Here is a 72,089-nt window from a genome sequence, read left to right as displayed (position 1 = left end):
CAGTTTGGCCTTCCTTGACTTGTTGGAGCTTGGCTTTGACAGCACCGAACTCCGCTCGTAGTTTGGTGAACTAAGGGTTGGGCATGGCCTGCATTTCATCCTGGTCTTTGCAGATGCAGTGGGGGTAAGCACGGACTCCAAAGTGTTTTGAGGCAAGACCACGCGCCTCGCACTTGGCGCAATGGTCATTTAGGATGTCTCGGAGATTCGAGACATGAAGGGAAGAGGCTCGGCATCGGCCCTCGATCCTAGAATGGGCACTGGGGTGACTGTGACGTCTGCCTTCGTCCCTCGAGTTTGCCTTTTGGTACCAGTGATGTTGTTCAGAGACTGGCGGCTATCCTCAAATTGTGTTGGTTCCTCCTCCCTTTGACTAGGAAGTCAGGAGTTCCCGGGCAGGCTGGTTGGGTGACTGTTGCCGGACTCGAAGGGGTCGATCTGTGGCACGTGTTCGAGGCTGAGGGCTAGCTGGCTTGTAGACCCGTGCCATCCTGGTTGTGTTGACTCCTCGATAGGGCGGTCTCCCTGGGGAGGACCTCCTTCTTAGGAGTAGCTCTGCTCGACTCGTGCGTTAAATACTCCAGGCGATCAAGCACGGCCTGGAATTGTTCACTAGTGACAAGGTTCTAGGTGTTCTTGGCTCTTCGCACCATGGTGATTAGAGCTTAAGGAGTTCTTAGTTTGTTACAGTTCTTTAGGGGATCGTCTTAGCGACGGTTCCCACAAACGGTGCCAATTGTTGGTGATCGGGTTGGCTGAGGACAATGATGTAATTTTTCCCCTGGGCTCTGAAAGTGGGCCGAAGGCTTTGGGGATTCAGGAATGAAGTGCTGAGGCCGAAGACTGGAGGCCGAGGTTATTCGTATGCCGAGCTCCAGGGAAGCCGAGGACTGATAGCTGAGGTGTTGTAAGATAGAGGATGTCAGAGGCCTTGTGTGAGAACCTGAGGCGGAGACTCCAATGGTCAAGTCAGTACGAGGGTACAAAGAGGGGAATTAAGTATAGAAAAGGGCTTTGAGGAGGTTACTCATAGATACTGAATTCCCAAATTGAGTACACTCAAATTCTATGGTAGAATCAGATTTCTGGATCTAGATCCCTCACTTGGAGGGGGGGTACCCCCTATTTATACTTGAGGCACCTGGAGGTTGGCAGAGATGAATGCCTGAGATGAGAGCCATACGAGGGCATTCAATGAGCTCTGCGGGGATGAATGGGCGCTCTGCGATTGGCTCCGTACGAGGGGGCAGGGTAGCCCCTACTGTGGCTAGTCAAGTCCCTGGTTCTAGCATTCGTGGGTTGGGCCTCCCAGCCCAGAATGGGTTGGGCTGGGCCACCCTACATCAAATGCAAACATGAATTCCAATAAAGCATATATTTTTTTTTATCAAAAGCCCACTTGAATGCAAATTTATTTTTTTATTGATGCACTTTTACATCTTATTATCAATGTAAATATGCATTGGTCTGTCATTTGTTAATGCATAAATGTAATGTTGCCAAAGACAGGCAAAAGTGAACCAGAGTGCATATTTACCCTGAACCGGGATTTACACTCCATTTACATTGTTTCCAAACGCAGCCTAAGGCTCAGTTAGGAAGGAGTACAAATACAAATTTGTAGAGTGCAGAACCTTTTATTTTATATGTATTTGCACAGTACATATTTGTATTTGTACTCCTACCAAAGGCTCAATTTAGAAGGGGTACATATTACAAATATGTACAGTACAAATAGATACAAAATACAAGGTTTTGCACTCTACAAATTTGTATTTGTATTCCTTCCAAATTGAGCTTAAGGCTGCGTTTGGTTGCAATACAAATGCAAATATGTACACTACATATTTACCCATTTTTCGATTCATGAATGCAAACACGGTTTACATTTTAAACCGTTTTTTCATTCATCTTGTTTGTTTGAAATCGGTGCAAAAGTGTGGGTTCATCATTAAATGCTCCAACTATCTTATGCTCCAATGCATTAACTTTGGTCAATAAGTTAATTATCAAAAGAACACAAAATTGTATCCAAAATATAGGTACAGTAATGCTCTCTTCTCACATTACAAAAGTATCAGAAAATACATTTTTGCTTTGATAATCATTTATTTTTTACATTTCAAACAAATGCTCGCAAACGTGAACTGGAGTACATAAATACCCCAGTTCAACATTTGTATCACAAACAAATGGAGCCTAAGGCTCAATTTGGAACAATTACAAATACAAATTTATACAATACACAAATACATGCAAAATAATATAAAATATAAGGTTTTGTACTCAACAAATTTGTATTTGTACTCCTTCCAAACTAAGCTTAGGGTGAAAAAGTTATTTATCTATATAGGAGATGGGTATACTTAAGAAAATAAATTTTCCCTAATTCCCACATAAATATAAAAAATAAAAAAATAAAATATTACAATTTTTTTTGTTAATGGAAGCCAAAATCCCATTAACCAACTTTCTCCCTCTCAAAATCCAAAAACAAAAAAAATGCCACCTCAACTTTCCTTATATATATGGAGGAGCTCAACCATAATTGACTCCAAAGAGATATGAATACACCATTTTTTATTATTTGAATAGAAAAAAAAAATGAATTGATGTAATGTTTTGTTTTTTCTTTCAAACACCGGTGTGTTTTGTTTAATTGGAGGTTGCATGTAACGGCCAAAATACTTCCGCTGCTATTGTGAAAGAGGAAATGGTTTGATTCGTGGTGGTGAATGATAAGGCCACACCGCCTAATTGTGTTTTGAAAAGTTAAGTACTTTCCATTTCCAATGAAGTGGCCTTAACATCTACAGTGAATCAAACTTGCTATTTCCTCGGTTATATATAATAGGAGAGGTCAGGTTGTGATGGTGGTCACAGCAGATTTTTTCTCCCTATCAAGTATCAAGCATCCGCAATGAGAAGATGATAGGTGTCCATGGAGTGTACGAAGCAATGCAAATATGTACTGCTTCATTTATTTATCTTCTTCCTATCTAGCTTCTTCCTTTAGGCAAATTAAGGCATTAGAGACCCTCACAAATTTGTCTTCTTCTCCCTTCCCTCTCTTCTGGCAAGTGGTAATGGATAATCAGCATTTCTTATCAAGTGTGTCATACAATAAGAAATGCATCGTAACTCTGAATTAGAATATATTAATAATTATGGATTCATGAAAATGAAAATAATAGTAGCAACCACATACAATAAGTGTGTCATTTATACTCTTCATATCTCAAAAAGAACTACATTTTAGATGCAAAATTTGCACCACCTACAGGCCTCTTTACCTCAATTCTCTCATAAAGGTAGCAACCACATCATTTTTGCTTCTCAAAAACAAATAAGACTAAGGGGCTATTGGACAACATGGTTTGCTTTGTTTTTTGCTGTATGTGACAGTTGTTTCTGTTTTCAAAGATAAAATTAACCATGTTATCCAACATCCCTAAAGCTAAATCTGAAGCAAAATAAGCCGGATTTTACACTCAGCCTATAGCAATTATAAATACGATAAATTTTTTATATGGAGATGCATGACGATAAAACATATAATAGGAATAATTATTGCTTAAAGCTTTAAACATGTAGCCAAATAAGTTAGGCTTGTATCTCGCCTACACAGTCCATCAGTTCCTGTAGGCTGTAGCGGTTGCAATGGGCAAGATGACCTTAAAAGCCCAGCATTAGAGTTGAGCGACAATGATCAGTGGGGCATTACTTACTTTCAGTCTACTCTTTTCTTTGATTTAATGAGTTTAATGAGTTTAATGAGTTTGCATTTGTTAAAAAGTTTTCTCACCAATTATATGTTTTTTTTGTTAGTCCCGCATGTCTGTTGGGCGATTTTCGCATAATTTCGTTGTTTATATACAAGTCCTCGGTAGGTTTGTATTAGGCTACATTTGGCATTCCTCATTTTAAGGATTTATCTCCTTATTGTTATTAAAAAGTCTTTGTTCATAGAAGCATTTTAACTGCAAAAAGGAGATAACTCCTTAAAATAAGGAAGGCCAAATGCATCCTTAATCTTATTAGCAAATATCTCACTTGCTTATTAAAATTTATTAAAGCGGTGTTTGACATCGATGCCGTTGCTTCAGAAAACAGCTCCAGGTCTGTGCCACGTCAGAAAAAACGACGGTGTGCTAAGAAATGCAGTCTTGTTTGGATTCGTTGTTCTGAAAAACAGCCATGCATTGGAATTCAGGAAAGCATGGCTCGAGAAAACATCAAGTTTGGTGTTTTCTCATTTTTGGAACTGTTGCTGTCAATTGTACTATGACATGGCATCATGTAAACCATTGGATATGTGGACCAATGCTAAAAACAATTATAGAGCATTGATACCAAATAAAGCCGGTGCCTTTTCCCCCAGAAAATATCCTATGTGGCAGCATTGATGCCAAACAGCACCGTTTTCTCAGATAACGGCTCTGAAGCAACACATTGATCCCAAACACCAGCTAAGATTAAGGATTAATTAAAGGCAATAGCTAACTGTTCAAACGGGCTGTGGAACCAACTACAACTCTCTTCTAGAAAAAAAAAAAAAAAAAAGAAAACTCGTAATAAAATACATTTAACCCACAATCATTTAATTTCTCAATGTGGGTCAATGCATTTTATCACTGGCGTGGGGCACAACCATTGGTTCTATGGCCTTAGGGGGTGCAACTTTGTTATGCACAACCTAACCTGGATTTATCCCGTCAATAATTTTCATGGTTTTCAAAATTGGACTAGACTGGGCACTCAGACTGGAAAAACCGGGAACCGGTCAGGTGGTAGGTTCCATTTTACCGCAAAACTGTTATTTTGTCAAAAATCATTGATTTGATCAGTAAACCGCAGATCCAGAGGGTCGAAACATTCGAACTGTCCAACGGTTTGGCTGTTTTTTTTTATTTTTTATTTTTTGTCAAAATAATCAGACCATTTGACCCTGAAATCGAAACCCTGACCAATTCATTGTCTGATTCGTTTTAAAAACCTTGATATTTTTATACAAGTTGAGCTTGGCTTTCTGGTGGTTGGATTTGGGTGCAAAATTTGATGCTTATTCGAGCTGAGTCCTTAGTTAACTCGAGTTCCATCCAACTTCAGCCGAACCTGGGCCCTATCCAACTATAAATATGCATAAGTACATATATAAAAACATATTTATATACATAACTGTATTAACACATATATGTATGCCAATTTTCAATGCAAGTCGATTGGCTAATTCAAACCCAATCCGAGCAAGAAGTCAATTCAAATATCTCAAATTTGAGTACAAACTATGCCAGAATCAGACAAATCAAACTTAACCTTGGGCTTGGGCCTTAAGCCCAATTCTTCGGCCCGGATGCTTATTCAACCAATTACACACAAGGTCTGGCCCATCAAAAGCTGTGTTTTAGAATGTCTTTACGTTGCCCTTCACCCGTGCTGCCCGCTCGAATTTCTTTATAAAATCAATCTTGGGCCTCTTGGCAAGCATCAAATCTAAGTATAAAGCATTTAAACTCTATGTTTATTAATTGCTAGCTTATCAACACCCAAGCCACCAAATTGAGAGTACGATCTGTAAGTGTAAGTGATGCAACGAAAAGATAAATAAACGAGTTAGGCCAAATTGCTTATGCCACAAGGCCCACAACCCAAGCACGAGCACAGCCAAGACAAGCTGCTGAAGCCCAATCCGTGCTCCAATCCAACTTCTGATTAAATCCAACTAAAATATTATTTATATGTTATTTAAAAGAAATTTTTCTGTACAAATTATCAAGCATACATATGACAGAACTATGTACAATCCAGAATTGGAAAGTAAAGGAAAACTATATACAACTCAATTATCTTGATCAACAAACAATCCAACGGCAGAAACAGCACTTACTGATATCTTGCCAGACGATAGTTATGATACATATAACAGCCTATACGGCTATACCCATATCATGTCTTTGAGAGCGACTGAGAAGCCCGAATCTTCGTCTCTGTACTAGCTGGGTGCAACTCAGCCCCAGTCGGGAGCACTGCAGCAGGGTAAGCCGGAATGGCACCCGGATTTCTAACCGCGTAGTATACATGCTGACCTACACCTACCCCGTCAGGAATCACTCCTGGCGGGTATTCATATGGATATGCTTCAACCGCTGAAACCGGTTTCATGCCCCCACCGTATACCTGACCTACGCCGGCAACTGGTTGCCGGAACCCGACTGGAACTTGACCCGGAGGCATCGGGATTTGCTGCACGTAGTGACCCGGTATCTGGACGTGTTGCACCGGAACGTTCCCTGCGGGTACTGGACCCGGAACATAGTAAACCGGAACTGGTTTTACAGTGGGACCATGGAAGTGAGAGTCCGGTGGATACTGGCATGCAGGACTACCCTGGTATCCTCCGGCTTGTTGAGAAATTGATACATCTCTTGTCTCCTTCAAACCCTGTAGCGGATTTTCTCTTGAATCAGGGGCATGAATTGGATTCTCTGGCTTTGTTTTAACGGGTGGAAGATCCGGGATTGGAGGCAAGCAAGGCGCCGATGAGGTAGAGCAGAACGGGGATGAGGTAGTCGGAGCCGGTGAACCGGGGTCGAAAACCGAGATGTTTTCGGCCACAGAGGAGCGGGTTTTTGGTTTGGGCTCGCGAGTGTCATCCGAATTCTCAAGGCCAAAGAGATAGTCAGGGAGTTCAGAGAGGATAGAGGAGGCTTCGGACCGGCCACGCTCTAAAGAAGCCGACCCATCGCCACCATTGAGGGCATCGAGGAACCAGTTTGCGCGCTTGGATGAACCGTCGAGGAGTGAGCCCAGGCTGCTAGCGTTGGAGCCGTTGATAGGGAAAAGGAAGAGTCGGAGCCGGGCCGTTTTGGAGTTGACACCATGTAATAAGCGGTCGTACTCCTCCATCATGTTCTCGACGTCTTCATCTGCGGTGACGGAGATCAAGGCATCGAGGTCTTCGTTGGGGAGTTGATACTTGACGGTGATGTCCGTGGCTCCAGAAAGCTTTGATAGTTTGGCGAGAAGGGCTGCAAAGGTGGTGTTACGATTGATGGCGACGATACGCGTCTCTCCTCCTACGTACCGGAGCTGGTTATCGTGTGGCCTAGGGAGGATCCGGCCTCCAAAACTGCACATGAATCGGACACGGGGCAAGAGATCTTCATACAATCTGTGCGGCGGATGTGGTAAGTGGTCCGATCGCGGGGAAGACGTGACAGAGTCTGCCGTAACGGATTCAAGTTCGGATGGATGTTGGGATGCCATTAAACCGATCCGCTGTCTGCTACAGGCTCGATCAAGGAGAGTGAGAGAGATGTGGGTCAATCTCAATCGGACCTGGCATAAGAGAGAGTATCTTAAAATCAAGATTATTAACTTGATCTTTGGATAATTAGATTTAATTCCCGTTTTGGGTTCCCAAATGTCCATTTCGGGCGGGCCGGGATCCTTTTGTTACCAGAGCTCATGTCTGCTGGTCCCATGCACCAAACACAATTACCCCTGGGTGACGCTAGAAACAGCTTTTCGATTTGATTGGTTTCAGCTTTCGGGCTTCAGCAGTTAATCTTTTTTGTTTTTTTTTTTTTTCTTGTTCTTTTTGTTGGGTAAGAAAGAAGAGGAGGGCCCCAGCTGATGAGCTGAAACAATAGTAATGTAGTGTTTAGTGTTTGCTTCGATCATATTGGTGTTTCTAGGCTTTCCCTCTAAAGATCGTACGTTGCAGCTGTTGGTCTTTTTTATATCTATTCTGTTTCTGAAACCTTAGACAAGCTGATGAGATTCTGAAATCTAAGTAGATGCATTATTCACATTTGGCTTTCGTTTACCTTCGATTATTTTTCCCTCATTTTCTTTTTAACTAGGAGTACTAGCTGAAAATTGTAAATCTGGGCCCAGGTGAGAAGGAATTTTCTGAGAATCTAAACTCTAATCTAGAATATCCAGGGTGTGCCAAGTATGCATGAATACTTTTTTTTATCTGAAAATGAAAGCTTGTACCGAATTCGAAATATTGGAACCTAAATAATTCTTGTTTGTCCTCTTCGTAGGATAAGAGCTCCAGAAACAGTGAAAGACTCGAGCTGTGAGGCTGTGGCTACCATCTCAGAAAATAAAACATTTCATTTTTTTTCAAAAGAAAAGGAAAAAACAGTCGCTTATAAATTGCCTGCTGTCTGTGTTTTATTTGATCGTCTCAGAATAATGGAAGCTTTTTCTCCTTTTGGTGAACAATAGTTGGAGATGAAATGAGACAGTGCATTTACAGTTGCCCGTAGCCACTTATTTCGAAGATGTGTTTCTATCCATGTTCCGGGAAAATATAACTACATCGACAAGAATGCTACTCTTTGATTCATTAATTCAGCATTTCATTGAATATATCAACGAATTAAATAAACAAAAACCAGGAAAAATCATCAAGATTTTGATGAAAAAAATTCTACATGTATCCCAAGAAAGAAAGAAAGAAAGAAAAAACACTTACTTGATCGAAACAGGCTGTTGGCGATTGTTATGCTTTCCAATATTATACGAGTACGCGACTATACAAGCTTCCGCAAGTATCAACTCTTGGCTGGCCTCTGGTTGGAGAGAGAGAGAGAGAGAGAGAGGAGGGATAGATTGGCCGATTGGGTTTGGGGGGAACGATAGAGGGGACGTTTACTTTTGTAAGAAAACGTGATACAAGCAAGACATTCGATGGACGGCTGGGTGATGCGAGATGTGTGGGTCCTACACCTCAAAGTCTATCCACGCCGCAACGTGGTTTGGCTAATTGGCTTTGTCAAATTTCAATTATTCTTCAGGCATGCGCCCTTACTAATACTGTGATACAAGCCACTCCCGCTGTCTGTAGAGTGTAGAGTGTAGACTCAACACAGTGACACACATAGATACAATTAAATTTGTACACATTAATTCCATAAACCACGTTGTAATGTGATAAATTTGGACCGTTTATTGTAGAGGCCTCAGAGATCTCAAAATCAGATGGCTGAGATTGAACTTTGACTTTTTTCACTGTCGGCTCAAAGTTGGACTTCAAAATCGTGGGTTGATTTTTTTCTTCACTCTGAAAATATTTGAATTATACTTTGTTTCTTTTATTCCATGATTTTTTTTCTTTTTTAGCATTTAAATAAAATAAATTGAAGGATGAAAAAAAAACTAGGGCTTGATGTATTTACCACTGTAAACTGTAAAGTAGATACAAATAAACTCAGTGACAATATGAATACGATCATGAGTAATTTGAGTAAAATCCCAAGTACTATGCATCTGCTACACCTGAAAACTAGCGCTTGATGTGTTTATCACTTACCAATTGTTAGCCGACTCCCAACCAAATACACTTGCCACGTGGCAGAACCAAGTCCTTATATTGGGTATTTGGAGTTCAACTCCTGTATGAGGTCCAATTAATGCAAGCAAGGTTGCTAAAAAGTTTGAAACTGGAGATGCTGATAACTTGAAGATAATGCAGGCGTGAAGGAAAAAGAAATATGCTCCCCAAAAGAATTAACAACTGGGGGATTTGGTAAGCGGAACCCACATAACATAACCCACTGGCCACTGCTGTAGAGATTGATAAGAGAAGGAGAAAATATTTTGTGGTGAAGTGAGAGGGGTGGAGGCATCCTCGTGCGTCAGAATAACTCCAAAGAGCTTAAGGCCAAACTTTTGTGATGGGATGTAAGCGGTCCATGTTAATACTGCAACGCCGACCATTCACGGATTAGCTATTATATATAGTTTTTATTTTTTTTTAAATATCGAAAAATAAAATAGAAGAAAAGAATTTTGCTGTGGATGCGAATGCAATACATCATCACCGGCGTTTGTTTGTGATAATGAGGAAATTTTATTGCCGCCCAAAGCCCACTTGGGGACAAGTGACGTTTATTAGTGTTGCTTTCCAGGAAAGGGAGGCTCTTAACAAGGTCAAATAATTCTATAGGATAGAGATTTTTTATTATATTAGTTGAGTCAATTACTCTTCTTCTTCTCTTCTCTACCATGTAGAGTAGAAGAGTAGAACCATCAATGGGTTGAGTCCACCTGATAGATTCCTAAATCATTGTTTTAATACAAATGTGCCCACTAAAGAAAGGGTTTATCTATATCTGAATGTTTGATTTAATTTTAGTGTAAATCATAAAAGTTAAATCTAAATATCGTATATCATATATGGTTATACATATACTAGCGGAACCCGTGTGGTGTACGAAATTAAATTTAAAACTTACTGTTTTATAGAACTATACAACCCAAGGGTAGGTATGGCAATTCTCTCTATCCCCACCAAGTACCCAGCCTCCCCAATCAGGCAATGATAGGGTGGAGATTGCCTTAGTTGGGATAGGGTTGGGATGGAATTAGTAGGAATACCTGATTGGGGACGAGGAGCAAAGCCTACACCCTACCCCAATCCCAATTATATATACTAAATATGTGTATATATATTATATTATTTTGTATTATTTATAATATTTTTATATTATATATCTATATATTAAAATATTATTTGCATTTTAATTTTCCTTTATTTTAAATAAATACCTTTCTAAAAATAAACTTTCAATTAAAAAAAATCTGAGATTCAGGTCCCCGATGGGAAACCTTCTCTGTCAAGAATTGGGGATGCAAGCTAAAATTTTTGATAGGGATTAATTTAAAACTCGAGGTCAAGATGGGGAGTATGATCCCCGCCTCGAACTTGCCCATTACCATTCCTACCTTGGGGTCATCCCCTAAATCTATAACACCACCCCAAACCCATAAATATATTTCCACTAATTATGGTAGTTATAAATGTAGTATCCAATACTTATGGAAATTGTTAAAATATTTCAACTATTTATTTGGAAAATTGGAAGTTATATAATTTAAGTTGCACTTAATTAAAAAAATCACTAATTATTGCTAAAAAATTATAGTAAATATCAAAATTACTGAAAATATAAAAATAAATTTATATTTATTGAAATTAATTTTCCACTAAAACATTACTGATAATTTTAATTACTAAATTTGTATTTATTAATATTTTAATTAATTATTAATTTTTGTAATTATTGATTTCAATAATTAATTTTCAAAAAAACTGAAATTAAATTACCAAAATCAGTAATTTTCAGTAAGCAATTCTTAGTAATTAAAATTTTCAATTTACCAAAATTACAAAAAATTATAGTTTAGGTGTTGATATTTACTAAATAATATTCAATAATATCAGTAATTATTGAAAATATAAAAAATACTTCAAAAATTAATTTACCCGCATTTTTGGTTTTTAGATGATTTATAATATGATATAGATTAAAAGGTGTTTTAGCCTTTTAGGAAGAATTTTAGATGGGAGAGATTGTTTAGGAGAAATTTTAGGAGGGGGTTGAGCCGATTGATAATATGAGAGAGAGAGAGAGAGAGAGAGAGAGAGAGAGAGAGAGAGAGAGAAAGAGAGAGAGAGAGAGTTGGAGTGAAACTCTAGTGAAGAAGAGAAAGTTACAAACAAAAGGTGCTTTAGGAAGAATTTTAGATGGGAGAGAGATTTGAAATGGTACTCTAGTGTAAAAGAGAGGCCTGGGACTGGGTATGTTCATCTTTCTCCTCTTTAATGGGTTTCAGTTTTAGAAGCACTTTCTCTTTGTGGTCAAACCAAGTGTATTTGATGGTTTTACCGAGCAAAAGTGTTGGGCCTGGGCCTGGGCCTGGGCATGTTCATCTCTCTCCTCTTTAATGAGTTTCAGCTTTAGAAGCACTAAATCTTTGTGGACTTGTGGTCATTGGTCAAACCAAGTGTATTTGATGGTTATACCGGGCAATCTGAAAACCTCTGCCAGTATTAAACATTGGCAACTTCTGCCATTATTGTTTTAAAAATGTTAAAAATGAAAGAATCTGACCCCGGACCAGCCAAGGTGAAGGTTCAATTTGCTACAAGCTTGGTTAAATCAGCTCTAACTTGACTTAATGACCTTCCAGCACAAGTTTTTGACTTCTAAAACACTAATTTATATTAAAAATAAAAAGGAAGACCCAAAGCTTTTCTTCAAAAGGTAACATCACCTCAAAAAAAGTTCCAATAAAAGCCAAAAACAAGACCAAACCCAAAGGGTTAATTTGTAAGGTGATGGATGATCTTAGTTTTGGACCATCATCTCTGCATGTGGCAGAAACCATGCAGTGTAGTTGAAAAAAAAAACTATATGTCAAAAAAAGCAGGACAGGATTTTGCTTTTAGCACAAAGAAGGGGAGTGCCACACAATAACAGGGATAACATAGCCAAGAATTTAACTCTGATTGTGTAGGCCGGCCAAAGTTGAATCAGGTGTCGGCGGGTGGGCTGTTCAGTTGGGTTTGTCGAGGAATGGTTTGAAATAAAAATTTTATGTATGAATTTCTATTAAAAGTTAGAAAAAATGTATGCTGCCCAAAAGACATGATATCGGAAGTAAGGTTCAAGTATCGGAAACTTTAGGCGTACCGGAAAGGTAATTTTAAGAGATATATTAGGATATGTCTTAAATATGTATGTATATCGAAGAAAAATTAAGATGCATGTAAATATGCATGGAAATATTATAAATATTTTAATAAATCATAAAAATATATTAATAACACTAAATTATATATATATATATATATTAAATTAATATATTTTAATGTTTTATGAAGAAATGCATTGTAATTAATTCTAATTTCATTTAAAAAACTATGTTAAACTATAACTTATAAATTATAATTCTTAAGTTTTAAGGGATGGAAAAACCCAACTTTCCTATCCAACCATAAAACAATCATTGGCACAACTTTTTAAGTGTAAATATAATTAATAATTACTTATTTAAATAATTACAGTTTTATTTTATTTTCAAAAATTACAAAAAAAAAATAAAAAACATTGTACAATATAGTCAAGAAAATTAATTATTTAAGAAGAAATTGCAATTGGCTCTATAGATATGATAGATCATCCATAGATCTATAATATATTCAATCATTGTGATTAGATCATAAAATAATAATTAATTTTTTTATCTTTAATTCCAAAAATATTAAAGAAGAGATTTCAATTGCTTTATGGATATGTTAGATAATCTATATATCTAAAACATATTAAGTCATTATAAGGTAGATAAAAAAATACATTTTTTATTTTTTTGTTATTTTATATTTTTTCCAAATCTTTTCATAAAATTTCCATAAATCTAATCATAACACAAAAAAAATGGATAAAAGACTTAAAAATCCTTTTAGTTTTCATATAAACATCCCAGATTACTGAACGGTGTCGAAACTGTGAAAAACCATCCGATTAGCCTTGTTTTCCTTCTTGCGACTTCTTTCCTTGCCTTGAATCAAAATACCAGAGTAATGAGTCCAATTAATTGTAAATTAAGTGTAGAAAGATTGAACATTCATAAATAAGAATATGATAATTTTTATTCGCATCAAATCCCCTCACACTTATGAAATGATGAGATATCCATCGTATGGACACCCGAATCTTGCAGAATAGAATGGGCGAATTTCAAAAATTTCTCTCCATCCTACTGGGAATCATATTCCCTATTTTAGAAAAATTATATTTTTCAATGATCAATCTTGAACCAAGAACCGAACCAGATCTGAACAAAAGCAGTAGGAGAGGGATATACCTGATACAGAGAAATAGTATCTCCCAATTGAGGTGTTCATGCCCAAGGAAGGAACCAAAAACTAATCCCACTGAATATGGCGCAGTGCAAAATGGAGCAGAATCAGCAGTGTTCTTCATAAGAACTAGATCATTCACAAGAATCAGCTGGACGTCACATGAGCACTACTTCCAATCAGCCCTCTCACAAAGGACTGATATCAAGATTCAATCTTGATCACTCCTATAGGCAACAAGACATCGAACTGGCAGATATGGCGGCAGTAGGAAGGAGGCGGCAGGAAAGAATTTGCGTAGAGATGCTGAATTCTTTCTTCTGTGATTTCAGCTCTGAAGAGGATGTGAATAATGAATCTTCTAAAGGCTGCCGCCCCTCCTCCTTTTATAAGCTTAAAGGGATCAGCTCCTAATCCCATTAGGAGTTGCTGATCCAAATCATATTTGGATCAGAATTCCCTTTAAGTGATAAGGGTAAACCCTTATCTTATCTGCAAATTATATCAGCCCCTTCCTAATCCTAGTAGGAGGTTTCCAGATCTGAATCACATTCAGATCTGGACTCTCTGAGTGGATAGGGTTAAGGCCCAATCCTATATGCTAATCTAATCTCAGAATTCGCCCCTTATTTAATTGATCAAATCAGCTCAATTCGAAATGGGCTTTAAGCCCAATAAGGTTATGTGCTCACTTAGCCTTCCAAACTGCTGCCCAGTTGGGCTTCCTTGTATGGCATGGGACCCAAACATTGATCTACAAATCAGCCACATGGGTTCATCCCAGCCTTTATTACAAGGCCTGGCCGAATACACTGTTATGGACAGTGCACCCCCCGAAACCCACCACATGGGTTCTATGGGCCCAACACTTACTACTCAATGGTCTTACACTTAACCTCTTAGCCCATAATGATCAAACACTGCCCGACAGAAAAGGACCTCTCCCTCGGCTGCAAGGAATAGTGCTGCACTCTCTACTCACATGGATCCCGGGAGTTAAAACAATTTGCAAACAATTAAAAATCATAATATGTATGCTTTTATGTCTCATATAAAATATATTTTGCAACACAAATCTCAACGATTGAAATCGGCTGCCAGCAGTCTTGGTTTCCATCAGATAGAGTGCATCCCCGATCATTACATTTGTCCGACAAAGGGGCTGATCCTGTCACTATGATCACCCACTCAGATGAATTCTTAGACTGTCCCAACATACCCACGTTTTGACCCCCGCTAAGGATCTCACTGATTGGCATATCAAAGACAGCCCAATCTGACACCTAGTGTAGTATCATAATCGAGTCTAGGGGTCAGGTGTAACTTTCCAGTTTTGCCCATCAATCTCCAAGGTCTAGGGCAATACTAGAAATCTGGTCTGGTTCAAAGATTCAATTAATCCTACACTGCTTGTGCCTTGGGTCTCACCCAGGTGGCTGAGAAAGGCCACCCCAACATTTGGCAGCACACCAGTGTCGGCCTTGGTAGGATAAATCAACCCAAACTTATCCAATGGCTGTGAACATTCTAAACTAACACGAGTCTCATAAGTGTCCAATTTAAGGGTATTACACAGAAACATACCACAGGAGCATGAATCAAATATGTACTTTATTCATTTACAATAAATTCATAACATACATCATTTTGATTGGAGCTAAGGGAATACAACTGTCTAACAGCTCCCACTTGCACTTAGGTCCAATCTGGTACTAGCCGGAGTCCCATACTTTCCACGTGTTTCTCAAACATTTTCTGTGTCAGTGGCTTAGTCAATGGGTCTGCTACATTCTCCGCTGACGCTACCTTCTGAATCAGGACGCCCCCTCTACCAACAATCTCCCGCAGTACGTGGTACTTCCTCTCGATGTGTTTCGACTTTGAATGGGCACGTGGCTCCTTAGCCTAAGCAATCACTCCATTGTTGTCACACAACAACGGGATGGGTGATGTGCTGAATGGAACTACTCCCAATTCGTGAACGAACTTCTTCATCCACACGGCTTCCTTGGTAGCTTCACTTGCGGCAATGTATTCGGCTTCGGTTGTAGAGTCTATCGTGGACCCCTGTTTGCTGCTTTTCCAGCAAACAACACACGATCCTATCGTGAAAACATACCCAAATGTAGACTTTCTATCATCTGAATCCGATTTGAAATCGACATCAGTATACCCCTAGATCTGTAGTGAGCTACCATCTAATACCAGACAAAACTCTTTTGTCATTCGAAAGTACTTAAGTATGTTTTTCACAGCAGTTAAGTGCTCTTGCCCTGGGTTGGCCTGAAATCTGCTTACCACACTCACTGCCTGAGCAATGTCAGGACAAGTGCACAGCATGGCATACATGATGCTCCCTATGACTGAGGCATAGGGAATGTCCTTCATGCCCTCAATCTCCTCAGAGGTCTTGGGAGACATCTTCAGGGAGAGAGTGACTCCATGCCTGAAATGAACATTTCCCTTCTTTGAGTTCTCCATGTTGTATCTCTTGACAATTTTGTCAATGTAAGCAGATTGGGATAATCCTATTATCCACTTCGATCTATCTCTATAGAGTCGAAGACCCAGTTTGTAAGAGGCTTCTCCAAGATCTTTCATGGAGAATTGCTGTGAAAGCCATACTTTCACCGTAGTCAACATTCCTACATCATTCCCAATGAGTAGAATGTCGTCTACATACAGAACCAATAACATAACCTTGTTCCCACTGGTCTTCCTGTAAACACGGGGCTCATCCGGATTCTGCTCAAAGTCAAACGTTTTGACAATAGAGTCGAATCGGATGTTCCAATTCCTAGAAGTTTGCTTAAGTCCATATATGGATCTATTTAGTTTACATACCATGTGTTCTTGACCTGCAGCTATGAAGCCTTGTGGCTGCTGCATATAGATATCTTTAGTAAGATCTCCATTCAGTAACGCAATTTTGATATCCATTTGTCAAATCTCATAGTCATGGTATACTGCTACAGCTAGCAGGATCCTAATGAATTTAAGCATGGCCATAGGCGAAAAGGTTTCCTCATAATCGATGCCCTCTTCCTGAGTGTACCCTTTCACCACCAAACGAGCTTTATAGGTCTCAACCATCGAGGCCCTTCTTCCTCTTGTAGATCCATTTGCAACCAATTGCTTTTACCCTAGGGGGCAAATCTACTAGAGTCCAAACTCCATTGGTCTCCATTGAATCCATCTCAGCTCTCATGACATCTACCCACTTAAGGGAGTCTATGTCCAACATAGCTTCTGCATAAGTCACGAAAACCTCCTCACTTGTCAAGGCTTCCACCAGGTAGAACTTCTAGGTTGGTCACTACCTAGAACTTGTAGGACACCTCCCACTACATCCAAGCTCTCCTCATCAAGAACAATTTCCTAACGATGATTGTTCAGGATGTAATCATTTTCCAATAATTGTGCATTTTGACTACAGAACACTTTCTGCTCACTTTGGTCATAGAATAGGTGACCCACAGAGCCTTTTGGGTAGCCTACAAATAGGCAACGGCTGGTCTTGGATTCCAATTTGTCCAAACTCGTTCTTTTAACATGTGCCGGACAACCCCAAATCTTTAAGTGTCGTACACTTGGTTTCTTTCCTGACCAAAGCTCATATGGAGTCTTCGGAACTGATTTGGTTGGAACCCGATTTAGCACGTATATCGTAGTCTCCAATGCGTATCCCCAAAAGGATGTGGGTAGCTCTAAATGGACGAGAAGTGACCAAACCATATCCAATAAGATCTTATTCCTCTTCTCTAAAACACCGTTAGTTGTGGTGTAGCAAGAGGAGCCAAATGTGATACTATCCCGTTGACCTTCAAGTAGTCCTTGAATTCGACAGAGAGATAATCGCCACCTCGATCTGATCGAAGGGACTTAATTTCTCTCCCTAACTGTTTCTTGACCTCTTGTCTAAACTCTTTGAACTTTTCAAAGGATTCAGAACCATACCGAGAATAATCATCGGTAAATGTAATGAAGTACATGTGCTGATTACGGGTCCTAACACTCAGGGGACCACATACATCAGTATGTATAAGGTCAAGCGTGCATGTACATCTTTCAGGCTTACCGTTATTTGGCCTCTTTGTCATCTTACCCTAAAGGCATGGCTCACAAGTGGGAAGATCTTCTACAGTTAGAAAATCCAAAGGACCATCCTTTACCAGTCTTGTGATTCAATCAATACCGATATGGCCAAGTCGGTAATGCTACAGGCACATGAGATTAACTGTATCATGTACTCTTTTCTTGGGGATGTTGACCGACGTAGTTTCAACTATGTTAGTTTCTAGAGAAGGATGCAGAACATAGAGACCGTTCTCCAGTTCCCCATATGCGATGAATCTGTTGTTTCTTTTAATAGTAATCGTATTACTGAAAAGACAAAATATCCATCCGCACATAGTTTAGAGACAGAAATCAAATTCTTCTTAAATTTTGCACAAAAAGACAAACTTTAAGTACAATGGATCCTTCTCTAAAAAATAACTCTACGGTTCCTATCGCCGTAGCTGCAACACTTGCAGAAGTCCCCAAGTAGAGCGTCATTTCACCTTCATTCAGCCTTCTGCTTACCTTGAACCCCTACAGTGAGTTACATGCATGAGTTGAAGCCCTAGTGTCAATACACTAAGAAGCAGAAGCCACCAATGAATTGGTTTCTATGACACAAGATTCAAAATTACCTTTCTTGGATTCCAGGTATTAAGGACAGTTCCTCTTCCAGTGGCTATTCTGTTTGCAGAAGTGACACACATCCGATGCCCTGTCTCTCTTCTACTTCTTGGGTTTGATAGTTTTCTTCTGAGGCTTCTTTGCCTTCCTCTTTTTCTTGCCCGATTTGCTAGCTTCAGCAAGCATAGCCACAGGCTCATCCTTCTTAATCAAAACCTTGGCCCTCTGCAACATGTTGTTGAGTTCCTGGATGCTGGCATTTAGCTTGTTCATATTGTAATTCATTATGAATGGGTTGAAGGAAGGAGGCAAAGAGTTAAGGATGGCATCAACTTGCGTGCCAAGATCTAGCCCGGATCCAAGGGCTTCAAGCTCGTTGATATAACCCACCATCCGAAGACAATGGTCGTGAACCTGTTGCCCCTTGGACATTTGAGCGGTCATGAACTGTTTCAAGACCTTCTGCCGAGTAGAACGATTCTGCTCTTCGTACATTATCTTTAAACTATCCAATATGTCCTTGGCTGGTTCGATCTGATCGAACTACCTCTGTATCGGATTGTTTAGGGAGGCAATGACATAGCAATGGGCTAGGGAGTTTTTATCCTCCCAGTCTTGGAATTCCCTCCTTCTAGCCTCAGAAGCCCTATCGCTCAAACGGAGATTTCCCTCCCATTTGTTCATTTCTAAGATTTCCCTCCCATCTCAATGACAGAGACAACGACTTATCTCTGGAAATGTGGGAAACCACATAGGGTGCATGGAGCCAACTGTTTCAGCTACAAAACCCCACCACCTTTCTGTGAATGATCATATCCACTCATCATATGAGTTTTTCCTTTGGCCTTTGTCAGACAAGGTTCAGAGCCATTTTTACGTAAACCTTTCTGTCTAGTGAGTGCTCACCCATCATATTTGTGAATGCCAAGGTACTGTGAGAGAGTTCCCATTTTTTGGTGAAGCCCCTCCCAAATCAGTCTATGATACCCCTTATCATCTTATGAAACACTCAGACAAGCCCAACAGCAAATGGATAGCCCATTTTCTGGTGTGTTTCCTCATTACTGAAGGACCCATCCTCATGTTAATGATGGAAGGCCTTTAGAGAGTTCATCATATGAATCTCCCTATCACATGCACTCATATTTGCTAGAGGGAACGAAAAATTATGCCCTTGTTTGATTTAGGTCAAACCAAAGTGGCTCCCACTGACTTTCATAAAGCTAGACTTTGGTGGGCCCAAATCTGCTAGGGTTCCGCACGTTTCCCCTTTAGGAGGTGTGGGGCCCACCATTGAGGGAGGTCATCCAATGACCAGTAGGGACACCATGGCAATGATGTGCATTCAGCCATGGTATGTGCAAGAACTACTATCGAATCAGCATGGGCCAAGCACTTATGGTCCATGAACGCAGCAAATCACACATCCATGCATCACATGCAGGGAAGAATTGATCCAATCAATTAATATCTGTAAAGCCCATTTTAAAGCCCATAATATTAACCATTAATATCATCTAGGTATATGGGCCAAAATTAGGGTTGATCAATTTTGGTCCATATAGTTTTATTTGCGAAGTGGGCTTTTAGAAGTTTTAACAAATTAAAACTGGGCCTTTACAGGTTGGGCCAAATTAAACATTCAATTAATTATCAATCCTTAGGCCCATTAGTGGGAGAATTAGGGCTGACATTCATCCTTGATCGAACCCTAGATTCGGTCCAACCAATTTGGACCAACCCGGTTCGAATGGGTCTAGGGTTTGATCTTTAATTAAAGATTTAATTCATGAAATTAATCTGAATTAAATACTGATAAAAGAAAATCAAGAATCAGTCAGATAGGTCTATTTGCACAATCCATCCTGCAAAACAGAGGTTAGATCACAATTGCATTTTCATAAACTGCAAATCGTAGATAGCGATTCTCCCATTTGCGAAATCTCCTTCCTTGCGCCGCCATCTTCGATCCAAAAAAATAGAAAACCTAATTTCTATTATAATTACATCAGATCGAATGCCTATACATTCAGTTTAAAAATAAAAAAATATATATATTTTATAGACCCAATGTAATAAAATAACCAAGAAACTACGAAATCGCAGGTTCCCTGCACCAATCAAGATTTCGATCTCCATATGTATGAACAACCCATAAATCAAGAAAATTATAAATAACAATTCTAAATAATAATCAGATTTATAAAATTTAATTTAGATTAATCACCCATTAACTAGAAACAAATTTTCCAAAAAAACCTTATAACTGCACAAATCGGGTAGAACGCTTTCTGCCCATTTGCGCAGGTTCAGATTTGATCCAATTTGGTTCAAGACTTGAACCTGGCTCTGATACCACTGGAGGTATGAGATATTCATCGTATGGATGCACGAATCTTGCAGAATAGAATGGGCAAATTTCAAAAATTTCTCTCCATCCCATTGGGAATCGTATTCCCTATTTTAGAAAAATCATATTTTTCAAGGATCAATCTTAAACCAAGAATCGAACCAGATCTGAACAGAAGCAGTAGGAGAGGGATATACCTGATACGGAGAAATAGTATCTCTCAATGGAGGTGATCACACCCAAGGAAGGAACAAAAAACTGCTCCCATTGAATATGGCACAGTGTAGGATGGAGCAGAATCAGTAGTGTTCTTCACAAGAACCAAATCCTTCGCAAGAATCAGTTGGACGTCATGTGAGCACTACTTCCAATCAGCCCTTTCACAAAGGACTGATATCAAGATCCAATCTTGATCACTCCAACTGGCAACAAGAGATCGAACTAGTAGATATGGCGGCGGCAAGAAGGAGGCGGCAAGAAAGAATTTGCATAGAGGTGTTGAATTCTTTCTTCTGTGATTTTAGCTCTGAAGATGATGTGAATAATGAATCTTCTAAAGGTTGCCGCCCCCTCCTCCTTTTATAAGCTTAAAGGGATCAGCTCCTAATCCCATTAGGAGTTGCTGATCCAAATCATATTTGGATCAGAATTCCCTTTAAGTGATAAGGGTAAACCCTTATCTTATCTGCAGATTATATCAGCCCCTTCTTAATCCTAGTAGGAGGTTTCCAAATCTGAATCACATTCAGATCTGGACTCTCTGAGTGGATAGGGTTAAGGCTCAATCCTATATGCTAATCTAATCTCAGAATTCGCCCCTTATTTAACTGATCAAATCAGCCCAATTCAAAATGGGCTTTAGGCCCAATAAGGTTATGTTTTCACTTAGCCTTCCAAACTGCTGCCCAGTTGGGCTTCCTTGTATGGCATGGGACCCAAACATTGATCTACAAATCAGCCACATGGGTTCAACCCAACCTTTATTACAAGGCCTGGCCGAATACACTGTTATGGACAGTGCACCCCTGAAACCCACCACATGGGCTCTATGGGCCCAACAATTACCCTAAGTGGTCCCTGGGCCAAGCCACCTTGTAACACCCAGGGACTGTGTGCAGATGCAAGATTTGCCCATCATGTATTACCCTCAATGGTCTTACACTTAACTTCTCATCCCATAATGATCAAACACTGCCCGACAAGAGAGAACCTCTCCCTCGGCTGCAAGGAACAGTGCTGCACTCTCCACTCACATGGATCCTGGGAATTAAAACATTTTGCAAACAATTAGAAACCGTAATATATATACTTTTATGTCTCATATAAAATATATTTTGCAAATTAAATCTCAACGATTAAAATCGACTGCCGGCAGTCTTGGTTTCCATCAGAGAGAGTGCATCCCCGATCATTACCTTTGTCCGACAAAGGGGTTGATCTTGTCACTTTGATCACCCACTCAGATGAATTCTCAGACTGTCCCAACATACCCACGTTTTGACCCCCGCTAAGGATCTCACTAATTGGCATATCAAAGACAGCCCAATCTAACACCTAGTGTAGTATCATAATCGAGTCTAGGGATCAGGTGTAACTTTCCAGTTTTGCCCATCAATCTCCAAAGTCTAGGGCAATACTAGAAATCTGGTCCGGTTCAAAGATTCAATTAACCCTACACTGCTTGTGCCTTGGGTCTCACCCAGGCGGTTGAGACAAGCCACCCCAACATTTGGCAGCACACCAGTGTTAGCCTTGGTTGGATAAATCTCCCCAGACTTATCCAACGGCTGTGAACATTCTAAACTAACATGAGTCTCATAAGTGTCCAGTTTAAGGGTATTACACAGAAACATACCACAGGAACATGAATCAAATACGTATTTTATTCATTTACAATAAATTCATAACGTACATCATTCTGATTGGAGCTAAGGGCATACAACTACCTAACAACTTAAACTTTACCCGTCCTCAGGCAAGACAAAACTCAAGCAAAAATTAAACCGGAACAAGCTGACTATCTACTGAAAATTTTAAGGTTTTTCTCAACAAGATGCTTGTCCTCTCGCATGCCTTATTTCAGATTTTATAATCCCTCCATTGTCCACTTTTTCCTCCTGTTTAACTCGTCAAAGAATAATCTCTAATCGCCAATCTCATGATCCCAAGTCGAATCAACAGTCAAGGGAGCAAGCATTTCATCACATGAACATTTTCAGACTAAAGTAAGCACTCATTGCTTTAACAAGTAAAATACAGCAAGATTCAAACTGCCCTTACATAATTTTTTTGCTCAAAACAAGGAATAAGCTTGCTTATGCATCACATCTCCACCACTTAGCATGAGTTCAATGCATCAAAAGGTGAAATGGGGCTTGTGGTTCTAGGGGTGAGTGCATTTTATGCTCCATCTCACCCTTTTCTTTTGCTTTCGGTGTGAGTGTATTTTATGCTCCATCTCACACTAGTTCTTTTTCTTTCGGTGTGAGTGCATTTTATGCTCCATCTCACATTTTTCTTCATTTTTTTTGGAAATGCCATCACCATTGTCAACCCAATCGATGAACTCATTATCGTGGTCTCAACATGTCTAGCAAAACAAGTTTTAGAATAATCAAGCCATGCCTGATAGTCATTTAGGTGAAAAATTAATCAAATAGGGGTTGCAACCGTATTGGATCTTGCCTATTGATTAGTCAAAATAATGAGGTGCCTTCTATAGCCAAAAATTTCAGCTAGTCTTGCTTACATCTTTTCCTGTCTATTCCACCTAAGCACATAATTCATGATAGTTTGAAATTATTCAAAAACAAGTTTCTAGGGAGCAGAAGTTGCAAAAAGAAAGGTTAAAATAGTGATGATCGAAGCATGCTACACTAAATCCAGAAATTATCAATTTCCCTTAATCCCCCCACACTTAAGGTATACATTGTCCTCAATGTATATGACTTTTCGTAAGATAGAAAGATTTAAGGGTACCTCCCTGAACGCCTTGTTGAGGTCCGTCAGATGTGAAATCAGCTGCTACACACGATTTAGTTCCTAAGAGAAAAACACAATCTGAATAAAAAAAAAGAAAATAATTGAAAAAAAACTGAACTCAATGGGCTGCCTCCCATAAGTGCTCCTTTTAAGTCATGAGCTTGACTTTCTCTTTTCTTTCATGGTTGTTTCAAGGAGAGAATGGACTTATGGTGGATGGGTTGCTCTCTTTCAATATTATGCTTTAAACGCTGCCCATTTACCTTGAATGTGTTTCCCTTACCATTATGCAGTTCAATCACTCCATGAGGGAATACCTTAGCCACTACAATGGGTCCACTCCACTTGGTTTTCAACTTCCCAGGGAATAGCTTAAGACGGGAATTAAAGGGCAGAACTTTGTCTCCTTCCTTAAATTCCTTCCTTACAATACGGGAGTCATGCCATGCTTTGGTTTTTTCTTTGTAAGTCCGGGCATTCTCATATGCTTGATTCCTCCATTCCTCTATTTCGTTGAGCTGAAGCTTCCTTTTATCACTTGCATTTCTTAAATCGAAATTCATAAATTTGGTAGCCCAGTAAGCTTTATGTTCCAGATCAACGGGTAGATGGCACGCCTTGCCGAAGACTAATTGATAAGGGGACATACCAATTGGGGATTTGAATGTAGTATGGTAAGCCCAAAGTGTTTCATCTAGTTTCAAGGACCAATCTCTCCTAGATGTGGTAACCGTCTTTTCCAAAATCTGTTTTAGTTCTCTATTAGAGATTTCTACTTGGCCGCTAGTCTGGGGGTGGTAGGAGGTTGCAATTCTATGTGTAACACCATACTTGTTTAACAATTGTTCGAATTGTTTGTTACAGAAATGCTTCCCCCCATCACTTATGATAGCTCGAGGTGTTCCAAAATGAGTGAATATGAATTTTTTTTATAAATTTAATGACAACTCGAGCATCATTAGTGGGATATGCACATGCTTCCACCCATTTGTTCACATAATCCACAGCCATGAGTATGTATGAATTATTAACAGATTTTGAAAATGGTCCCATGAAATCGATGCCCCACACATCAAATATTTCGCAAACAAGGATATTGTTCAAGGGCATCTTGTTTCGTCAGGAGATGTTACCTGTCCTTTGACAATGATCGTAAGCACTTACGTATGTGTAGACATCCTTGAAGAGAGAAGGCCAATAAAAACCGCTTTGGAGAATTTTTGAAGCAGTTCTTGATGCTCCATGGTGACCTCCTGCTTCTTTGTCATGGCAAAAATTTATAACACTTCACACTTCTTCCTCGGGAATACATCTCCTTATCATTCCATCCCCACAGATTCTGTACAGAAAAGGTTTATCCCATAAATAATGCTTCACATCAGAGAAAATTTTCTTTCTCTGTTGATATGTCAAGTGAAGTAGCACCACCTTTCCTGCCAAAAAATTAGCTAAATCAGCAAACCAAGGTTCATTTTTTCTGCTAATCGCATATAGTTTCTCATCTGGGAATTCATCATGCAATGCTGAATTATTAATATTTTCAATATAATTTTCATCCAGCTTTAATAAATGATCAGCTATTGTATTTTCACTACCCTTCTTGTCCTTAATTTCTAGATCAAATTCTTGCAACAGCAAGATCCATCATAGCAGCCTAGGTTTTGCATCTTTTTTAGCAAGTAGATATCTCAAGGCAGCATGGTCCATGAATACGATGACTTTAGATAAGAGCAAATAAGATCTGAACTTCTCAATAGAAAATACTACTGCAAGTAATTCCTTTTCGGTAGTGGAATAGTTTTTTTGTACTTCATTCATAGTCCTACTTGCATAGTAAATGGTATGAAATTTCTTATCTTTTATTTGCCCTAAAACTACGCCCAAGGTATCATTACTTGCACCACACATGATTTCGAAGGGTAGTTCTAATACAGGGGCTAATACAATAGGAGCTTGAATCAATTTCTCCTTAAGAGTGTTGAATGCATGCAAACAGTCATAGAATTCAAAAAGGTACATCTTTAACTAACAGATTTGTCAAGGGTCTGGCTATTTTAGAAAAATCTTTAATGAACTGCCTATAAAAATCTGCATGCCCAAGAAAACCCCTAACATCCTTTAATGATTGAGGTGGAGGGAGCTTTTCAATTAGTTCTACCTTATCTATGTCCACTTCGATGCCCCTGGAGGACACTTTGTGTCCTAGAACTATTCCTTCCTTAACCATGAAATGACATTTTTTCCAGTTTAAAACAAGGTTAGACTCCTCACACCTTTGAAGTACCTTTTTTAAATTATGCAAGCATTCATCGAATGATGATCCATAAATGGAGAAGTTGTCAATGAAGACTTCCATGAAGTCATCGATGAAATCACCAAACAATGACATCATACAACGCTGGAAAGTGGCAGGTGCATTGCACAATCCAAATGGCATTCTCCTAAAGGCAAAGGTTTCGTATGGGCAAGTAAAAGTGGTCTTCTCCTGTTCTTCAAGTGCAATGGGTACTTGAAGATACCTGGGGTATCCATCTATGAAGCAATAATATTTATGCCCTACAAGTCTCTCTATCATTTGATCAATAAATGGCAAAGGGAAGTGATTTTTCCTAGTGGCCTCATTCAACTTTCGATAGTCTATGCACACCCTTCAGCCAGTTATTGTTCTTGCGGTGAGTCGATTCATTATTTTCATTTAGAATTACACTCCCCCTTTCTTTGGTACGACTTGAACAGGACTTACCCATGATGAATCAAAAATCGGGTAGATAATACCTGTTTTGAGCCATTTCAAAATTTATGTCTTTACTACTTGTTGCATTTTAGGGTTCAACCTCCTTTGTGGTTGTGCCTTGGGATTGCAACCTTGTTCCATCAAAATTTTGTGCGTGCATACCAAAGAGTTAATCCCTTTTATGTCAGCGATGTTCCATCCTATGGCCGATATATATTGCATGAGCACTCTCACAAGCTTTTCCTCTTGGAGACTTGTCAATTCAGAAGAGATAATTACAGGTAAGGTGGAAACTTCACCCAAAAATATAAATTTCAAATGAGAAGGTAAAGGTTTAAGTTCCAAAGTTGGAGGTGCTTTTATGGAGGGTAGCAATTGTTTGGTAGAGTTCGGCCCTTTTAGTGGCAGAAATTTTCCTTGTCTTGGTTTACACGCTTCCTGGCCGGCCTCCAAATAGTTCATTGCCTCCTTTGCTTTTTCCTCCATGACCTGCATAATTTTACATGAATTAGGACTGCAGCTTTCAAAGGAGTCGTCTAACTTTGGTGAGTTAATCTCAGCCGCCCAAACATCTATACAATCGATTGCATATATTTCTTGTTCACTTGTGTTGGGATACTTCATGGTTTGAAATACGTTAAACACCACTTCATCACCATTGATTCTAAGATTAAGTAGATCCTTTTGTACATCGATTAAGGCATTACCAGTAGCAAGAAAGGGTCTCCCTAGAATCAATGGTATTGTCCTATCTTCCTCCATATCCAACACAATGAAATCAACAGGAATGATGAAATTACCCACTTTTACTAAAACATCTTCTACTATTCCCCTAGGGTATTTAATGCCTCGATCAGCTAATTGTAGGGTAATGGTTGTAGATGTTAATTCATGCAATCCGAGTTTTTCAAAAATAGAGTAAGTCATTAAATTTATACTAGCACCCAAATCACATAAAGCTTTTTCAAATTCGGTATTCCCTATGGTGCAAGGTATAGAAAAACTCCCTAGATCCTTAAGCTTTGGGGGCAATTTATTTTGAAGTATGGCTGAGCACTCTTCATTTAACTTCACCATCTCACATTCCTCCCATTTCCTTTTGTTCGACTCACCTCCTTCAAGAATTTGGCATATTTTGGCATTTGTGACAATACATCAAGAAGAGGGATGTTAATATGTATCTTTTTAAACACTTCCAAAAATTTCTCAATTTGTTTATCTAAATTGGCTTTCAAAACTCTTCTAGGGTAGGGGAGAGGAAGTTTAATAGCATCTAGATTCAGTTTAGGTGTACTCCCTTTGGCCTACTTTTGTGGATCGACCTCTTCAGCTTTCCGGTCATCATTCTGGGTCTCGCCAATTGTTTTCCCACTTCTTAAAGCAATGGCATTTACTTGCTCCCTTGGATTTTTCTCTGTGTTGCTAAGCAATTGTCCCTCTTTTCTTTCTGATAACATATTCACAATCTGCCCCACTTGGATTTCTAAGTTCTTAATTTATGCTTATTGACTTGAGAATCTTTTTTCATGTTCTTAAAATTTTGTTTCAACAACATTAATGAACTTAGAAATCAATTCTTCTAAATTACCCTTCTTCTCTTGTGGAGGCGGCTGTTGTTGGAATCCCATGGGCGTTTTTTGTTGGTTGTTCTATGAAAATTTTGGATGACTCCTCCACCTTGGGTTGTATGTGTTCAAATAGGGGTTAAAATTCGGCCTGCCACCATGAGAAATAAAATTAGCACTTTTAGGTGAAGCAAAAGGATTACCTAATGGACAGTCAGAATTAATATGTCCTAATTGGCCATAGAAATCACATGGATTGCTAGATGATGTATTTATTGCTGCAATATTAAGAGTATCTAATTTTTTATTCAGACTAACAAGTTGCGTAGATAAAGCAACAAAAGAATCGATATGGTGTACTCCCCTTCGATCAGTTCGGTCATTATCCATTGGTAGCTGTTCGACACCATTTCTTCCACTAGATCATAAGCTTCCTCTGGCGTTTTCCTCATGATTGTGCCACCTGCAGCTACATCAATAATAGAACGATTAGAGGGGGTAATACAATTATAAAAAGTTTGGATTTGACGCCAAGTTGGTATCCCATGGTGAGGACACTTCCTAAGCATCTCCTTGAATTGTTCCCATGCTTCATACAAAGATTCCCTCTCTAATTGAGCAAAAGTAGTGATATCATTAATTAATTTTGTTATTTTAGAGGGTGGAAAATACTTGGCCAAGAATTTTTGGGTCAAGTCATTCCAAGTGGTGATGCTTCCTGCAGGGAGTGAGTTAAGCCAATCTTTAGCTCTATCACGCAATGAAAATGGAAATAGTCTAAGCCTAATAGCATCATCACTAATTCCATTATGTTTAAATGTATCACATATTTCTAGGAATTTAACAATATGTGCATTAGCATCATCACTTGGTAACCCACTAAATTGAATACTCATCTGAATCATTTGGATAATTGCAGGCTTGATTTCAAAATTATTGGCCTGAATTGTGGGTTTTCAAATGCTGGAAATATCCCCACCAATCGTTGGACAAGCATAGTCCAAAAGGGTGCGATTTGCTTTTGCCATATCTTCCTCAATTTCTATTGCTGGTTCGCCAATTTCAACCTCCTCTCTCGCTTACCTTTGTTGGCTCTTTGCAATAAGCGAAGGGTTCTCTCAATTTCAGGATCAAATCTTGCTAATTCTTCTCTTCTAGTGCGTGTCATTCACTAGTAAATCTGAACACAACAAGAATTTGAACAAATAAAATAATAAAAAAATTAAAAACATAAATAAAAATCCAAATTAACTAAGGTTAACAAGTTCTAATATTACTTTAGGATTAAATCCCCGGTAGCGGCACCAAAAACTTGATAGCTATAATTATAACCCTAGCAAGTGCACTAGTTATCAAGTAGTATAAAAATATCGTTCCCACGAGGATTTAACAAAATAAGTATTAGAACTACAACCTTCCTTAATTATTTGGACAATTGAAATGTAGATCCGACAGTAAGAACTACTGAAAATAAAAAAAAATATAAAAAGAAAATAAAAGCAAGGACAATCAATAACTGAATATGCAACGATTAAGTGAAATCGCTAGGACCATTGGTCCACCTAACCATTCCAATGAATATTAATGGATGCGATTAACCAAGATAATTTGTCATTCCCATAAGCTGAAGTTTTCATAATTTTATTTAATATTCTTTCCCAAGATATATTAAACCTACTTCTATCAAGTAACCCCTCGATCCATCGACTAAAATTCTTAAGATAGAAATGCATTAAGTGCAAGAAAAACTCATACATTCAGATGAATCATGTGTATATATCCCTGTATACCATTCAATTCATACCATGAATTATGTGGTCTAATATATGAATTCCTCTCCCGATTCATTCATATAAACCTAATCAATTAAGAGATGGCCACTCCTAATCGCATTAAGCAAATAAATCATAGACTATATGGAAATCACGATCTTAGATGAATCATAATAATAAAAATATATTCATTATCATGGTTAGGCTTTCCACAGCCCTAGCTATAAATAAATCAGTTCATGATAAAGGAAATAAAGCAAACAAGAGGAAAGAAAGAACTCATGATTTCGCCCTTGGAGTTGAGATCTCCTCTTCTTCTTGCCGCCACCTCCTTCTTGAAGCTTTCTCTCTTTTGCTGATCTCCTTCTTGAAGTTTTCTTAAGGATCTTCTTGATTACTTCAGAGGAAATTTCAGTAATTGAATCATTCCTTGATTGAGTGATTGATGCCAGGAGCTGGTACACCCAACCCTTGATATAGTTTGGGGGGGGGGGGTTCTATTACAACTACTTGGAGTTATCTCTAGAATAGATAATCCAAGTTAGTTCTAAACTGATCTTATCCTATCTTATCTTATATCTTATCTAATGATCTCAATCTTCTTTAACTATCTAGAATTACATTTAAAATCCAAATCTAAGAAAACTCTAGACTCTTGAATTCGAGTGGGCTGCTTTAATAACTTGGGCTGCTACAAGGCGTTTTTGCGAATTAGACTTCAGTTGTGAGCTGGGCTTTACTACGGATCAGCTTCGACTTTGGGCCTGATTTTGACTTCGGTGCAGGCCGAATCTGTCAAAACCCAAAAAATTAAAATTGTAGATCTCTCTCTTATCTTTGCAGTGCATCTTGAATCAGCTCAATTGGAGGTTGGATAGGAGAGTTAGGCCCAGATTACTAAATAGTGCCGAAAGTATGAAAAACCATCCGATTAGCCTTGTTTTCCTTCTTGCAACTTCTTTCCTTGCCATGAATCAAAATACCAGATTAGTGAGTCCAATTAAATGTAAATTAAGTGTAGAAAGACTGAATATTCATAGATAAGAATATGATAATTTTTATTCGCATCAATAACCAAAACAATCCATGAAATAAATCTACATTAAATTAAATTAATAAAAACGGAGGGAAAACCTGATAATCCAAGGAAAAGAGCAATGATTTCTTTAGATTGGTTCACTCCATGTACTATGGGTAAATTTGGGTTTTTTTTTTGACATTAATTTGGGCCCAAACTAAAGTTCATATTTAGGTTGACCCTTAACTTAACCCAACCCATCTAATTTACAACCCTACTTTATTAGAGAAAGTCAAAAGGGAATAAGAGATATTTAAGAGGAATATAAGGATTTAATGGGGAAGGGAAACGTTACAAACATTGATTATTAAGGATAAAGAGAGAGAGATTTAATAATGGTCTTATTGGAGAGTAAGTATAGATTTTATGAGAGACAAGGAAGACCCATGAGGTTTCAATTTTGACTTGTTATATTTTTAATAATTTAATTTAAAAACAAATATTCACATTTTCAGAAAGGAGAGGAGGAGGAGAAGGAGGTCCATGTGAGCTATGTGGTGAGAGGACCCTTCACCTCCCCTCTTTCCTCATTCTATAAATGGCACAATTTTCCATTTGTGAGCCTCTTGACATCAAAATTGGTGTTGGCCCAAATCTATTCAAAGGGATTTTCATTTAACCTACTTCAAATAATCCATCTTATCACTTTCACAAAATCACAATTTTCTGAATTTTTTACTCCATAAACTCTTTCAAATGCCTAATAGCTCTTCCCAAAATGGCAAAGGGGTTGCCATTAATAAATTCAAGAGTAATTAAGATATTTTACTTGTATTTGTGTGATTGAAATTGGCCAATATCAATCTAGTTTGCCCTCTATCAAATGGATGATTAGCATTAACAACAAGATCCCTCTATGTGGTAAAATTAGATATGCTGAAAGAGGGAAACTTTTTTCAGTATAAACCTTTTATCAAATGAAAAAAAAAAAGAATGAAAATTTGTACCTCCTCCTTTTGGGTAAATTCTAGATTATTATCCTCTACTTTAGGGTAGTGGCAATACCCGCTGAACTTTTATTTGGGACAAAGACCTCATAAACTTTCGGATTCCAAGAAAAAGCCTTTCTCCATTGGTATTCCATTAGTTAATTTTGAAAAGAATCTCATGTGATTGTTTAAACTTTTCTAAATCCCTAAACCACCCTTTTTCAATTTTTTTTTTTTTTTGCATTTCTTAATTTCCATTTGTTACTCACCAGTTGATATTACTTGCATGTTGTGTTTGTTGCAATTCCAGGTTTCATAGTAGTTTCTTGTTTTTTTTTTTTTTGTTACAATTTCCATTTTATAGCTTGAGTGGGTATTTTGATAAATTAACTTCTTTCGTCACTAAACTTAACGGAGATGGAGGTCTTTGGCGGAATTTAATCTTACTGAACAAAAGTGATAATAATCATGAGCATTGGAATAGAACAGCTCAAGAAACCTCTGCAAATGGCATAAATACATTGAAATCAACAAAAGTAGCATAATTTATAAATATACCATAAGCCGGGAGAATCATATCCAATAATTGTAAAATACTATATATATGGTTTTACTTTTTTTAAAATTTTAAAATACTATAATTACAATTCTATAAATACTACACGGAAATGATCATATGAAGGAGATTCATGAAAAAGAAATTCATATGGCAATTTTTCAGTAAGAACTAGAGTTAGCAAATGGTTAATGACATAAACTACTGCCAAAACACATTCTCCCCATCATTTTATTGGTAGATGAGCTTGAAATTGTAATGCCATTTCTATCTCATGTAAGTGTCGGTGCTTGTACTCAACAACCCCATCTTGTTGAGGGGTATCAACACAAGATTTTTTATGAAGAAACCCATGTGCCATCAAATGATTTTGAACAAGTCCAGAAAGAAATTCAGACCCATTGTCTGAATAGATATACTTAAGCATTAAACAGTGTTTTGACCATTTCACAAAACATAGCAAAAAAAAAGCAAGTATCTGATTTATATCACAACAAATACATCCATGTAGCACATGTACAATCATCTACAATTGTTAGTATGTAGTGAGCGCTAGAATGAGATGGGGTGCAATAACCCCCCAAATGTCATAGTGCATGAGACCGAACTATGTATCAAATCTAGTATGACTAACAAGAAAAGAAAAAAAAAAAGTTTATTTTGATTACAAACAAGTGTAAGTACACTAATCTATAATTCAAGAATCAAAGTGATTTCTCATACAAGTACCGTGCAAAGAAAAAAATTGATAACAAGAAGCAAAGTGGTATAGTCCATCATGCACTAGGCCCACACCAATTAGCTTCTTGGATGTAGGAAAGAACAATACAACACAATTTAGGTCTTTTGTGAGTTTACTAATAGAAATAAAATTGCACTGAAAGCCCAAAATGAATAAAACATCTTTTAAATACCAAATCCGAAGACAAAGTTATATCTCCTTGTGACTGAACTAACAATAGTGCTTCATTTGACAAAACTGGTTTTAGTGTTGAGGCCAGAGTACTTGATGAGGTAACAAACTAAGAACTACCAAGGACCATATGATTATTGGTACTGCTCTATTGGCAAACCGAAAATTAGAGAAGCCACTTGAAGTGAGCAAGTGTTACCAAAAGACTCTTTTCTTGATTATCAGTGCCATTCTTGGATGGTGATATTGATCGAGCCTCCCAATTTGATGGGTATCCGATCAATTCAAAACAGTAGTCACAATGAGCCTTGGATTTTTTTTTCCACCTTTCAAGTTGAATCTTGGACCAACTACATGGAAAGCAACAACTTCTACAATCAAACCATGCTGAGTAATCAAAGATTGATGTCTCTCCTCTAGTAAGACAAATGCATAAACTCTACTAATATTTGGTTTGGAAAGGGGTCCATACTCAAGATGCTTGGTTTGACATTATTAAATTTCACATTCAAACCAAGGAAGAACTGATACACTTTCTCTCTTTCTCATTTTGTATTAAAATTTTTCTGAACTCCATATACGATAGGTACACAATCCACTTGTACATAATGGTCCAACAATATAGGCCAACAATTTATCTCAGATCACTTTAAGTTTTGAAATATAAATAGAAATAGGAAGGTTTTCTTGCTTGAGTAACACGAGCTCCCGCTTGAGATGGAAAACCCTTGATGCATTTCCTTGTAAAAACCTCTGCTCCAGATCCTTTAACATTTCTTGGGCATTTGCAACATAAGCGGCACTTTCATGAAGATCTTTGGCTAATGCGTTGAAGATCCATGACACTTCCATGGAGTTGCATTTCCACCAAGTGAGCATCTTTTCCTACTTCATTGATTTTGGCTTCCAAATCCTTCAGTTTACTAAGCCAATCTTATTCTTAATGCTAAGAGCATTAGCCATGACTCTTCTTCAAGTTGTGTAGGTGTAGCTATCTCCATTCAACAAACACTAAACAAGCACTTATCAGGACTGTCTGACAAATGGAAATAGAATGGTGAACTCTGGTAAACAAAGAGATTGGATCAATGACGATAATGATAGTATTTCTGCTTCCGTTCATGGCCATTCTTGTCGTTAGTGAAGAAAAACACTAAAATCAAGAATAGATGTTCAACAAAGCACTTGGTGCTAGGGGTGGAGAAAGGAAATTTTTATGAGGTGGGCCAAAACTTAAAGTGGAGAGGGGAGAATAAGCATAGATAAGACATTGGTGAGGGGGAGGGGGGCAAACCATTGTGGTGGAGAATGGGGAAGGGAAAAAGTATACATGGAAGGGTAATATCTAAGTGGGGATTTCTGGGCCATAAGAGGGGGGGGGGGGGGGGGATGCCTCCCTTGGGTCCCCTGGCTCTGCCCTTGCTTGGTGCTCTGATACCATATAAACTAGGAATGGGGTGAAGAAGAAGAAAAGGTACCAAGTAAAAGATTTCATTAATATTTCTAGATATAGAATCTGGCTATTAACAAAGTTTAACTATTGTAACTAACTTAACAAATGCAATTTACTGATACAACTTGTATGCCATGTGTACAAGTAGTTATTATCTATTAATCTCTAATAACTTCATCAAATGTTCAGCCAGTCATGAACTATTCAAAAATCATTATTCCTTGAGTGCAAAATGATGTTGAACATTCTTTTGAGCAACCTCTTCAAGCAAAGCCGCTTCTGTCGCCCTGCAATTTTCAAACTTTTGAAGTTGTACCAACATGACATCCTATCAATCAATTGCATTATAAATTTAATTCTAGTTTATCCCTTTTTTATTCTATTTTCTACAACACATCCATCTTCCACTCGATTATTTTAGGTGACCCATGTCGACTACGACTTTTAATAACAATAACAATAGCAATAATAATAATAATAATAATACTAATAAGTATATTTAATTTAGTTTAATAATGGATTAGTAAATAAATTGCTTATTTTAATATGTAAAAAAAAATTATAATTTCAAATAATTATTTTTAATAATTACAATAACCATGCCAATCATTATTTAATATTTAACTAATTAAACAAATTAATAATTATTAAACTATATTAATATTTAATCACGAAAATAATAATTACATAATTATTTAAATAATATAATAGAAAAAATTTTAATTATTGTAATAATTAAGATGATTATATTAATTATCAATTAATTAAACATTCATGTATATATTAAAAATAAATAATTAATTATTGAAATAATTTATTTTTTATTTATTTAATAATTAACTATTAAAATAACTAGTTTAGTAAATATTATAAATTAATACAAATACTTTAAATATTTTATTATATATGAATGATTATTTTATTATTTTCTCAATTACTGAATAATTATTAATTGCTTATTTAATTTTTATTAAATAACGAATAAAACATTATGTACTAAATATCTATTAAGAATTAATTACTTATTTTAATTAATAAATAATTATTAATTGTTTTAATAATTTTTATCAATTCCACTTTATTAACTATTTTATATTTATTTAATTAATTGTTAATTAATTTGTTAAATAGTTAAACAAAGTAACAAACCTTTCACATTCATGGTTAAAAGTGGTCATTTGATACTTTTTAGAATTCAACATTCAGATTTCAAAACAACATTCTCGCTTTTAGACTTCAACCAAGAAAAGTTCACCACCTCCAATACAACCCTTAAAATAATTTTTATAGTTTGAGAGGCATTAAGGCCCTATTTGGTAACGTTCACTGAGAACGTTTTGCGCATTCCCAGTGTTTTGACAGAGTAGAAAAACAAACCGATGACCGAACCGGTCAGGGGTCCGGTTACTGATTCGAACAGTCCAACCATTCCACCTGAACGGCCAACCCGTTCTAACAAAAAAATTAAAAAAGTTAAAAAAATTAAAAAAATGAAAAACGATCAAAACCGTTCAAACGGTTCAAACGGTTAATCGGCCGGTTCAGCGGTTTGCTGACCAAAATCAACGGTTTTAGAGGAAAAAGTGATTTTGGAGGAAAACAGAACCAGTCAGGTGACCGGTTCCCGGTTCCCGGTTTTTCTGGTCCAACCATCTGGTCCGATCCGGTTTTGAAAATAGTGGCAGAAGCACGTTTGGTACAGTAAAAACAAAAAAAAAAAAACACCTTGTTCCCTCGTGAGAATAGCACCCAAATTCTAGTTCTTTGCGAGTGAAAATTTGACGCTCCCAAAGAATGTGTTCAGGGAACGCACAGTTCCCACTACGTTAACCCATATTTACAAACACGTGTGATGGACATCCATGTGAGAGAAGAGGTGTTTTCGGTTTTCTGCACTAAACAATAGAAAACCCTACTAACCTTTCGTTCGACAATGAACTCCTCCAAAACTTGCTGCTCCAAATCTCGGCGGAAGGTGGATCTCAGCTTTTCAATGAAGCATTGATACTCTGTTTCGTTGATCATCATCTTTTACAATGAGTTGCCTTGGACTCCACATTTGATTGGATATAGTAGTAATTCCAGATGGATGTAAATGCTTGACCATAGGGCATCAAGTTCCATCTATGTTTGGAATTTTTCAATGAAACATGATAGGTAATTTGCCCTAAATGGATGTAAATGCTTGACCAAGTTTGGTGTAGTTTTGAATCTGTCTTATATAAGGATGAAAATTCTAGGTTGTGAAGTAACATAAAAAATTATGAAATCAGGAGATGAGATTTGGTGGGATGAAAAAGTATCTATGGGGTTCATCCTACATCACTAGACTTGATATTGTTGGAGGAGACGAGAGTAAAAGATAGTGGTAGATTAGAGAGATAAATAGAAGAAAATCAGGATTTGCAAAGAGAACACCAAGACAAGCTCTTTGGAAAATTCTATTTTTCATTTTTTTTCCTTATGGAGATCAGATGGTAAAAAATATGCCTAGCTTAACTAGGATGGTTTGGGTTCATACCCTACTAAGAGAAACCAAAACCACTGCGGCTTCTAATTTATTTATTTATTTATTTTTGAAAAATTGCAGCTTCTAATTTATTGACCATTGACATTAAAATTTTGAATGAACTTTAACAATGACCAGACCCCACATCAAAGACGTAAAAATGACTCGGTTACTCCCATGAGCCAAAATTTATAAAAACAAGAAACAGAAATTCTACTCTAATGTGGATGCAATCTTGTTATTGTATTTTAATGAAAATTTCTTCTTACGGCCAATTTGTGAAAATGATTTTTTTTTGGTTCAATGGATTAAGTTCCATACAAAAAATAAGTTTGACTTTTTTTTTTTTATCGACTGAAAGTTTATTATAATTTCTGAAACAATATGATGCAAATCAGATGTAATAAGCTCCCACACCCATCATGACCAAAAGTTGATTTCAACTGATGGGCATTTCTGATGTCTTTTTTTTTTTTTTTTTTTTTTTTTTTTTTTTTATGATCAACTGAAAGTTGACTATAATGACCGAAACAAGCTGATGCAAATCAGCTGAAACAAGTTCATACACCCACCATGACCGAAAGTTGATTTCAGCTTATGGGGATTTCAATTCTCTTTCTTTTTTTTTTTTTTTTTTCTTTTCGTTGATTATAAGGACTAAAACAAGCTGATGCTATTATAATGTCTGAAACAAGCTGATGCCAAAGGTTAGAAGAATACCCAGTCTACTACTTCTAAGTAAGCCAATAACTAGGACCAACATTGGATTGTGAACAAGGATCAAATAATGGGTATTTCTTCTTTAGTTATGTAGAATATCTAGTGACATAATTAAGCTGGTATTGGTGGACAAAAGAGTCAAAACTTTATGCCATAAGTTAATTTATTGGATTTTTTGTAACATCTCTATGGTAGTTTTTGGCATGTCATGTTGTAACTTCTCTATTAGAATGTTTCTAGAACTGTGGAATGATATGTAATGGGTTTACGAACAGATGGCGCGCATCAAGACAAAAAGGGAAGGAGATTGCTACAAGTCAGAGTGATGATGAAAAGGACAAGCGTTATTATGTAGCAAGATGGAGTGTGAGAGATGAGAGGGTATTCATCACCTTGATGCACGAAGAGTTCAAGTAGGGAAACCGACCAACCACAACCTTCAACAAGGCTAGTTGGAATGTCATTAGGAAGCAATTTCGTGAGAAAAATGGTAATGATTATTCAGGCATGCAGTTTTGAAACAAATTTAACAAACTGAGATGAGATTGGTGTATAGGAATTTGAGAAGTTACTAAAGCACACTGGGTTTGGATATAACCCGATTACTCGCACTGTGACGGCTGATGATGAGGTTTGGGATGCATATATCAGGGTAGGTGAATTTGTTTTGATTTTTCTTTTTGTTAATAATACAAGTCACTGATTGGGTTATAGATAGACAATATATGATGAAATGTTGTACGTTATCATGCATGGACTTGAGGACCATCCGAAGGCAAAGCCATTTTGGCACTGCCGGTTGTCCCATGTGGCCGGAGCTATGTGATATTTATGGTGATACAACTACTGTGGGTGGGACAACTCTATCTAGTAAATAGGGAGATGTAAAAACTGATCATGAAGAAGCTGATGAAAGATAGTGATAAAGCTTCGTTCGTGGATGGATTAGAAAGCATTCCACTGACTCCATTACATGACTCCACACAAGATCTACCTACAATGATGGGTGAATTAGATAGATGATCGCGGTGTGCAACAAGATTCCAAACATAATGTCACACCCAAAGAAAGAAAGCGTAAGAAAGGCACCACAAATAAAGCCATAGTTGAAACATGTCAGGCTTTCACAACTTACATTAGACAGAAGACAACCAACACTATGGGTGGATCCAAAGAGATAGTGACTCCAGATTTCTCTATAAGAAAGAGTCAAGAAATTCTTCAGAGTATGGAAGATTTGAGCAAGCAATTATACATGAGGGCAATCAAGTAGATGCAAGATCAGAATTGGAGGGAAACATTTATTACTATAGAAGAAGACAAAAGAATCTGGTTATTGGAGGAGGAGGATTAGATATGATGTGTGTTAAACTTGTTTTTGTTATGTTTTGTTGAACTTTAAAACCTATGGTGTTAACTATTTCGAGCTATAGCATGTTTAAGTACTTGAATTTGATTACTCTGGACACTTTAACTAATTGAACTTGTGGTTAATAGTGCTTATTTTGAAACAAATGTTGACGATGATGAGGTGATTTAGTTATTTTACATGTTCCTGACAAATATCATTTGGCATCATGAAAATTATATAAGGAGACAAAAAGAATAGATTCGGATAGAGGTGCGAGGTATATCTTCGTAGTTCTTAATGGACACCATGAAAGGTGCCAAGATGTTTTCAGGATGGAGCCTCATGTGTTCATTCACTTGTGTAAAATTTTAATGGAGAATGAGCTATTGAAAGATTCTAGGTTTATATTAGTCGAGGAGCAGATGGGATTTTTTTTGTCGATCATGTGCCACTGATTATCCAATAGGATGGCAGCTGATTTTTGGCAGCACTTTGGTGAGACAATGCACCGTCATTTCAAGGATGTGTTGAATGCAATTGTCAAACTGGCACTCGGTCTTATAACACCCCTTACTACATTTGACACTCCTCTAGAGGTTGCTACCAATCCTAAGTTGTATCCATTCTTCAAAGTAAGCCAATATTCATAGATGAGATACATATTTATGCAAGTGTGCCAGCAAACCAACAAATCCTGTATTGTGGTAGGAAGCAAGTGACCACACAATGTGTATGTGTATGTAGTTTTGATATGTGCTTTACATTTGTGTATGCAGGATGGGAAGGCTCCGCCAATGATTCACGTGCTTTTTTGGAAGCACTAACTAGACCCAATGTTGGTTTTCCTCTCATACCGCAAGGTAAAATTTTTTACCATTTTTTGGATTTCCATTAGTTGTGTGTTTTATTATCATAGGAATATACTACCTTGTCGATTCGGGGTTCCCTAGCCAAACTGGTTTTCTTGTACCATTTCAAGGAGAGAGATACCACTTGTCCGACTTTCAAAGACAAAGACATCTAAGGGTGCGAGAAAGGAGTTTAAATGGGCATTCAAACTTGCCTAACTATATAGAGTGGTGCTTTGGTGTGCTAAAAGCAAGATTTCCAATCTTAAAACTCACGTCATCATTTTCTTTGAGAACACAGTGCAAGATAGTGGTTGTTGCATGTGTGGTTCACAATTTTGTCTGAAATGAAATTAAGAGAAATAAGATTGATGATGATCTTTTTAATGAATATGAAGTGGAAGAAGATCCAGAAGATGGACATCAACCGGTCAAGAATGAAGTAAATGCAGATAATATGCCGGAAATGGCAGAACTTCGACGAAAAATAATTGCAAATCAAATAGCTCATCCAATCAAATGGCCTGGGATATACTTTGATTGCCTTATTTTGCATGGTTTGTTATGAATAATGCAACACTGACTAGTAGAATAACACTTTGGTTATGAATGGGTTGTGTAAATGATATTTTGCTACCAAACATTTGAAAACCTCTGCATGTAATGTGCTTGTGTTTGTTTGCTTGTTTTTTTATGCAGTATGGAAGTCAACAATCAATGCCCAATTTGTGCTTGTGGATGTGGCCCGATGCATGTGGTTCTATCGATGCCCTACTGTAGTGGTACATCTCTTATCGGTTATGTGTTTTTTGTTATGAAATATTTTGGATATTTAATAATAGAGTTTTTTATAAGTAGGCACACAAAAATGATTTCAGTATTTTCTTCTTCTTTTCTTGATAGAACCTAGAAGGCTAGAACTCAGTATTTTCTTTTCAAATGATTTGCAATATTAGTATAGGTCAGAGTATCTCAGTAGAGCCCATCAGTTGTAACTTTTTGATTGCAAAATTTCTTTGTAAGGGACTTTTATTTGTGTTTAGAAATCAGAGGATAGAAGTGGTGGAGCTTTTGATAATGTTACAGTGACAATTTTGGTTTTAACTTTTAAGTGATTTTGAGTTTTGATAACTCTATCAGTTTCACATAGCACATGTGCTTCATGCCCATGTCCATTATTTCGGTTTTAATCGAAATATCTGAAATAACCGAAAAAATTTTGGTTTGGTTTAATTCGTTTTAGTACATTTCAATTTCGGTTTTTCATTTCACTAGATTGGTTTTTAAAATTTTGATTTTTTCAATTCGGCTTTGAACCAAAAAAACCGAATGCTCACCCCTACTTAGAAGAAATTTAGAGGAAGATGTTCTACTTTTGAATGGTGTACCCATTAAGTACAGCAAAGTGGAAGAGAATTGAACCAGTTTGTTGTTTGAAAATAAGGAAGAGCAATGTCAAGTTGGATTTTAGTTTAGAATTAGACCGGCGACCCAAAAAACAGAGAACCGAGTGCCTTAGATTTTCTGTCTGTGTCAATAACGGAAGAGAGGATTTTGCCGAATTCTTAAAAGCTGAGGGGAGGCTTTTATGCTTGCTATAAACTTCCGGGAAGGTTTTTGTATTTTACCCTTTTGCCAAATGATGTTCCGTCTTTTGTAAAACGGAAATTGACCTAACTTCAGAGTTACACTTCAGAGTTTAGTATCTCTCTCTGTATTTCTGTCTGGTAAGTGAATTGTTCTATAATGGATTCGCATACTGTTATAACTTATAATATAGTTTGATCGGCTACAATTTGTTATACTCTGTATTTCCATTCTTGCTAGACCTTGACAGTGTTGGGATTGTTTTGATCGTCACGACAGCGTAAGATATCCAACTTTTCAACTTTTATCTATTATATTTGGTGGTTTTATGAACTTTTATCTATTATATTTGGTGGTTTTATGACTTTTGACATGAAATTCTAAGTTGATATCTGTGTAACATTTCTCTTGTTGAATGAGTTATTTAAGTTCTTAGTCTGGCTATATTGCAGCAAATATGAAGTGGGTTTGTGAAATAATAAATTTTATCACAACATATCTGTGCTTCAGGTTATCTTCTGATTTTCTTGAAATCTAAATTAGACTTCTATTTTAGATTGGTGGAGGAAAGCCTAAGGATATAACACTTCAAATTTAGTCCAGACTTCAGAAGCAATATTCTAATCTCTTTTCTAGGCTGAGGTGGTTTTCTTTTCTTTCTCTGAGGTTTTAAAGAATTCTAATATTAACTGGTCCAATGCCAATGCCTTATTTTTATGTAGATACTGCTTGCTAGTAAGCAAACATGCCTACAACTGGTGGAAGTAAAACTCCAATCAAGCATAAGGTTTGTGATTTAAAAACCTTAATTGCTTTACACAGGGGAAGAAGGAATTTTATCGCTGGAGATACAATTCTGGATTTTTGAAAAAAAAATTCCTGATACGGTTCTTCTATGACCATCACGGGGAGACTGCTGCAATCATTGTATGTTGGCTTCTTGGAAATGGGTGCCTCTTCTCGTGGAACAGTATGCTAACAATTGAAGATTACTTTGTTCACTTGTTTCCGGTAAATGGTGAACTTCCCTTCTCTTTATGTCTCATGCTTTTTGGTATTATATTATCTTATGCTTTGTAACTCTCCATATCGCCTGTCAATGTAAACAAACATTGCTTGTATGTCTTACTCTTTTTGGCATTTGGCATATTAAGGAAATTGACCTAACTCTTCTCAAAGAAAGATACTATACACAGTTCTGGATCTTGGTTGGCAATGGCTGGTCTGGAAGAAGATCTTACTTGGGGAATATGCGTAACTGGATTGTGTGTCTAGCCGGCCTGATGGAAAACTAGGTTGATTAGCTTTTCGTTTTCCTCTTTCCCTTTTGAAAATCCAGGTTGGACAGAACAGGAACCCTTCAAACCCAAAACTGAACCAGATCTACCTGTTAGTTTTTAGGGTCTATTTGATAACAGCTGAAATGGCTGAATTGAATGACTTGTTGCTTTGTCTTTGGTGAATAAATTCTTAAGGAGGTTGTTTGCTCCTTAATGACTGAAGATGAAATTGAATTGATTATTATATTTTTGAATATTTTACTGTTTAAATATTTTATCCACTAATGGGTGTGGCACGGAACAGAATGGAATGGTGAAACAGGATTTATGTAGCGAACCTCATATAGTTGGGACAATGCTTAGATGATGATGATTGATGCTGAAATATTTTATCCACTAAAGACAAAGCTACGAGTCATTCAATTCATCCACTTCAACAGTTATCAAATGGCCCAATATTCTGAAAGAAAAGAAAAAAGAGAAAGAAATGATTTTTCCTGTTAGCAGACTTAAAAGAGGGCAAAAACCCAAAAACGAAGCAAACAACCTGTTGGATATTTAACAGGGGGGATCAAGAATTTCCATCTAGATCTAACCATGACTTATCCACTTTTGCACAGTTGTCTTCAAGATAGCTAACCTGCTTGTCTTCCATATGATAGGTTAAGATTTATTTCTTTTGGTAGAAGATAGGTCAAGATTTCAATCACCACAATTTTATTGCCAATGTTAATCTCCAATAGACAAAAGCGTATTTTGTAGTCTTAGCTGGAAAATTTATTTCTTCCAAATAAATTTGGCCTGTCTGTGAACCGAGTAGATCAGAAACTGTTTAGGTGCCTCTGAATTGACTTAGTAGCCAAGATACCCTAAAATTTTATATTTCAAGTTCATTTATGGCAATATCTTTTGATCATGACCAGCTATGCTGTTAAATGGATCATTTCAATGTCCTCTGAATGCCTAGGTAAGCCTAGGCGATGGAGCCGCCTGAGTGAGGTGCCCAGGCAAGAGATTATGCAATTGCCAGTTTCCAAGGTTATGGTTCAATGAAATAGGTAGATATAAATAGAATATCTTATTTGCAGTGAAAATAAAAAGAATAGATTATCTTATATCCAAAATAAATCAAAAGTAAATGAAATGTATTCAATGAAAAGCATCCGAAAGCTATTATGAATGCTTCTTGCTTAATTTATTAATGTTCCAATAAATTAAGACTATTATAAATTAAGTCTCCTAAGCAATATAAATTGCCTAGTCCTTGTGGATTTTGTAGACTTACTGAACATATACATCAGCATCTCTTGGCTTGGTGAGCATATAGAAAGAAGTCCATAAGATGTACTGTGGATTGATGATCCAGTTAATTCTTCGTCATACAGATATGCAAGGAAAAAACTTGTGGATCATATGGTTTAGAAAACACCTTACCATATTGAGGGGTTAGGATATCCATCACATGGACGCCCAAAGATTGCGGAATAAGGGGGCGAATTTCAAAAATTTTTCTCTCCCTTCAACTGAGAATCGAATTCCCTATTTAGAAAATCATATTTTCAAGGATCATTCTTGAACCATAAACTGAATCAGATCTGAACCAAAAGGAGTATGGAGGAATAATACCTGATACAGAGAAGCAGTATCTCCCAATGGAGGTGTTCACGCCCGAGGAATGATCCAAAATCTGCTCCCACTGAAGATGGCGCAGTGCAGGGTGGAGCAGAATCAGCAGTGTACTTCCAAAAGAACTTGACCCTAAAAGATTGGTATCAAGATCAAATCTTGATTTCTCCAAAGAACTAGAGATCGAACGCTGTAGGCGGCGGCTACAGGAAGGAGGCGGCAAGAGAGTATTTGCAGGGTGCAGAAATATCTCTTCTTGTAATCTCAGCTCTGAAGACAAGAGTGTGTAGCTTGCATGCCTAAAGGTTGCTGCCCCCTTCTCCTTTTATAATCTTAAAGGGATCAGCTCCTAATCCCATTAGGAATCGCTAACCCAAATCATATTTGGATTAGAAGTCCCTTTAAGATAAGGGATAACCCTTATCTTATCTACAGATTAGATCAACCATCTCCTAATCTGAGTAGAAGGCTTCCAGATCTAAATCTCATTTAGATCTTGGACTCTCTAAGTGGATAGGGTCTGGGCCCAATCCTATTAGTTGATCCCTCTCAGAATTCGCCCCTTAAGTGACTAATCAAATTAGCCCAGTTCGAAATGGGCTTAAGGCCCATTTAAGGTTATGTATTCATTTAGCCTTCAAATCTGCTGCCCAGTTGGGCTTCCTTGTATGGCGTGGGACCCTAACATTGATCTACACATCAGCCACATGGGTTCGGCCCAGCCTTTGTTACAAGGCCTGGCCGAATACACTGTTATGGACAGTGCACCCCCTGAAAACCATCTCATGGTCACTATGGGCCCAACACTTACCTTAAGTGGTCCCTGGGCCAAACCACCTTGTAACACCCAGGGACTATGGGCAGATGCAAGATTAGCCCATCAGGTATTATCCTCAATAGTTTTACACTTAACTCTCAGCCCATAATGATCATACACTACCCGACAAGAGAGGACCTCTCCCTCAGCTGCAAGGAATAGTGTTGCGCTCTCTCTTATATGGATCCTATGAATTAAAACCTTTTGCAAATCATTCATAAACATTAATATATATATATATATATATCTTTTATATCTTATACAAAATTTATTTTGCAAACTAAATCTCAACGATTGAAATCGGCTGCCGGCAGTCTTGGTTTCCATCAGTGAGAGTGCATCCCCGATCATTACCTTTGTCCGACAAAGGGGCTGATCCTGTCACTATGATCACCCACTCAGATGAATTCTCAGACTGTCCCAACATACCCAGGTTTTGACCCCCGCTAAGGATCTCACTGATTGGTATATCAAAGACAACCCAATCTGAAACCTAGTGCAATATCATAATCGAGTCTAGGGGTCGAGTGTCACTTCCCAGTTTTGCCCATCAATCTCTAAGGTCCAGGGCAATATTGGAAATTTGGTCCAGTTCAAAGATTCAATTAATCCTACACTGTATGTGCTTAGGGTCTCACCCTGGCAGCTGAGACAGGCCACCCCAACCGACTTGGAGGCACCACAGTGCCAGTCTTGTCAGGATAGATCTCCCCAGACCGACCCACTGGCTGTGAACATTCTATACTAACACGAGTCTCATTAAGTGTCCAATTTAAGGGTATTACACAGAAACATACCAAGAGAACATGAATCAAATATGCACTTTTATTCATTTACAATAAACTCATAAAGTACATCATTTTGGTTGAAGCTAAGGGCATATAAAACTATCTAACAGCTCCCACATGCACTTAGGTCCAATCAGATACTAGCCGGAGTCCCATGCTTTCCACGTGTTTCTCAAAAACTTTCTGTGATAGTGGCTTTGTCAATGGGTCTGCTACATTTTCCGCTGACGCTACCTTCTGAATCAGGACGTCCCCTCTACCAACAATCTCCCTTAGTACATGGTACTTCCTCTCGATGTGCTTTGACTTCGAGTGGGCTTGTGGCTCCTTAGCCTAAGCAATAGCTCCATTGTTGTCACACAACAATGGGATGGGTGATGTGCTGGACGGAACTACTCCCAACTCATGAACGAACTTCTTCATCAACACGGCTTCTTTGGCAACCTCACTTGCGGCAATGTACTCGGCCTCGGTCGTAGAGTCTGTAGTGGACCCCTGTTTGCTTCTTTTCCAGCAAACAACACATGATCCTATCGTGAAAACATATCCGAATGTAGACTTTCTATCATCTGGATCCGACTAGAAATCGGCATCTATATACACTTGGATCTGTAGTGAGTTACTATCAAATACTAGACAAAACTCTTTTGCCCTTCGAAGGTATTTAAGTGTGTTTTTCACAGCAGTCCAGTGCTCCTACCCTGGGTTGGCTTGAAATCTACTTACTACACTTACTGCCTTAGCAATGTCAGGACGAGTGCACAGCATGGCATACATGATGCTCCCTACGGCAGAAGCATAGGGAACGCCTTTCATGCCATCAATCTCCTCAGAAGTCTTGGGAGACATCTTCTTGGAGAGAGTGACTCTATGCCTGAAAGGAACATTTCCTTTCTTGGAGTTTTCCATGTTGTATCTTTTGACTATTCTGTCAATGTAGGCAGATTGGGATAATCCTATTATCCACTTCGATCTATCTCTATAGAGTCGAAGACCCAATATATAGGAGGCTTCTCCAAGATCTTTCATGGAGAATTGCTGTGAAAGCCATACTTTCACCATAGTTAACATTCCTACATCATTCCCAATGAGTAGAATGTCATCTACATACAGAACCAAGAAGGTAACCTTATCTCCACTGTACTTCCTGTAGACACAGGGTTCATCCGGATTCTGCTTGAAGTCAAACGATTTGACAGCAGAGTCAAAACGGATGTTCCAACTTCTAGAAGCTTGCTTAAGTCCATAAATGGATCTATTCAGTTTACATACCATGTTTTCCTGACCCGTAGTTATGAAGCCTTACGGCTGCTGCATATAGATATCTTCAGTAAGATCTCCATTCAGGAATGCAGTTTTGACATCCATCTACCAATTCTCATAATCATGGTATGCTGTTACAGCTAGCAGGATCCTAATGGATTTAAGCATGGTCACAGGCGAAAATGTTTCCTCATAATTGATGCCCTCTTTCTAAGTGTACCCTTTCGCCACTAGACGAGCTTTGAAGGTCTCAACCCTACCATTGGGGCCCTTCTTCCTCTTGTAAATCCATTTGCAACCGATTGCTTTTACCCCAGATGGTGGATCTACTAGAGTCCAGACTCCATTGGTCTCCATTGAGCCCATCTCTGCTCTCATGGCCTCCACCCACTTCTGGGAATCTATGTCCAACATAGCTTCCACATAAGTCACGGGATCTTCCTCACTAGTCAAGGTTTCCACCAGGTAACTATCCTGGTCATAACCATAACGGACTGGTGGCCTGGATACCCGAGTGGATCTTCTAGGTTGGTCACTACCTGGAACTTGTGGGACATCTCCCACTGCTCCTGAGCTCTCCTCATCAAGAACAATTTCCTAACGATGGGTGTCCATGATGTAATCGGTCTCCAAGAATTGTGCATTTCGACTGCGGAACACTTTCTGCTCACTTGGGTCATAGAATAGGTAAGCTACAGAGCCTTTTGGGTAGCCTACAAATAGGCAACGGCTGGTCTTGGATTCCAACTTGTCTGCACTCATTCTTTTAATGTGTGCTGGACAACCCCAAATCCTCAAATGTCTGACACTTGGTTTCTTTCCGGTCCAAAGTTCATATGGAGTGTTCGGAACCGATTTGGTTGGAACCCGATTCAGCACGTAAATCGCAATCTCTAATGCGTAACCCCAAAAGGATGTGGGTAACTCTGAGTGTATGAGAAGTGACCGGACCATATCCAATAAGGTCCTATTACTCATCTCTGAAACACTGTTAAGTTGTGGTGTAGCAGGAGGAGCTAATTGTGACACTATCCCATTGTCTTTCATGTAGTCCCTGAATTCGTCAGAGAGATACTCGCCACCTCGATCAGATCGAAAGGCTTTAATTATTCTCCCTAACTGTTTCTCAACCTCTTGTCTAAACTTTTTGAACTTTTCAAAGGATTCAGACTTGTGTCTCATTAGGTACACGTAACCATATCGTGAGAAATCATCTGTGAAGGTGATGAAATACACGTGTTGATTCCGTGTCCTAACACTTAGGAGACCACATACATCAGTATGTATTAAGTCAAGTGTGCATGTACATCTTAAAGGCTTACCGTTAAATGGCCATTTCGTCATCTTGCCTTGTAGGCAAGGCTCACAAGTGGAAAGATCTTCTACAGTTAGAAAATCCAAAGGACCATCCTTTACCAACCTTGTGATTCGGTCAACACCGATGTGGCCAAGTCGGTAATGCCACAGACACGTGGGATTAACTGTATCACGGGCTCTCTTCTTGGGGATTTCAGCCGACGTAGTTTTGGTTATGTTAGTTTCTAGAGAATGATGTAGAACATAGAGACCGTTCTCCAGTTCCCCGTATGCGATGAATCTGTTATTTCTTTTAATAGTAATTGTATTACTAAAGAAGACAGAATAACCATCTGCACACAGTTTTGAAACAGAAATCAAATTTCTCCTTAAATTTTGTACATAAAGACAATGTTTCAGTACGATAGTTTATTCTCTAAAAAATAACTCCACGGTTCCTATGGCCGCGGCTGCAACAATTGCAGTAGTCCCCAAGTAGAGAGTGACTTCTCCTTCACTCAGCCTTCTGCTTACCTTGAACCCCTGCAGTGAGTTACACGCATGAGTTGAAGCCCTGGAGTCAATACACTAGGACGCAGAAGCTACCAATAAATTGGTTTCTATAACACAAATTTCGAAATTACCTTTCTTGGATTCCAGGTAGGCAGGACAATTCTTTTTCCAGTGGCCGGTCTTCTTGCAGAAGTGACAGGCATCCAATGCTTTGTCTTTCTTCTGCTTCTTACCCTTAGTGGCTTTCTTCTGAGACTTCTTTGCCTTCTTCTTTCTCTTGCCCGTCTTGTTAGCTTCAACAAGCATAACTACAGGCTCATCCTTTCTAATTAGTTCTTTGGCTCTTTGCAACATATTACTAAGCTCTTGCAAGCTGACATTCAACTTGTTCATGTTATAGTTTATGATGAACGAATTAAAGGAAGGAGGCAAAGAATTAAGGATAGCATCTATCTGGGTCGCAAGGTCCAGCCCAGATCCAAGAGCCTCCAGTTCGTTGATGTATCCCATCATCCGAAGACAATGGTCGTGAACTTGTTGGCCTTTGGACATTTGTGCGGTCATGAACTGTTTCAAGACCTTTTGTCGAGTTGAATGATTCTGCTCTTCATACATCATCCTGAGACTGTCCAATATGTCCTTGGCAAGTTCGATCTGATCGAACTACCTCTGTATTGGGTTGTCCAAGGAGGCAATGATGTAACACCGGGCAAGGGAGTTTTTCTCCTCCCATTCCTGATAGTCTCTCCTTCGGGCCTCAGAAGCCCTGTCACCCGGATGCTCCGGGGTAGGATTCTTTGCCACTTTGTCCAGCTTTTCAGAAGCTAGGACCAGCATATGTTTCTTGTACCAGTCGGCATAGTCGGCATAGTTTGCCATTTTTTGATAAAAGAGTAAACATCAGTCCACAACCTAATTTTATTCATGTTCATTTTATAAATATGGATTTTAATCTACGATCCATTTCCATTTATTCATCTCTGAGATTTTCCTCCTTTCTTAGTGACGGAGACTACGAGTTGTCTCTAGAAATGTGGGAAATCACATAGGGTGCATGAAGCCAACTGTTTCAGCTGCATAACCCCACCACCTTTCTATGAAGGTCCAGTGAGTGCTTACCCATCATATCGTGAACGCCAAGGTACCGTGAGAGATTTTCCATTTTCTGGTGAAGCCCCTCCCACATCGGTCTATGACGCCCCTATCATCTTATGAAACACTTAGACAAGCCCAACAGCAAATGGATAGCCCATTTTCTTGTGCGTTTCCTCATTACTGAAGGACCCATCCTCATGCCAATGATGGAACGCCTTTAAAGAGTTCATCATATGAATCTCCCTATCACATGCTCTCATATTAACTGGAGGGAACAGTTATTATGCCCTAGTTTGATTTAGGTCAAACCAAAGTGGCTTCCACTGACTTTCATAAGGTCATATTTCAGTGGGTCTTAAATCGGCTAGGATTCCGCACGTAACCTCTTGATGAGGTGTGGGGCCCACCACTAAGGGAGGTCATCCAATGACCAAAAGGGACACCATAGCAATGATGTGCATTCAGCCATGGTGTGCGTAAGAGCCACTGTCGAATGGGCATGGGCCAAGTACTTATGGCCTATGTACGTAGCACATCACACATCCAAACATCTCATGTAGGGATAAATTGATCCAATCAATTAATTATCTGTAAGGCCCATTGGAATCCCATTTTAAATCCATAATATTAACCATTAATATTATCTAGGTATATGGGCTGAATTAGGGTTACCCAGTTCGGCCCATATAGCTTTATTCTTTGAAGTGGGCTTTTAGTAGTTTCAACTATTTAAAACTGGGCCTTTACAGGTTGGGCCAAATTAACCATTTAATTAAATATCAATCCTCAGGCCCATTAGTGGGAAAATTAGGGCTAACTTTCAGCCTTGATTAAACCCTAGATTTGGTCCAAATAGTTTGAACCAATCTTGGTTCGAATGGGTCTAGGGATTGATCTTTAATTAAATCTTTAATTCAAGAAAATAATCTGAAATTAAATAACTGATAAAAGAAAATCAAGAATCAGTTAATCAGGGCTGTTTGCACAGTTCATCCTGCAAAACAGAGGTTAGATCACAGATTGCAATTTCACAAACTGCAAATCACAGATAGCGAATGTCCCATCTGCGAAATCTCCTTCTCTGCGAAATCTCCCTTTCTACGCCGCCATCTTCGATCCAAAATAAAATAAAATAGAAATCCTATTTCTATTAATAATTACATCAGATCGAATGCCTATACATTGAGTCTAAAAATAAAAATATATATATATTTACAGACCAAATGTAATAAATAAATCAAGAAACTGCAAACTTGCAGTTCTCCCTGCGCAAATCAAGAATTCGATCTCCTCTTGTACGAACAACCCATAAATCAAGAAAATCATATAGAACTATTCTAAACAAAAATCACATTTATATAAAATTAATTTCAGATTATTTGCCCATCAATTTTGGGAACAAAATTCCCAAAAACCATATCTGTGCAAATTGGGTAGAACGCCTTCTCCCTATTTGTGCAGGTTCAGATCTGAAACAGAATGGTTCAAGATTTGAACATGGCTCTGATACCACTGAGGGGTTAGGATATCCATCACATGGACGCCCAAAGATTGCAGAATAAGGGGGCGAATTTCAAAATTTTTTCTCTCCCTTCAACTGAGAATCGAATTCCCTATTTAGAAAATCATATTTTCAATGATCATTCTTGAACTATAAACTGAACCAGATCTGAACCAAAAGGAGTAGGGAGGGATAATACCTAATACAGAGAAGCAGTATCTCCCAATGGAGGTGTTCACGCCCGAGGAAGGATCCAAAATCTGCTCCCACTGAAGATGGCGCAGTGTAGGGTGGAGCAGAATCAGCAGTGTTCTTCCAAAAGAACTTGACCCTTTGCAAGAATCAATTGGACGGCTTATGAATACAACTCCCACCAATCTTTTCTCCAAAAGATTGGTATCAAGATCAAATCTTGATTTCTCCCAAGAACTGAAGATCGAACTGCTGTAAGCGGCGGCTACAGGAAGGAGGCGACAAGAGAGTATTTGCAGGGTGCAAAATTATCTCTTCTTGTAATCTCAGCTCTAAAGACAAGAGTGTGTAGCTTGCATGCCTAAAGGCTGCCGCCCCCTTCTCCTTTTATAATCTTAAAGGGATCAGCTCCTAATCCCATTAGGAGTTGCTAACCCAAATCATATTTGGATTAGAAGTCCCTTTAAGATAAGGGATAACCCTTATCTTATCTACAAATTAGATCAACCATCTCCTAATCTGATTAGAAGGCTTCCAGATCTAAATCTCATTTAGATCTTGGACTCTCTAAGTGGATAGGGTCTGGGCTCAATCCTATTAGCTGATCCATCTCAGAATTCGCCCCTTAAGTGACTAATCAAATTAGCCCAGTTTGAAATGGGCTTAAAGCCCATTTAAGGTTATATATTCATTTAGCCTTCTAATCTGCTACCCAGTTGGGCTTCCTTGTATGGCGTGGGACCCTAACATTGATCTACACATCAGCCACATGGGTTCGGCCCAGTCTTTGTTACAAGGCCTGGCCGAATACACTGTTATGGACAGTGCACCCTCTGAAAACCATCTCATGGTCTCTATGGGCCCAACACTTACCTTAAGTGGTCTCTGGGCCAAACCACCTTGTAACACCCAGGGACTGTGGGCAGATGCAAGATTAGCCCATCAGGTATTATCCTCAATGGTCTTACACTTAATCTCTCAGGCCATAATAATCATACACTGCCCGACAAGAGATGACCTCTCCCTCGGCTGCAAGGAACAGTGTTGCGCTCTCTCTTATATGGATCCCGGGAATTAAAACCTTTTGCAAATCATTCAGAAACCTTAATATATATATATATATATATCATACAAAATATATTTTGCAAACTAAATCTCAACGATTGAAATCAGCTGCCGACAGTCTTGGTTTCCATCAGTGAGAGTGCATCCCCGATCATTACCTTTGTCCGATAAAGGGGCTGATCCTGTCACTATGATCACCCACTCAGATGAATTCTCAGATTGTCCCAACATACCCAGGTTTTGACCCCCGCTAAGGATCTCATTGATTGGTATATCAAAGACAACCCAATCCGACACCTAGTGCAATATCATAATCGAGTCTAGGGGTCGGGTGTCACTTCCCAGTTTTGCCCATCAATCTCTAAGGTCCAGGGCAATACTAGAAATTTGGTCCAGTTCAAAGATTCAATTAATCCTACACTGTATGTGCTTAGGGTCTCACCCTGGCAGCTGAGACAGGCCACCCCAACCGACTTGGTGGCACCATAGTGTCAGCCTTGTCAGGATAGGTCTCCCCAGACCGACCCACTGGCTGTGAACATTCTATACTAACACGAGTCTCATTAAGTGTCTAGTTTAAGGGTATTACACAGAAACATACCAAGAGAACATGAATCAAATATGCACTTTTATTCATTTACAATAAACTCATAAAGTACATCATTTTGATTGAAGATAAGGGCATACAAAACTGTCTAACACATATTTCTAAACACACTTTTCACTGTTATTTCATTTTGGCTCATATAATGAGGTACAACATTTTGTTCATTCCTTTGCAGCGCTACCACCCTACTAAGGTTCTTACTCTCATTTACCAACCCTTCACACTTGGAAGTCTTCCATGATCAGCATACAATGAGACAAAAATTAATACAAGAGGCGAAACTTAACTTTATATATCCTTTTATTCATTAGTTCTTTGTTGGTATTCATTGTAAGTTCTATCAACATTCTCTTGTATTGCATTGTTCGAACAACTTTGTGAACTGAAACACCTGGACTTGATATTTCATACACTATCCATTTTACTATATTTCACCATTATTTCCTGCCAATCCAACTTATCCTATTCTGTCTATGTAATAGTTGGATTTGGCTAAATCTGGCAAAGGGGGAATTGGGACTTATATTGGTATATATGCTATCAGTGGTGTTTTTGGAGTTGCAGATGCTCATGTTCAGGGTGGAATGGTTGTTGGAGACCTCTCCTTCATGTGCCCCGAATTCATTCAAATAAATAATTGTGGTTAGCGTCTTGTATATCCTCTGAATTTCATATTTATTTCCAAATTGAATAAATCACATTTCAAGATTTACGAATTATCATGTTATTATGGATTTTGCAGTCTTTCTTAGCTGGAATGGCTGCATCACCTCAGGTTTTTAGGGCTAATTATGATAGCAATCTTTGAGAACTCTAAGGATGGACTTCGCAAGGGCACTAGTATGTAATATATCAATTGCTGGACGTCCTTATCTCTATAGAATAAATTTACATTTGCTACTTTTTTAGAAATATTATTTTTTCTTCTATTAATACTGTTGTAATGGACAATAAATATTAAACTAATAGCTTGGTGGAATTTGAGATAGAAAACAATGTGCATATGACACTGACCTCTCAAGATAAAAATAAATAAATAAATAAAGAAGAAACAAAGAAACAAAGAAAGGGACAAAAATCTTTACGTTGCTTAACTTCTATTTCTCCAAAAATGGCTATAAAGTTTTATCTATGAGATCCTCTTAAATTAAGCAGTAAGTTCTAAAGATTGTATAATTTTTTTAATGTCTCTCGGCCTTCTCCTTGGGATGTTTTCCAGGGACTGTTCCCGTAATGGTTATATTATTCCATACTTGCCTCCTAAATAATAGCATGAAGTTTCTCAAAATCCTTCAAGGAGTCTGCAGATTTCATTATGGAAAAGGGAAAATAAATGAATAGGATGCTGGATAGTGAAATTTTATCATTGACATTCAAGAAGAAAAAATTTAGTTAGCACTAATAGATATCTTGTGAGGTTATAAGAAACAATTTGTAACTAGATCATCATAATGTTGGTATTAGGCATCACCTTTCTTTGCAGTCTTCAGATTTGAATTTCAGAAGTTCTTTGTCATGTCTCAGTTCTCTCTTTTTTACATCCATAATAACAGATTAAAATATGAAAAAAAAAACAGTTAAGCTGCATTTGGTTTCTAGTAAAATTACTGAAAATGGTAAAGTTGACAAAGAATAACTTAAGGACTTTCCCACAACTTCCCTTTCTAGCTTATTTTTCAAAGAAAGCTGATCAATATCTATCTATCTATCTATCTACCTATATATATATATATATATATATATATAAATAAATGGCTGAAGTCCTGTTCAATTTGTCAGTGAAAGAACCTCAACACTAAAACTATGATTGCAACTAGAAGAGTTTCTCTTTTGCTTCTCAACTTGCACTAAAGTAATAGACATCAGGGGTCTGTTCAACTGACATTTTATTTGTTTTTGTTCAACTAAGAACTTAGTTTAATTCAGTCATATGACCATTATCAAGTTATTTTACGTCATAGTAAAAGAGCAGCCCAGAACACGAGTCTCCGGCCAATGTGGGGTCTGGGGAGGGATAGATATATGCAGCCTTACCCCTGCAAATACACAGAAAGGCTGTTTCCATGATTTGAACCCTGATCGCCTAGGTTGCAATATAGCAACCCAACCATTGGGCCAATCCATGTTGTCACAACTAAATAATAAAATTCATAAAATGCAACAAATATAGAAATTAAAAAAATTGGGAACATTTTTAATGTTATATATTCAACATATTAAACAATAATAAGTATGATAAATAAGAAATGTTTTTATTAATGATGGAAATGGAATGTAAAATTTAAAAATAATTAGAAATAAAACTATTTTCCTATTCACTCTTATTAAATCTCATACTAAGGTATACTCATTAAATCCACAAAATTAATTTTAATATTATAAAAATAAATATTTTGAAAAATAATTTGAAAACAAAACTATTTTCTTCCCTCCCAATGGTGGGTAAGCAACTCAACCATTTTGGGTCAAATGGGTTAATAAATAATGTCATATTTAATAATACAAAATTAAAATATATACAAAAAATAAAAAGAATTGGACATATCTCTAACATTGCATATTCATTATACTAAACGAAAATACATATGAAATGTATAGTAATTTTATTAATGATGAAAATGGAATGCCAAAGTTAAAACCAACCTATAAATAAAATGATGTCATAGTCAAATAATAAAATTTTAAAAAATAGAAAATATAAATAATAACAAAAAAATAGAAAAAATTTGGGCCAAATTGTTTTCCTTTTTGGGTTGTGGGTTAGTGGTTTGGGTCAAATGGATTAACCGATGATATGATATTTAAATAATAAATCTTTAAAAAATAAAAAAGTACAAGTAATCAAAATAATATATAAAAAGTTATATATTAATTATGCCAAACAAAAATTAAGTATAATAAGTAAAAATTATTTATATAATGTAGATGATATATAATTTAAAACAAATAAAAAAGTAAAGCTATTTTCTTATCTAGATGGTTGGTCAATGGTCCAACTTTTCAAAGAAACTCATGATGTCATAATTGAATAATAAATATTTAAAAAAGATAAAACACAAAATTCTATTGCACTTGGGAACATTTATAATGCTATATATTCATCATAATAAATAAAAATAATTGTTAAAATAAAATTTATTTTTATTTATAGCAAAAATTAATGGAATACAAAATTTAATAATAATAATTGTTATTGTAATTTAAAATTTCCACATGCAATGCATGTGCACATTTATTACAAGCATTTGAGTTTATTTTTAATCATATTGTTACTTTTGTTAATTTTCAATTTTTATCTTAATTATGATATATCTAAAATTCAAATAATTAATGTTAAAAAAATTTCTCACGTGCAATGCACGTGCTTAATTACTAGTACCTGAAAGTGTAAAAATTAACTCTTTTTTCATAAGGAAAATATCCTCCTCATTGTGTGTAATGGCTTTGTTTTCTTTTTCTGTGCAAATCATGTCTCATATTTGGTGATCTTTTGGGTATGCACTTGTTCTGATTGCGATGTATAATGTGTGGGATCTTATTGGAAGATGCATCCCTCATAAAAATCCTGACTCTTAAAGTCACAGAAGGGCCTAATGATTGCAATTCTTTCTCATTTTTTTCTCATCCCACCTTTCAACTTCACAGCTAAATATGGAGAGCAAGGCCGGATGATCATGTTAATGTTATTCTTGGAATTGACCAATGGTTATCTAACTGTTTGTGTCCTCATTGCAGCACCAAAAGGTAATCAAGTATACTATTAGCTAGGAAAAGTTTGGTTAACTTGTAAGCATAAACAATTAAAGTTGTATTGAGGATGCTGTTCTTTTCCCTTGTTCTTGCTTTTATTTTTTCTAATCAAAGGTTATGGAGTTTTGTTTTTGTAGGGACCGAGGAAAATACGTTGGGAAGTTTGCTTGTATTGTGTCTGCTGGGAGGTTTGTATGCAGGGGTGACGCTTGATTGGTTGTGGCATATATGCCAAGTCTGGTGAGCTTTGCCTAACCAACTTAGATTACTGCTTAAAGCCAGTCTTTCTTGCCTATGATTTTCAAGATGGTAGCTTTCATTTTATTTACTAAATTATACATGATTGATGGTGATAAGTGAGAATGGTCCATTGGCAGTTAATGGGACTAATGGCCTGCTGCTGCTCCTACATTTTACCGTAAACTGGATTATCCAGTTACGTATAGTGCCTTACAGTAACTTTAAGAATTATAATCAGAAGAATGGTGTGTAATTTGCAACTTATGGGAAAAATTAACTTTATTTTTCTTCAGAATATCAAGTAATTGGTTGATATGTTGTTTGTTAATTATTATTTTTCTTGAATGCACTTGAAAGGCTAATTTATGAAACAATAGGTCATTTATAATAAATTAATGTTATAGGTAAGTTACTTCCAAGTACATCTTATGCCCAACAAAATATTTTTGGACCATGTTGCCCAGTTGCGTGATTGATTGGAAATAGCAAGCTTCTGTGTAGGCAGTCTACAGTTAGAATGCTGTTTTACCCAGGTTTCCTTCTCAGACCAAAAATCGCAATACATAGGAAAAGCTTGAAGAGTTAGAAGCCCCTTGTCCTCTCTGTCCTGGCCAATCCATCCTGCAATTCTTTCTTTCCACCATGACTTGTGCTCAAAGTTGAGCTTGAAAGATGAAAGAGACAAACAGTAAAGAACTGTTGCAGTACATTTCATCCTGATCATGTGTGACACTTCTAAGCCTGATGACCTTCCTCACATGGGATGCAAATGTTATCTGTTTGTCCAAATTCAAATTTGATCCCATTAAGGGTAATCCAGATTCAATTCATTTATAATTGAAAAGAATCTGGATCCACCACTATTCAATCTAATTCAGTTTATATATATATATATATAAGATTTATATTTTATTTATTAGTAAAACTGGTTTGGATGTTGTCTTTTTACTAAAGAATCACAGATTTAAGTTTCATACAAGTTATTTTTCAATCATTTTGTTGATGATATACAATGAAAGTCATTTTTGTTTATTTTAATAACAATATATAATTATTAGTTTAATTCATTAATGTTATTTAATGTCCAATTCCAATCCAAATTCAATTAGAATCTCATATAAATCCAATGGATAAGATTTGATCTATTAATGAGTCCAATTTGGATCTAGGTATATTGTATCTGATCCGATCCGTTTGCAACCCTACCTCATGCAAGACTAGGAAGAAAGGTATGGTGATTTTCTTTTTGGGTGAATTACTTATAACTTCATTCAGATACTTATTCCTCATTTCCTCTTACCAGATACTACTTGGAGTTACAGTCAAAATTGAAGTAAGTTCTTATGATTGATGATTCAAACAGAGGGCATATAGTTTATAGACTTTGCAACAAAGATTTGAATGATTAGGTGGATTTTTCAACAATCCATTCATGGGGGTACAATTTGATATTCAAAATTTTAAAAGAGTTAATAGATTCAAAATTAAAGTAATTAATAACAAATATGAAAATAAGGGCCTTCATTTATTAAATTTGTGAAAATGCTGATTGATTCATAGGCGGGGCAAATTATAGTAATTTGTTTCAACCCAAGACATAAACAAAGTGTTATATCCCTTTTGACCACCAAACCACTGGAGTTTCAATCAAATAGATAGAAAACAAGACAGAGATAGTTTTTTCACCAAAATGCCCTTAACAATAATAGAAGCTTTACTTTTAAAATATAAATTAATAAAAGCATCCTTATTTATAAACAATGAATACAGTTTTAAAATCTCAAATTTTTATTGTCATTTTTAGTTTTTCATGAACCTATTTTCAACCTTTAATACCCAACACAAAGTTAATGGTGAAATTTTTATCCATTTGATATCCGTGCCAAATGAAGGTAAAATGGATTTTTTAAAAGATCGAAATGGCACGTGAGCATGTTCCATTACTAGCTAAAACTAACAGGTAATAGTAGGGAGGGGTGGAATAACTTAATCCCAAACTATAAGGGGTAGGTTAAGTAAACCCGAGGGGAGATCTTAGCATTTGAACAAAACCCAGAAAACTATATCTGACATTCTGACGACCTTTTAAAAGAGAAAAGTATTTGAACAAAACCCCACTGCCTGTAACCTTTTTTATTTTGGTAAGGCTCAGTTTGTTTGTGGTGTGAATTTCATTTGCAATGGTGTAAATGCTGGAAGTGCAAATAAGTTGAGAGTATATTCTGATTTACTTTTTTTTTAGATTTGATTCTATGTTATTTGTTTGTGAGAAGTAAAATAGGAAGTAAACTAATGTGATCTCCACCTTATATGAAAGAAAATGGAAGTAGGAGGAAAGTTATTTGTTTGGGACTGGGAGTGAGATAAGAAGAAAGATGATATAGTCCCCACTCCCCACTTTATATGAGAGAAATTGAGGTAGGAATAAGGTGGCACAAAGTTTTTGAGATGCAAAATCTGCACTGACAATGAGAAAATGAGACAAAAAGTACAAATTTAGGTTTCAGATAGGAGTGTAAATCATAATTACAAAGGGATGCAAAACTGAAGTAGGAAAAAAATTGTTTTAGGTTCAGATTTGCACTGCAAGCAAACAGAAAATTGATATGATGAAAGGGAAAATTTACCCGGATAGTCTTGTTAAAGACAGTGGGATTATAAGCCTGAATTGCAACATCTTTTAAAGTCTGATTAGAATAGCAAGTCATTTGCACCCTCACCTACTGATCCATTTTTTAAGCATAACAAATAAGCTGGAAAGGAAGTGGGCCACAGGTAATTTCAACACTAAATTTTGTACAGATGGTGTTGATAAAAAACCCAAAATACATCTCTCTGCTACCATGGTCTGTAGTTTCCCCTGCGCTTGAATCCTTTTATCATTTTTACTGCTCCAAAAAAAAGGAAAAATGAGATCATCCACATTTAGAATCAGGATTAAATAGTCATCAGATGGGCTCTCCTCTCCATGCCCTACAAACTGTTTTAGAATTTCTGGAAGGAAATATAAAAGATATAGATTAATGCATTGTTACATAGCACATGATCAATTAGGAGAAATAAGAGCCACGGAAAAGAAAGAAGTGTGAAATGGGAAGGAAATAATGTCTAAAGGTTTTCTGCTGAATTTGATTATATTTCATCTCTGCAAGAAAATTTCCCAGCTGAGACGGATTTTAGATTTCCCTTCTTAGCTATTTTGTTTAGCTTTTTATTTCCCATTAAAAACACTAATAAAGGACATTAATCAATCACTTATCCCCAACATGAGAAAGAACACAAGATAAAATTCTAATCAGGGGTGGTTCTTTCGCTTCTCCCAGTCTCCCTGAGCATTGCAGGGGAACCTCCTGAGCCGAGGGCAATTAACTACATTAAGATATTCTAGGCATGGGAATGCTGTCCGCAACTTGGTCCACTCCACCTCCAAGCTGTCTAGGAACCTCAGACGCAAAACTCGGACTTTTTTCCAGGTGGGATCCTGTTGATCCCACAGTAATCGATTAAGTTTCCCTCCCCTGATGTATAGCTTTTCCAGATTCTCCAGTTTTCTGGGCTCGAGCCAGTTTGGTGCCTCTTCACGAGGGATGCATCGGAGGTCTAATTTTTTGAGGTCTGTAGGAAATGAAATGGACTCCAGGCTTTCTGCAACTGCGTCCGTCGATGACCGTATACCGTTATCGTCCTGCTTCTCTTCTTTTATTGCCCATGTTATGGTTAGGGAACGAAGAGCCTTCAACTGTTGCAATTTATCAAACTCACCTTCCGCAACAACTGCGTCGCTTGCTATATTGATACTTAGCTTCCTCAGTCTCTTCAATTCAACCAACTCGCTTAGCGTACATGAGTCATTGATCTTGGAATTACCGATAACAAATCCCTTCAGCACCTGTAACTCGGAGAAGGAGCCGATCCCCTTGGGAACGTACTCTATCAAGTAACAGTCGGACAGGTCCAAGTGAGTCAGATTCTTCAGAGACGCTACCCCGGGAGGCAATTCCTCGAGGTTGTGACACGCGCGGAGGTCCAAGATGGTGAGGTGGGTGAGCTTGCTTATGGAAGCTGGAAGATTCGTTATTCTAGATATGCCTTGGAGGCTCAGATACCTCAAGTGCTTCATACCCCTCAAGCCTTCAAGGAAACCGGTATCTTCCACTTCGATGTGATGCTTGGGCTATCTCTTCCACCTGCCTAGTTGCAGAACCACTAGCTTCGTCATCCTCGAGAATGTATCCGTTCTGAAATCAAGATAACAAACATCAACATTGAATAGTGTCAGCAACTCTTTGTGATACAGTCTTTCTAGATCTGGAGACCCTTGACGACTGGTTGTCGCTAAGCATGCCCGACGAGATCGTGAGGAAGTTTCGAGGCGACTCCCCGACCTTTCATTGTTCTCGGAGGTGGGATGTTCCATGGGATAAAAGTCGAAGAACTGAGCTTCCTTAGCGACAGAAATCACCATCTGTCGAACCCAAGGGTGCATTTTGCAGCACTTTGCTTCTTGAGATCCTACTTCCGGCAACGGCTCGATCAAGTGGTTGTTCATTAACTCGCGGATGTATTCATGGCCGATTTCTTCGGCGGTCTTGTCTCCCGCGGGTGTTACGAAGCCCTCACCGATCCACCAGTAGATTAATTCCCTTTTTTTAATGACAGCATTCTCTGGGAAGACAGAGAAGCAAAGCAAGCAGAGCTTGAGTTCGGGTGTTGTGAGATAATCGAAACTCAGCCTAAGATCGGTGGAGAACTCCTCAACATCTTCTCTTCGATGCCAAGGTCACCCCATTCTCTCGACGCTTTCCGAACAAAAACATCATCAGGGTCCCCTTCCAGCTGAGATTGAGAGGAGGGCAAGCGGTAGGCAACATAAGAACTTGTGGATTTTATCTTCATGATGTCGTGGATGATACATGTAATTTCGGCTATGGTATCCTGGATTTGAGTGGCATGTTGACCGAAGAGATCCGACAGATCATTGAAGCGGTTTATGAGCTGCTCCCACTCCGAATTTTCCACCCTTCCTAAGGCTGCGTTAGATGCGTAATTCACGAATTGAAACTCTTCCTTCCCGCACAGTTGCTGTAATTCGTACAGCTTCTTCTTTAACTCAGGCAAATGTTCTTCCAATATTCTGACGGCAGCCATGAGTATGGTGAACTGAAGACGAAGAAGAAGAAGAAGCGGTAAATTAAGAGAGTAGCGTTGATTAAGGAACGAGATATCTAAACTGCTTAAATACCTTATAGCATGGACGGATTATAAGGCCATGTTTGGTTAAGAGCTTTGGCCTCATTCTCTTAATTCTTGTCCATTCTAGGCAAGAATGGGCAAGAATGAATAGTTGAGTGTTTGGTTATAAAATTCTTGTCAATGGTCACATTTTTTTTCAGAATGAAAAATCAGTCAGATTGCACAAAAATTGACTAGTGTGCAACATGAAAAATAATCATGCGCCACCTTGTTCATTTCATTTTTTGAGGAAATTCTACCTATAAAACTGTTGTCATAGATGTCTACTTTTGTGAAAACACTTTTACAAAAGCACTTTTGTAAAACTACTTTTACATAAAAGCACTTTTACAAAAGAACTTTTATGAAAGTACTTTTACATGAAAGCATTTTTACGAAAGTACTTTTATGAAAGCACTTTTACAAAAGTACTTTTATAAAAGCACTTTTATGAAAGTACTTTTATTAAAGAACTTTTATGGAAGTATTTTTATGTAATCACTTTTATAAAAGCACTTTTAGGAAGGTACTTTTGTGAAAGTACTTTTACAAAAGCACTTTTACCAAAAGTACTTGTATAAAAACACTTATGAAAGTACTTTATGAAAACATTTTTATAAAAGCACTTTTACAAAAGTATTTTTATGGAATTACTTTTATGAAAGCACTTACAAAAGTACTTTTATGAAAACACTTTTATGAAAGTACTTTTATGAAAGCACTTTTATGAAAGTACTTTAATAAAAAAAATTATGAAAGTACTTTTATAGAAACATTTTTTTGAAAGTACTTTTACAAAACATCTATGCGAATTGGTAAACATTGACTATTGGAGTCCTAGGCTAGTGGTTTATGAATACCGGCACAATTCTTTGTTTTTTTTTTTTTTTTTTGAAGAATGAAAATGAACAACATAGGACATTTGTCGGTCTAAAAAGAATTCATTTTTAGGAAAAAAATGTTTGGTTCATAGCAATATTTTCTCATTTTACCTATTTTTACCCATAAAACAATTAACAATGTTACATTGGAAGAAAAACATTGACTACCAATGGAAAGTAAGTGGATAGACATCACAGACTTATATCCCATCACAATAAAAGAACACACTAGGGATGTTCATAACAAGACCCAAACCAACCAAACTGACCAATCCGGTCTGATCCAAACTGAGTTGGTCGGTTTTTTTCAGCACCGGTCGGTTTCAATTTTCAGCACCGGTCGGCTTCTGGTTCCCATTAATACATGGGAGAAAATAAAATCAATTTTTATTCCCACGGGCCCAAAGGAGACAATCTAATATGGAGATTTAATTTAGATGGTAAATTCTGTCAGCTAGGCCTATAGAATATAAAATGTTCATCGATTAGCAATGATGATAGTAACGTGAAATGGAATTCAATGATTTGGAATCTAAGATGTCCCTCGAAATTGAAAACCTTCATATACCTTCTCCTCAAAGGGAAGCTCCCTTCAAAAATTTTCCTCTGGAATAAAGGAGTTAATGTAGATGCAGCATGCAACTTTGGTGGGATAAAGTGAGAGTTCATGATTTAAACGGGAATACAATGTGCAAAGAGAAGTGTGTATTTATATTATGGAATATTTGAAAGAATCGAAATCAAAATATTCTTGTGGCGATATTTACTAAGCAGTAGGCATGCTTCCATTAATGACGGGTCTTTCCAAATTCTCTCCTTTGGATGGTGGGTGTTGTGGTATGGAGGACAACTCTAGGTATATGTTTGGAATCAATGCTGCAGATACAGCACCATTTTCTTTGTTGGTGCGTGGGTTGGAAGCATGGTGTTTTTTTTTTTTTTTGTTTAGAAATGTTGCTGTTAGGTAAAACGTTTCTTGGAACAACAGAAAATTTTTCTATTTGGTACTAATGCTCTAAGAAATGTTTTCAGCAATGGTACCTATTATCTAGTGCCATGCCATGTCTTTATCACTGCCACCTCATGTCCCTGTTGGTAGCAACGAACTGTAGCTTTAAGAAACGTCAAATTTGGCGTTGCTCCAAACCATGCATTTTTTATTTTTAAGGTGCAGCTTGGAGCACCATTTTTTATGAAAAAACGGTTTCAAACAAATAGACATTTCTGGGAGTACTGTTTTTTCCGATGTGGCGCTGATGTATCACCGTTTTCTGGAACAACGGCAATGATGCCAAACAGACGCTAGATCACTGCTTTCTGAAGTGCCCTATTATGAAACCAATGTGGTTTGGTGCTGCCGCGAGTCACAACCCAATTGGTTCCTCAACACGTGGATGGTGAAATGGTTGGAAATAGATTCTGGGAATACCTACTTCTTTCTTAAGTTGTGTTTGGTTTGAAGGAAAAAGTAAGGAAAGGTAGGGAAACCTTTATAAAACTTGTATAGGTTTCTCTACCTTTCCCTATTTTTTCCCTCAAACCAAACATAGCCTAAGTGTGCTATTGTACCGTGGCACTCATGGAAATGGCGGTGCAAAATGGTATTTGAGGGAAATCTTTTAGACCTTTGAGATGTCATTGGATCTGCCAACGCACAAATTAATGAGCTACTAAGCCATCTTCCTTTTTTCCAGCAAGGCCAGGTGATTACTAGTACAAAGCCCAGAACGTTCTCGCTGGGAACTACCAGCACCGGAAGAAGGCGTTCTTAAAATCAACATTGATGGCTCCTCTAATGTTGGCAAGGCCGGCATTGGTATAGTCATCCGGAGCTCCTTAGCCATGGGTACATACCTTCATCTTCATGTATGGCAAAGCCGTTAAACTTCCTCTTGTTTCAGCTAAAGTAGTGGAATCCTATGCTCTTCTTCATGCCCTCTGATTTTCCTTAGAGATTGGTTTAATGAAAATTTTCATTGAAAGTGATTGCCTCTCTCTAGTTCAACTTCTGTTGACAGGAAAAAATCCGCCATGGTGCATCTCTCCTATTGTAGATGACTGCAGAAGTTTGATCATTGCATACTCTTGTTCATCCGATAGGCTCAGTTTGGAAGGAATATAAATGCAAATTTGTAGAGTGTAAAACCTTCTATTTTGTATTATTTTGTATGTAATTGCTCTGTACATATTTGCATTTATACTTTTTTCAAACTGAGCCATAGGGAAGCTAATAGGGTGGCGCATTGCATTGCCAAGTTTACTTTCTCTTTACAAACCATCTGTACGTGGTCTTCTGAGCATTTGTTCTTACACGATATTGTCGTAAACGATACTTCTTTTTAAATGGAATTAGATGTTTTACTATAATAATAATAATAATAATAATAAGATAGACTAACTATTCAATGTGGCCTCTTTCTTCAGTGACAAACGATCCATATGTATAGATGCATATCTCAAGCATTGGAAATATCTCCAAAAGTTGTCAGTGGGAGATGTTCTCACTACACTGTTGGAATATGCCGTGGTACATTTATGGGGCATATATGTGAATTTCCATCATCCAAACTATTGAGCCTTAACCAATGGCTTTGATTTTTATTCATGGGTAAAATTGGTAAAACAGTAAAAAACTAAACCTCCCTTAAGATTGAGTTCCGCTTCCATTAGGGCAAGTCTGTACTTGTACCTTTCCAATAGCCTTTTGTAACCTTGCATTGAAAATATCTACCATAAAATAAATCACACAAGGAAATATTTGTAATACAAAGCTGTAAAAGTTGTTTGAATGGGTTTTGCCCTGACTGAAGTCTGATTCATTGATGTTTATGTTGCCATTCCGTGCAGATCTGTTTGGAGTGACATGAGGTGTAGTTTAATTTCTTTTAAAACCCAACCTTGCCCTCTAAGTCAAAATTTTAAAAATCAAACTGAAAAAATAAAAATCAAAACCAAATTTTAGAAAAACCAAAATAATCGAAACCTAAATTTTTGGTTCAGTTTTTTGTTATTTCATTTAAAACCGAACTTTGATAATATATTTTATATAATATATAATATATATTATAAAATATACATTATGAAATCAAATTTCATTATATTAATGTATTATTATATAAATATATAATATAATATATCATATGTTGCATATTATATATTATAGGGTAAATTATAGATAGGTACCTTGAACTTTTAAAAATAGGCACTTGGGTCCATCCATTAGTATCCTTTCTGATAAATATTATATAATGCTAAAAATACCTTTCTCATGTATTTTTAAGACCATTCTTAGGTACTCAAACTTCCCCACAATCACGTTCTCACATGGACAACAAATAACATATTCAAATTTCTGACGATGGCATTCATCAGTGATGATTTTACATTGTAGAATGATCTCAAAAATACACAATTAGGGTATTTTTTACATTATGTAATGCTTAAATAACGAAATACTAACGTATGGACCCAATTGTCTATTTTTGAAAGTTCAGGGTACTCAAGTGTTACAATTGAAAGTTTAGGGTACCTATTTATCACTCCCTCCCCCAAAAGTATAGGGTACCTATTTGTAATTTACCCTATATTATATGTTACATATTATATATTATATATTACATATTATATATCAAAGTTTGATTTATTCGGTTAACCAAATTTGTAATTCTAAAAACTGAAACCGAAACTGAAATATTAAAAGACTGAATTAACGAAACCAAAATTTTAAATTTGGTTTTTCAATTCTAACTGAATAATGCTCACCTACATTGGAGTTGAAGATGGAGCACCTTTGGAAGCAAAAACTAAAAATCTAACCTTGCATGACCTACGCCCCCATGGGTCATGCAAAAAGCTTTCCACAGCACCGCAGATCAAAACATTGCATTCTTCCCCTCTAAGAGACCAGTGAAAATATGATGCCCGTAAGTGTTTTCACAATGTTTTAGCAAAATTAGGGGTAATCAAATCATGGGCTCTTTTTTTTAACAGAATCAGTACTATCTGTTTTTGAAAAACTAGAAATATAACTGAAACCAATCGGTTAATTTAATTTGATTGATCAATTTAGTTTTCTTTGATTTATCGGTATCTCATGCTGACTATATATCATAAATGAAATATATAATAAATATATTATATTATAAATAGATTGGATATACCAATCAGTTTCGTTAACCAGATTTTTTTCGGTCTGGTTTTTCCAACTCAATTCAGTTTTTCTTTTTTTTTTTTTTGGTTGAACACCCCTAAGCAAAATCAAGTCAAAGAGTTATATTAGCGTTTTCTTTTCTTTTTTTTTTTTTTAAGAAAACTAGTGAGAACAGCAGGTGATCTCTGTCTTCAAGCCCTATATATATTCTCCTTGCATTTTATCTTTTGTTGTCCAATGAACCTTTTACAGTTCTTCAAGATGTTCTATTTTTCCTTTAATTCATATAAAAAACAAAGTTTTAAAGCTTGGATTTACTTCACTTGCTTGACCTTGACTTTTATAAAATAAACACGGAAAATCCTTTTTTAGGAAGAATGACCAATCAGCTCATATTAGAATTTTATAGCCTCATAGTACAGGGAGAATGCATCCTACAGTGAATTGATGTCAAATTCATGAACAGGATGTAATTTATAGGGAGGAGAGGGCTAGTAAGTAGTAATAGGAGGGGCTGCAATTCAGAATTTTGCATTGGGTGTATCTATACTTTTCCCCTTTTTTTACAATTTTAATAATTAAATACCTCATTCATAGAGTCATCCCGTCTTTTTTCCTTGGATTACAATTTTGGGTGGTTTTCTTTTAAAATTAAAATAATAATGAAGGACAACAAGATAATCTCATCGATTGTTAGGTCAAACTCCAAAAGAGGGGAGACAAGATTTATTGTTATCCCAATTTTGGGTTTTGTAGTCGTTGATTAAGGAGATAGACAATGTTGCTTGAGAGCCTCACTGTTTGATAAAAAAACCCTAAAATTATAAAATCCCATCCAATAGTTTTGGTTTTTGGGAGACAAGATTTATTGTTATCTTAAGAGAAGACGCCAGTTTTCTCCTTTTCAATTCCTTAAGACATCTGCCATTCTGTCCCGGTTTTCTCAAATGGTTAAATTAGCAAACAAGATTTACTGGTACGACTTCCAATTTCCAATGCATGCTGATTCATTGTAGTTGTCCATTTGCACCCAACTGGCATTAAAACAACCATCATTCATTTATTAATCCAGGAGTTTTACCAATAAAGAAAGACTCTCAGACAGACGATTCGACTCAAAGCTCATCGCTCAATCATGGACTCATGGTGTATCTCCTTCGTTATGAAATAAGAATCCTTTAAGCTTCTTGAATCACACCATTCATATATACTTGCCCTTACCGAGCTCTCACCAACGAGACGAGAGCACTGTTCTGTAATCTATATATTTCTCTATCAAGACAGTCAAAATGCAGAACCCTCATAAATTATTTCCTGAAATAGGGTCATCTGCTGCTCAAGACCCAGCCTTCTTCTCTCCAGAACTCCTCTCCTCCCCCCCTCCCTACCAACTCCTTTTTCTAAAACTTTGTTCTTAAGTCTGGGCACGGGATAAAAAAGGATGACTCAGACGAACAGAAGAGAAGCCATCCGGAATATATACACCCTTATCTTATCAAACCCTTTTCTTCATCCCTCGCTTTCTGTTATCCTTCCCTTCAATCAAGTCGTGAATTCGTCAAACAAGACTTCGCTCCTGATCTCATCATCTCTTCATCACCCTCCCTAAACCAGAACATTAAGATCAGTAACGAACCCAAGCACCATCTCATCTCGTCTTTCAACGACTTAAGCGTCACCTTAGACCTCCCACCTGATCTACGTTTCTTCCTTGTTCGTGGCGGCCCTTTTTTAACTTGGAAAACCACCAATCCAACTGGTCTTTCCATCCAAATCAACAACGGATTCGAGCCCCCGCAACCCAATTCATCGCGCACAAAGCTTACAATTCGACTCCGAGGCAATAAGCAGACTTGGATTTGCTACTCATCCCCAATTGAGCTGACCTACAACGATTCTTCTATCACCGTTGAAAGCTTCACGGGAATAATTCGTTTCGCAATTTTGCTGAATCCACGTCATGAAAACATCCTTGATCGTTTTAGTGCTTGCTACCCAGTTTCTGGATGCGCATTGTTTTCCAAACCCTTTTGGTTGGAGTACGCATGGCAGAAGAAGGGGACAAGGAGACTTGCTCATTCTTGCGCACCCTCTCCATCTCAAGCTCCTCGACGTGAATGACCCAAAGATCACCCTCTTGCGAGAATTCAAGTATGACAGCATCGACGGAGAGCTGATCGGTGTTGTGGGAGATTCGTGGATCATTAAAGCAGAGCCAATTTCTCCGACCTGGCACTCCATTAGAAGCACCAAAAAGAAATCCTGCCGGAGCTTCCCAGCAGAAATTAAATCAGCCCTCCACAAGGATATTGAGCAGCTGAATACCAACAAACCTTCCTCCACTACTGTCGACTTTGGGAAGATAATTGCGAGGGCAGCCAGATTGGCACTGATTGCCGAAGAGGTGATGCCCGACGATTCTTTGTGTGGGGAGATTATTGATGCGGTGAAGGATTACCTAGACCGGTGGATTGGCTTGTGGTTAAGTGGGGAACACGCTGAGAATGGGTTTGGATACGAGACCAAATGGAAGGGAATCACCAGTAAAAATGGGGCAATAGACGGTAGCAGAGAAAATGGGTTCGGTATATACAACGATCATCATTTCCAGCTGGGTTACTTCATATATGCCATTGCAGTGCTTGCGAAATTAAAGCCAGAGTTGGGGAGAAAGTACAGGATTCAGGCATATGGAATAATGGAGGATATCATGACTCTGGGTCGCCGTTCAAGCGCAGCATACCCACGTCTGAGGTGCTTCGATGCGTGGAAGTTGCACTCGTGGGCCGCAGGACTGCATGGATGGGAACATGGACGAAACCAGAAAAGCCCCAGTGAGGCGGTGAATGCTTATTACTCGGCATCACTCATGGGAAAAAAGCTATGGGGACACTAAACTCGAACACCTTGGAATGACTCTAGCGGCATTCGAGATCCAAGCAGCAAAGACATGGTGGCACGTAAGAGCGGAGGAGGGGATCTACAGTGAAGAATTCGCAGAGGAAAATAGGGTGTTGGGACGTGCTTGGTCTAGCAAACGGGACAACAAGATATGGAACTTTCCGTCGAAGAGGAGGGTGGTTAAGGTGGGAGTGCAAGTGATGCCGTTAACGCCTATAACTGAAGTTTTGTTTCCTGATGTGGGTTTTGTGGGAAAAATGGTGGAATGGGCTTTGACCGCCCTGACAAGGAGGGTGACGATGACAAATGGAAGGGGTTTGTGTATGCTATGGAAGGGGTTTACGATAAGGAACGCGCTTTGGATAAGATTAGAAGATTGAAAGAGTTTGAGAAGGGGAGCTCCCTATCGAATTTGCTTTGGTGGATCCACACAAGACATGATTGATAGGAGTGACAATTGAGTATAATGTACCTAGCTGGTAGTTCCATTCCATATTACTTAATTTGTCAAAATGTTGAGGCACATCAAACTAAATTAAATTCTGGTGAAGGTTATTTTTTACTTGAGATTGAGAATTCTAAGGTGTGGAATGGGGTCATTCTCTTGCTGTCTACCGACTTGAACTTTGAACTTTCGAACATTTAGGGACACATACAATCCTCACCACAAAGAGGCGATAAAGGAAATGGTAATATTAAGAGGGTTATTCAGAATATAAATGACAATGCAAACAAATCAAGTTCAGTGGTTTTGTGCCACTGTAGCAAGCCTGGCTGATGCATGGGCCAGCACGATTATTCTTTTTTTTTAAATAAAAAACTAAATATCTATATATTTATACTATCGCAGCAGCGCCCCGTGTAATGCACTGGCTTTATTAAATAAAACTCAAATTCTGGGATCCTTGTGACATTTTCAATTGGGCAAAGCCAAATTGTTCTAACTCAAACATTATTGTTTGGTTATGTATTGTTAGATAATTTTGTATTAATTTTTTATTGATATTTATTAATTTTTATTATGATTAGATAAATTTGACTCGACTTTTATTGATTTATATATATTTAGATTTTATTTATTTTCATTTATTTTAAATGGAATTTAAATATAGGTGTACAATACAAACAATAATTTCAAATTAAATGATTAATTCAAAACCAAGGTTTTCAAATGACTGTTGACCTAGACGGTTGGACCATTT

At 37.5% G+C, this 72,089-nt stretch overlaps 1 protein-coding gene, 1 non-coding gene and 4 pseudogenes across 2 annotated transcripts; 4 read left to right on the top strand and 2 right to left on the bottom strand.

The window, feature by feature from the left end:
• Window positions 1-5,712: 5,712 nt before the first annotated feature.
• LOC148877976 (uncharacterized) lies at window positions 5,713-8,644 on the bottom strand. The gene is made up of 2 exons (XM_088947394.1): window positions 8,489-8,644; window positions 5,713-7,338 (listed from the first exon to the last, which is right to left on the bottom strand). The coding sequence occupies exon 2, from the start codon at window positions 7,264-7,266 to the stop codon at window positions 5,947-5,949; it is 1,320 nt and encodes a 439-aa protein (XP_088803520.1). The 5' UTR covers window positions 7,267-7,338; window positions 8,489-8,644; the 3' UTR covers window positions 5,713-5,946.
• A 19,870-nt stretch (window positions 8,645-28,514) lies between these two features.
• LOC148877975 (small nucleolar RNA R71) lies at window positions 28,515-28,621 on the top strand. The gene has a single exon (XR_016106189.1). It is a non-coding gene; the product is annotated as a small nucleolar RNA R71 (small nucleolar RNA).
• An 11,101-nt stretch (window positions 28,622-39,722) lies between these two features.
• LOC148877974 (equilibrative nucleotide transporter 4-like) lies at window positions 39,723-54,581 on the top strand (annotated as a pseudogene).
• Window positions 54,582-56,951: 2,370 nt separating this feature from the next.
• On the top strand, window positions 56,952-57,727 carry LOC148877973 (equilibrative nucleotide transporter 3 pseudogene; annotated as a pseudogene).
• Window positions 57,728-60,816: 3,089 nt separating this feature from the next.
• On the bottom strand, window positions 60,817-62,375 carry LOC148877972 (uncharacterized; annotated as a pseudogene).
• A 6,900-nt stretch (window positions 62,376-69,275) lies between these two features.
• LOC148877971 (glucan endo-1,3-beta-D-glucosidase-like) lies at window positions 69,276-71,332 on the top strand (annotated as a pseudogene).
• Window positions 71,333-72,089: the final 757 nt, after the last annotated feature.

Source organism: Nelumbo lutea, chromosome 1, assembly GCF_056320005.1.
Source record: "Nelumbo lutea isolate HS-2025 chromosome 1, American lotus-T2T, whole genome shotgun sequence".
NCBI lineage: Eukaryota > Viridiplantae > Streptophyta > Magnoliopsida > Proteales > Nelumbonaceae > Nelumbo > Nelumbo lutea.
The sequence above is the reverse complement of the archived record's forward strand: the minus strand, read 5'-3'. Positions and strand labels throughout refer to the sequence as shown.

Bases quoted from the DNA above. Each gene is read 5' to 3' on its own strand.
- LOC148877976 (XM_088947394.1), bottom strand. From the start codon at position 7,266: ATGGCATCCCAACATCCATCCGAACTTGAATCCGTTACGGCAGACTCT.